Source organism: Solanum tuberosum, unplaced genomic scaffold, assembly GCF_000226075.1.
Source record: "Solanum tuberosum cultivar DM 1-3 516 R44 unplaced genomic scaffold, SolTub_3.0 scf00410, whole genome shotgun sequence".
Taxonomy (NCBI): Eukaryota; Viridiplantae; Streptophyta; class Magnoliopsida; order Solanales; family Solanaceae; genus Solanum; species Solanum tuberosum.
The window spans coordinates 7,647-79,106 of record NW_006239326.1 but is presented as its reverse complement, the minus strand read 5'-3'; the positions used below and the strand labels follow the sequence as shown (position 1 = coordinate 79,106).

The following is a 71,460-nucleotide window of genomic DNA, read 5'->3' as shown; positions in this document are numbered from 1 at the left end:
GGGGGGCTGGGGGGCGGGGGGGGGGGGGGGGGGATGGAGCTGTGGAAAGAAAATGGAAATTTTGGTTTTTTATAATGGTAGAGTTCTAATTACTTTTCTCCCCTCAATTAATTTTATGAAATATATATCATCTTTCGCCATCACAAATACCAAGTAAACAAAAGATATTTATAGGTGTCATTTTAGTTTGTTAGCTTAAAAAAGGTATAATAAACTATATATTATAAAGGAACAAAAAGAAGATGATGTCTTTCTGTCCCACCTTTCATCCTCATGATGGTTAAGGTAGAAAATTAATTGATTCTTAATTAACCTTCTCATTGGTGGAACAAATTAATTAAAGTGAAATGTCATTTTCTGTGTGTTGCTAATTACCCAACAAATTATACTCTCTAGAAGATGCAGATCATTTTTACTTTTTTTTTTCTTTTGGTTTCTCCTATCGAATGTCGTATTAAGATTTCATTAAATTTGAATTTGTATTGAAAAGTCTCATATTTAAAAGTAAAAAGCTTCCTAGCTAACAAAGGTGCCTCTAGTACATGAGGTTTCGGGTTCGAATCCAATCCCATGAGTATGAGGTCACCTATGTTAGGAAGCGATTTATTCCCTAATGTGAGGCTTCCTCGCACAAATTTAAATTTATTCTAGCTCCAACGTGAGTATCAAGACAATGGACGAAAAAAAAAAACTACTAGTACTAACATAAAACTTTCCAATTTCTTATCATGGAAAGCACGTAGAATCACATGAAATTTGTATCAATTATAATAATACATGCATCATGATTAGCAAAACAAAAGTCCACTAAGACTAGTGTCTATATATATATATATATTATTCTTAAGTTAGAGCTTTTTACGAAATGAAAATAAAATATGATTGAGAGTTTGCATTAAGAAATTTTATAATGTACAAATTTAAATTTATTTTAATACGAGTATCAAACACCAAACAAAAAACTAATATATAAGGATTTCTTGGTGACATCACAATTATATTCAAATGATCTTATTATATATTAGAGGAATTAGAAAGGCATACGTGCAATATTGTTTTTTGGTTTGGACATCATGAACTCTGGATTTACTTAAGAAAATTTCACATTTTAACAAATGCAACCTCATATACAAGATTTGAATTTAGAACCTCTCCATTGGATACAAATTGTTATACCAATAGTATTTATTTGCAATGCAATTTTTTTCCCCTTTATACGCTATAAAGTTCGTGAATTTTATTGATTAAGTTAAAAAATGTTTGATTAGATTAATATAAAAACTTAATCAAGAAGAAATTATAATAAGTAGTTCCTTTTTGCGAGCCATGGTCAACCATAATAAGATGATAGTTGTTAATTATTTAGTAATCACATTATAAGATTTAATTTAAGTAACATAGTTTAAATAATTTTTATACTATTAGATTATTTATTTACCTGTATGCAAGTAAAATATCATATTTTAGGAAGGTTTTATACAAGTAAAATATCATATATATTCTAAGAAAGTTGATTTGACAAAATAATAGATTATTTACCTTGATTTGACAATATAAAAGATTATTTATCTTAACGGTGCATAAAAATTAACTCAATACATTCTGGAATAATTTTTTTCATAAGAGTAGGTGATTTTTAATTTAATGTATTTGGAATATTGTTCACTTAATAATGAGCAAACCTATCATATAAATTAATAGTGACCTAATCCAAACTTAAATAATTGATACACACGTCTTCAATGATTTTAAAAATGAAAAAAGTGCTTGAATTAGTCAAAGCATAAATTTGCAATTAAAAATAATACATTAATAAAGCATGAGTTAGTAAAGACTTGGTAAAAATTCATTAGTTGTTAAACTTTACTAGTAAAAGTCTTCAAAGAAACAAACCATGAATTAATTTCTTAAACAAAAGTGATTTTTCTTTTCGTCTTAAATTTTTTTTAATTGACTTACTTAATCATAAAATAAGAAAAGTATATATAAATCCTCATAAGTTTAATGATTGAATCATTAAAATAATTCCAACGCAAAATTAAAAGTTGAAATTTTTTTCCTACCTTGCAACTACTACAATTATAGTGTTGAAATCACTACACCATAAAATAAAATATCGTTTTAAGATATATACACTAATGATATAAAAGTTCAATTATACTATCAATATATCTTAACCTATTATAAAATATTGCTTTCCATTAATTATTAAGGTTATTAATTAACGTTTGTACCAAAGACTTATTTGCAATTATCTTTTAAGTGATCTATAAATATTTGTACATAAAATTTATATCGATCTAAATAAAAAACCCTCCCCCACCCCACCCCCACCCCTATTTATATACTCCTTACTCTTCAAGACTTTAATTTAACCATTTCTTTAATTAGTTTCTTCTTCATCTAATCATTTCCTAGCTTCTTCTCCCAACTTGAAATTTATCAAAATACCATAATTTTGTTTAAAATGGTTCGTTCAATATTATTACCAAGAATTAATGGTGATAATTTATGTACTACTATGCCATTAGCAATTGGTTTGTTTTTTTCAATAATAGCCATTGTAGCACTATGTGCTAAACATGCAAAAAAATCATCAAAAAAATCCAAAACTAATATTATTAGTGAATCCAAAATTGTTCCAAGGTTTTCATCACCACAACAATTAAGCCCTAACATGACCAAAAAAGGTGGTGAATTTTCCGATGAAGTTTCCGGTGAAGTGGCCGGAGAAGTGGCCGGAGATAAAAAAGGTTTGTGGCAAAAGACAATTATTATGGGGGAAAAATGTAAACCACCACAATTTTCAGGTGTGATTTATTATGATTGTTCTGGAAATAGGGTTTCTCAACTTCCAAGATCACCAAGAGCTAGTCCATTACTAAAATATGCTTGTTAATTATTTTAGATTTAATTATCTATATAAAATTTTGTTTTATATAATATGATCATGTTCTCTCTATTTGAAAATTATTGCAAAATGTATGGTGCACTCGTGCTTTTATGAGATAGTGATAGAATTTGCGAACATTATATCATTTCCAGTATTCATTTGTAGGATTATATTGAGTATGATGGTATATGATGCAGATATATGATTTTTCCTTCTTCAGATTTCATGTGTGGCCGTTGAACTTTTGCAACATTAGAATAATTGAATTTTACACTATGATAATAGTATTCCAGAACATTAGACTTATTGCAACGTAAATGGTTAAACGTCATATTATCGATAAAAAAAACTTTTGCTTTCATGAGGTAGAGACTTAGTGTGCGTATATTATATCCTTGTCAGTATTCATTTGTAGAACTACACCAAGTATCTTGGTATGTGATGCACCTATATGAGTTTTCCTTCTTCTCCATATGTTTTGTTGAATTTTCTAAGTTAGTTTCACATATGGCCGTTGAACTTTAAACTTTTACGCTACCACAATAGTATTTAAAAACTATATTGTCGTGTTAAGGTAACTATTTTTTTTATCAATTATTAGAGTTATTTAATGTGGTTATGAATAATTTTTTTGATTTTATTGTTATAATAATGATTAATGGGTAAAACTCAATAACCATATATGCAAGTAACTTGGGATTCTCTCTCTCAAAAAGTTTGTTTGCTTCTTATTTTATTTAGGTTCTAAAAATTAATTCATATTTAATTTATCATTCACTTTTGAGAAAAGCAAAGAGGAGTTTAATTTAATTTTTCATACAATGAAAAAGACATTAGACATAAATTAAAAAAATGACAACTTTTGGGAATTGATTAGGAGCATTATAACTTTTTGATCACAAATTCCAACAATTATAAGAATATAAAAAGCTAAATGCCTTTTCATTCAATCGCGTTTGAAAAAATAAAATAAGACGTAATACATAAATATAAGTATCGGAATTAATTTTGACATTAAGAAAAGAGTGTTATATTATATCTTGACGATTTTGATGAATTTATCTTCAATATTTTTAAGAATCAGTTTGATAATTATATTATTGATGTATGTAATACTGATAACGGATTCTCCAATTTAGATGAATTGGATGAGCTTTTTTAAAAAATCTAGTTGAACAAGATTTTTTTTTTTTTTAATTGTTCTCTTGGTATTTTGATTTGTGAAAGACTTGTTGGCAATAAGGTATATTAAAAAAAAACTTGAGAAGTCGATGATAAATTTTTCGATGATTATATAGTGTTTGATGCAGGAAAAAAATAATTCATATTAATTCTAATGAGTTTGTGAGACCAAATAATCCATGTGACTTGTGAGTAATATTATTGAGATTCTAAAGCTCATTGTATTATAATTTATATGATGAATATGTAATTATATAAGGATAAATAAAATAAAAAATAACGATTCTTAATAATGATCACAAACAAATATAACAAATGTGAGGTAAAACAAGAAAAAAAACGTTTGAGATGATTTGATCATTTCCTCCTCTCTTTTTTTCATGCACCAATCATATGTAAGAAATTAATAGTAATTAGTTATAAAAATATTTATATATATATTTAGAGAACTTTTAATTCTAAATAATCTCTAATTTACCTTAAAATACATATTATTTGTTAATAAGTAATAAAGTGAAATAAGTCTAACAAAAACATCCATAAAATTCACATTGTTTACTCCATCTAGTGATCAATTGAGGCAAGTTATTTGATTAATTACAGGTAACTAATAATTCTTTTAACTAATCAAATTCAAATGGTACTATATATCTTTTTTGTTGACATTTATTTGAAAGGAAATTTTTTTAAATTTTACTTCAAGGAGCAAAGTAAACAATTTGACTTTTTGACTCAATCAATGTTTAGAATCAGTCAAATCCACCTAAATTTTTGTTTACAGAGATTTCGGATTTGATACCTAAAAATAAGTAAAATATATTTTTCCTTTAATGAATTTTATGTAATATATATACAAATAAATCAATGTTTCAAAATATAGTTTACGTAAATAAAAAACAAGAATATATAAATAACTATAATACAGAGTTACTAGAAATTTATTGTGTTAGTATAAGGATAAATCTATGAAATTTGGAGAGAAAAAATTGATTAAACACCTTATATTTTAAAATAAATAGTTTTAAAAAATAATAAACACATTTGGCTTCCTAAGTTTTTCGCCAAAAGTTGTTTATGCACATACTTAAAAGGGATATATTATTTATTTATTTTGCACCTAATCTCAAATGGTAAACTATTTTTGTTATTATTTCTGTCTCAATTTATACGATACTATTTCTATCTTAATTTATTTTAAAAGAATATTTTTTTTTATATTTAAAAAAATTACTTTTATGAAATTATTTATAATCACAGAAATATTGATTTATTTTAAATTTCTTTTTAAATTTTATGTCTAGTCAAACGTGGCACGCATCAATTTACACGAAGTGACTAGTAACATAAAGATAACCATATGGTGCAATAGATGGGGCATGGGGATAATAATCTCTTAACCCGAAATCTCGAATCATGAATATGGAAAAATCCGAAAGCCCTACTTAGGTTTATCCTAGCGAATTTGAATTAGTCGGAATTCGGTAAAAAAAAAAAAAAAAAAAAGCCTATTCACTCATCTCCTTCATCTTTCAAAACTCTCAATTCAATTGCCATCTGCAACTCTCTGATTAAACATCTTTCACCCATAGAAAAAAATGTGGAGTTCCAGTATGCAAATCTTAACAGCATCTTCATTATTCTCCACCAAAAAGAACCAATATTCTGAATTTTTCAACCAGTCAGTGAAAAAGATAGAATCTCCAGCTAAAACTAGAAGAAGAAGGGGAGCAAGAATGGAGATTTTGGCCATGGCTAGTGATGATTCAGCTAAAAATGAAAAACCCACTAAGCTAATTACCTTTTTGGGTAAAGGGGGTTCTGGGAAAACTACTTCTGCCATTTTTGCTGCTCAGGTTTGTCGATTAAGTGGTCAATTTTGCTGTAAAGATTCTAACTTTATGTTCTGTTCAATCTTTTATAAGCAGTTGATGGATGTTTTTGTTGTTTTGGTTGGAAACTTGGGGTTGTGTTATTTGGGGGTGTGTAGATGATTCTTTAGTCATTTTTGGATTTCCCACTGATGTCCGGAACCTGCATTGGAGTCAATTGATTTCAGATTTGCGCTGGAAAGTCCACATTGGGTAAAGCGTTCCCTCACAAAGGTGATACTGTAACCAGGGAGACTCGAACACGAGACTTTAGTTAAGGATGAAGGAGTACTTATAGTCCACGACAACCTTTGTTGGTGCTTCTTTAATCATGTGGGACTGAATTGAAGTTGAAATTTTTTCTATCCCTGGTTTCTGTGAGAGGATAAGAACTGTTTGTTTGTTGGATATGTAAAAAAATGGATTGCTTTCATTTGCTCTATGTAGAACTTGTATATTAGTATTGAATTTTGCTTGTAGAAGGCATATGGTTAGTATTGAGGAAGGTTAGATGAGAACAGAAGATTCCCAATCTGTATGGTGTACTCGACGTAGAAAAGTAGTTGAGTGAACTGTAAACTTGAATTTTAAGGTCAACATTCATACACTTAAATTCTGAGTATAGAAATCAAGAAAAGATAATAACTTTCTGTAAGTAAGAAATAAAGTTGTTAAATGCTATACAGTCTCACTGTTGAAAGAATATATAGTTTTGGAGTTGAATAATTTTGTCCATTTCTTGTTTTATAGAGTGAGCAATTGAATGTTAGCCAAAACTAAGCAAAGATTGAGTTTTTCCGTTGACTGGAGTATGTGCTTTTAAATGAGTCAAACTATGCTTTATGAGGTTTATGTCAAGACAAAATATATTCAACAAACCTCAGAATAGAAGAATGTCATGATATTTCATCGCAGTTACTTTCATGATTTTTAGTTCATTTGTCTTCAACTGTCTTTTCTTTACAAACTGTTGACTTCAAGGCTTAGTTGCGTAGACTCTTCACTTTTGATACTGCATCCGTGTCGGATTCTCCAAAAATATACTACTTTTGGCGAATCCGACACGCATCAGTTGACATTTTTGAAGAGTCTGAGCAACATAGCTTCAAGGAGGTATACCAATTTTTAGTTACATATTCAAAATCAAAACAACATAGTTTCCAACTTTAATACTTTTATTCATGAAACTGCAAGGAAAGCACGAGCAAAACCACATTCTCTCTTGTCACGAGTTGATTCTCTTGCTTGTCGGAAGGAGAACTCATTACACTTTGTCTTCCCTTTTCTTTTCCTTTAGACTCTGTGGGCAGTGGAACAAAGAATTGAAAAACGTCCAGGAGTGCAAGGGAGGGGGTAGGAAATGAACAAACCTCATGAATTGTTTAGAAGTTTGTTTCCGAGGGATCACCATAAGGTTGTTCTTTTAGGTGACTTTTTTTTCTGTAAGATATCTTGACAAAAGCTGTGTTCTGTATGTGATGATGACACATACATTTAGTGCTCACTCATAATATTAACACTATTCATTGATCACTGCATCTCTGGCTTCATTTTCCCTTATAAATTTTAACAGCATGTTCTTCATTTAGTGGTTTATTATCTTGGCACTATCGCCTTGTTTTCGTTGTTTTTTCCCTTTCATTTTCAGTGTATGTCTCTGATATTATTGCATGTTCATCTAGTACTTGCACATAAAAATAAACCGACATTCTGCATCAACCTTGAATCTGCTTGTCTTTTCCCCTTTAAACCTTAACTAATGCTGTATCATATCAGGAATTACAGTCTCTCCTGCATATGATTAAGTTAGGTAGACTAACTAGCAAGTTTCTTTTCTTACCAGCATTATGCAATGGCAGGGCTCAAAACCTGTTTGGTGATACATTCTCAAGATCCGACAGCTGAATATCTTCTGAATTGTAAGATCGGGACATCCCTAATAACATGCAACGACAATCTTTCAGCCGTTAGATTGGAAACTACAAAAGTCTGTTCCTGTTTGACCCCTACTTCACCTGTCTTCCTGCAATATTGAGATATACATTTGGTTGCAATTCATTTAGGCTGAACAATTATCATTGCAGATGCTCCTTGAACCTCTCAATAAACTGAAGCAAGCAGATGCTCGTCTTAATATGACTCAAGGAGTTCTTGAAGGGGTGGGTATGTAACTTAGTGGTGCGTTTATCTGGCATTCTTTCGCCAGAAAATGGATGAGTCGCTCTTTGAGTAACTTTCTTCATGTAGTAGGTGTTCGGAGAAGAGCTTGGAGTGCTTCCTGGAATGGACTCCATATTTTCATCCCTAGCACTTGAGCGGCTTGTAGGATTTTTTGAAAATGTGGTTCAACAGAACAGCAAAAAAGAGAAATTTGACATTATTATATATGATGGCATGAGTACTGAAGAAACAATTAGGATGATTGGTGCGACCAGCAAAGCAAGGTTAGATCTTCTCCAAGACTTGTCAAATGTCTTATGTCTCTATGCCAAAACTGATGTGGAGTATCATATCACTATTTCCACGTGCAGATTATACTTAAAATATCTCCGCAATTTTGCTGAAAAAACTGATTTAGGAAGGCTGGCAAGTCCCTCACTTTTGAGACTTGCGGAAGAAGCCATGACTCTAAGCGGTAGAAATCCTAATCTGAATGGGAAAATGAGTTCAGAAATTTGGGACCTTCTAGACAAAGTATTGGAGGTACGCCAGCTACTAATTTGTTTTCAAGATGCCACTCTATTTTGAACTATAGGTTCTAATGATTTTGCATGCTGCAGAGAGGGTCTACAATATTTGCAGAACCAAAAAGGTTTGGTTGCTATATTGTGGTGGATAGAAACAGCCCTGTGTCTATGGCTTCTGCTTTACGTTACTGGGGTTGCATAATTCAGGCTGGTGCACAGGTTTCTGGTGCATTTGCTCTTGCAACGCTGAATTCGAGTGGAGAAGTAGGGGCAACGATTGAGGACTTTTCACCTTTACCTTCTGCTTATGTTCCACATATCTCAGTCGGAGCCCATTTAGATTGGGACAAAATTATGCAGGATAGTCATAGCGAGAGTGCACGGAATCTTCTGACTGTAACAGCTCATAAGGCCAGCATTCCTCCGGTTATCTTTGATCCAACCAACAAAATCATCACACTTCTCATGCCCGGTTTTGACAAATCAGAAATCAAGCTATATCAAGTATGTAGTATGGTTTGTTTCACCTTTCTGCATTATGTGTATACTATGATGCCAAAAATTGATCCTTTTGTGAACTTCAATGCAACAAAAATTTTCACTAGATAATAGATATTAGTTTGGTAATAGACAGAACAAGCATTTACTAATTGATAATTTCTGTAAGCATTTGCCATAGAAATTATCAAAAAGTGGTCAGCTTCTTCAGGGTGAAAGACTCACTTAACTGCAATGAACACTGACTATGAAACATTAAACAAATGCTTACATTTACATGAAGCACTATAATATGTAGTTGAGTGATTAAAAACATTCTTAGCTTGCTGTTCTAGGATGTGATAAGATTTTTGCTGTTAATATAGCACATGAAAAGTTCTACTGACATCTAACTTGCTTTGGTTATCCAAGTTGAGAGCGTTTGACATCTAACGATGACCAAAGGCTCATTGTTGTTGTTTTTCTCACCATGTTCTTACAATTCATGCTACTGAAAACCAAATCATATGGTGAAATTAATTAGAATTTCTGGCTATTTGCAGTTTAGAGGAGGGTCTGAGTTGTTGGTGGAGGCTGGTGATCAGAGACGTGTGATTCGTCTACCATCTCAACTTCAAGGGAAGGTTGGAGGTGCTAAATTTACAGATAGAAGTCTTGTCATCACAATGAGATAGCAGATGAAATCAAGAAACCTCACCTACATATTTAGCTACAAGCATGCAGAAAGAGTCACTTCACATCAAATGTTGTAACATCATTGATTGTATGAGTTTTTACGTGAACAATTATTGGAGGTTGTCCATGTCCATGCCCATGTGATGATTGAGTCAACCACAGATTAAATTCTCAAGTTTCTTGTAGACCATTTGTATGGTCATATTCACAAGTCGTTGGGGATGACATTCTTCAAATTTGAAGTTAATTTCGAATAAATTCTCGAATTGCTTTATATTTAATAGTTATATCAACTAGAAAACTTGCAGGACTAGAATGAATAAGGTATCCAAGCGTTTGACACTCATTGTTACCAGGGTAATACACTCAAATTTCACAGAAATGAGGATTTTTGCCTTGTGCCTCTGAAGGAGATCGCGTTTTCGCTTTTGTTTCTGTAGCAGAACAAAGAACATAACATCTTATTGGAAACTTACTGCACTTTATTTCCTTCTCATGAATTGATGAATATGGAGGTCCAAATTTCACTTATTGTTTAGTGAAGTTTTCAAAGTGTTTTACCCTACAATGTTTATTCCTGCAACTTCTTTTAAACTAATCTGTGTTATCTGATATTCTCCTTGAGTTGAACCTTTTGAATTGTACAAATGTCCAAGATAGAATATGTTTGCTATACTTGGAGAAAATGATGAAATATACAATGACCAAAACCAAAATACAAATATTCTCATGGTTCTTGTGTATTCTCTCCTCCTGTTTGTGACTGAACACGACTCCTTAGTTCTTCAAACGCCTTCATGCTTTCAGCATCAAATCCTCCAGCAAACTGAAAAGGGGAAAAAAAAAAAACGAAAAAAGAAGGATTTTCAAAGTCAAGCTTGTGAATTCTTCAATCTGTATCTTTACTAAAACAAGTGAACTAAATGCAGGTGTGGTGTATATACCTGATGAACTCTGAAAGCAAAACGAACTCCTTGTAGAATCAAAAATTCTCTGTTTGGTTCCTTCTCGGGTCCATCCATGGCATCAAGCTCTGATGCTACACGTTTCATGTACTTCCTCGCCAATTGTACTGATGAAAGTTTGATCTGCAGAAGAGGAAAAACATAATGGATCATTTCTCTGCACACTTTTGTTTATTTCTTTTGGATGTACCATGAAGTGAAATCGTATTGTATGTTAGCTACAGAGGTTCTTGATATTTGTGAAAATATGTTAAAGTGGAAACTTCACATTCTAAGGTTTTATTGCAGCATGGTTCTTGGTGGAAAAGTTTGCGCTTTTATGTTAAAAAACCTTGAGAAAGGACGCTAGAGTGACGTTTCTAGATGAGAACGTACCTTGCCAACAACACCTGAATCTTGCAACCAATCAGTAGGAATACCAAATTCTCTGTATCGTGATGCAGCCATTTCGCGAGTACGCAATAGTGCATAAACACTCTGTTCCACCCTGGCATCCAGAATAAAAAACTGAGTTAGCTATAGATAAATCTAAAATGAAAAAACAAAAAAGAACAACTGCACATGAAAGGATACTACTTCCAATTAAGTTGAAGTTTCAATATGGTCTGGAATAACTTGTTTAAAATCTCAACCATTTTCACATCCTACCGGTGGCGGAGCTAGGATTTTCAATAAGGGGATTCAAAATACGAAGAAGCCATAGGGAGTTCAACATCTACTATATATACATAAAAATAATTTTAAGCATTTATAAACAGTGTAATTTCCGCCGAAGGCTGATCAGATGAACTCCTCATCCCTACCTGGATTCCCCGCCCCTGCATCCTACCAAACCTAAATTCTCTAGTTTAAAGACAAGAGACATAGATATCATTGGAGACTTACTTTTCAAGCAACCTGTACATCTTTTTCAAAGCCGCATCACATTGAAGATTTGGGTCATCCACAAAGGTGGTTACTTGCTTTTCTAGTTTCATTAGATCTTGATATTCAAAAGCAGCCTCTCTCAACGCATCCGCTTTTCCCTCAGGCCAGTCAAAGTGCTTGAGGACAGCTCGTTCGTCAACCTTGAAAAGAATCAGTGAGACACACTGTTAACAGATGCTGCAGGTACATAATGCAGAAAGTGCATGGTCCTTGTCGATTGATAGAGATAAATTAACCAATATTTTTCATATCCACCATACAAAAGGATGATTAATAAGTCTTATTTAAGGAATAGGGAATTTGAAGGTATAATGTCAAGAGGAAATACCAAGAAGGAGAGTTCTTCATCTAGCCAGTTCACAAATGCCACTAGATCCTCAATATTGGTAAAAGAAGCAGCACGAACTTCAGTTGCCAATGACTCGACAAATTCACCTTGACTTTCCACATCAGCTTTCACCTGGTTTTGCACAATTATCGTTTGAGTCAGAATGGGATAATAGGAACATGCATTTCATTCAAAGAAGTAAAAGAGAAGTTCTACATACAGCTAAGAGGAATGTGGATCTGTTCTCTATCTCCCCGATCATGTTGTTTCTTGCATCTGATGTGTTTGAAGTAGCAGTTATCAAAGCTGATGATGTGTCTTTCTTTGACTCGCGTTTCATCAATGATTGGTAGAATTCAACTAATTCAGGAGCACGATGAACCTTGTCACCTCCAGCTCCTCCTTTCATTAAAGATCCAGGAGGAGGTGGTGGTCTAGGAGGTCCTCCGCCAGGTGGAGGTGGCGGTGGTGGAGCACCAGGCGGAGGAGGCGGTGGGGGTGGACCTCCAGGTGCTCCACCTGTAACAGTATTACCAGCTGGAGCTGGACCACCTCCTGATCGTTTAGGAGGTGGACGAGGAGTCCTGGTAGGTCTTTTCTCAATATTAACAAGTTTCATTTTGCTCACGGCTTGAGAGTCGGTTTTGCTATCACCGGACTGCTCTGCTGAGTCACCAGAGGCGGAGACCACCGGCAAAACTGGTACTGACCCTGGCAGTGATACCGGTTTCTCTTTCAATTGAGCAAGTTTTGGAGGCAAGGACTTCTCAAACCTTGCTGCTCTTGCCTGCTCAGCTTTAACCTTAATTGTCTTCTCTCGTTCTACTGCCAGCTTATGCCTGTCTTTGAATGCCGGATACTTCTCATCTAGAACTCCTTCCACTGATTTTGACATTAGAGTAAACGATGATGCAACTGAATTCAGTGTCTCAGCAGAAGATTCTTGTGTCCTAATCGGTGGAAGCTTTGGTGTTTCTGGGGAACCATATTCCTCAGCTGTTCCAAAACTAGTGATGGCTACACCATCACCCGCGTTCCTAAGCATTAGAGATTCCAGAGGACCCCTTGGTCTTACACTCATACTCATCCTACCAGGAGATGCTCCTCCAAGAGATCTTGCTGGTGAAGACATAACACTAGAATCGTCTCTACCACCTCTGCTGCCCCATTTCTTCAACTTCTGGATTAAGTTGGGCTTTTTACTGAAACTACTAAATCTGCTAGTGGAACTGTCTATAGAAGCATTATCAAAGTCTTCACTACCGGGAGAAGATGGCTGAGAAAAATTGCTTTCGAGATCTGTATCTCCTTGGCCTCGTTCGGATCCTGCATATTCTAACATCAACTGTTTAGCCTTCTGCTGAGATTTTGGGCTCAGATTTTTACTGAGATCACGAGCGGAGACTTTTCCTTGAGGTGTTTGGTAGTTCCGAAGTTCAAATCTTAAGCATGCGTTGACCCAACGAAGATACACTAGCTCTTCAACTTCACTGAATCTGTTCATTTGAAGTCCTTCTACTTGTTTTAGAAGATCATCATTTGTATGCTTCAAATTAGTTACTTCTTCCCTCACCTGGGCAACCATTTCATTCTGCAGAAGCATGCCAAAAACAATTCAGGAATTGTCAAAACCATCACACAGTCTTTCTCATTAGAAGCTGAGAATCTCCAATAATTCAGTGGTGGGAGCGAACCACAATTGTCAAAATTAGGGGTGGAGCTACAAGCCCGTCTAAAGGTTTAGCAGAACCTAACTTTGGTTCAAGACATTGTATTTGTGCTTCACAATTTACTTAATATATATAAATAATTTATCCAGAACCAGTAAGCTAATCTTTTCTAGAAATCAGAACCCATAAAGTCAAAATCTTAGCTCCGTCTCTGGTCAAAATAGAAGAAACTAAAGAGCATGAGAAACAGCAAAAGAATTCTGATAATTACAAGAAATCAGAATATGACTATAGTTCCAAAATATTTTTACAAACTTGAGAATAGAAAGTAAATGCATAAAGAAAGAAGAGCTATAAGCTATAAACACACAGAGATTGTCCTAAACTTGATCAGTGACATGAAAATACTGGTATCAGGAATTAAAATTTACCTCCGTCATATTAGACAACTTTGCTATTTTAGATTCAGCAGTATCCAATTTAATAACCAACTCTCTCTTTTCGTGCTGAAGTTCTTTGTTCTTCCTCTTAAGCTCCATAACCTCCACTTCCAACTCCTTCACAAGTTTAAGCTTCTTGTCAACATCGGAATCTCTCTTGAAAGCTTCCTCTTCCTTTTCTTGAAGTCCAGTAACATGTTGTTTTAGCAACAACAACTGAGCTTTCGTTTGATTAGCTTCGAGTTGCATCTGCCTTTGCAGCTCCTTAATCTTGCTTCTAGCAGCTTCTAGATCTTTCCTAGCAGTAGTTCCATGAAAAACCTCCTCTTGAAGCTTTTGTTTCTCAGCCTGTAACGTATTTATCGTGATGTTGAGCATGTCAATCTCAACAGACTTAATCTTGAGCTGCTTTTGTAACTCGAGAATATCCGATTCTTGTTCCTTCAAACCATAATACTCGAGCAACTCCCCTTCAAGCTTCACCTCCCTTTCCTCAAGTTCCTTAACAAGGTTTCGCAATCTTTCAAGTTCGTTCGCGTTGTAGGCCATCTCAGTTTGGTAAACCCTCTCTCTCTCTTCTCTTCCTGTATCATACTTGTCACTTGGTAACGGAAATTCAATCTCCCCGGATAAAAGATCTTCAAATTCAGGGAAAAGATCATCATCAAGATCAATCTGGTTACCCTGTGCTGGATTTATAATTCCATTGATTAATTTAACTTCTTCTTTCTCTTCTTCCTCATCCTACAATTCGCCAAACGAAAAAACAAAAGACAAATTTCCAAACACAATCAGACCTCTTCATAACAACATTTCACAATAACAATCACATTTTCTGCTGAACCGATCTTTCATGTTATGTTATATTATATGTTCTCTATAACACCATTTCACTATAACATCCAAAAAATGTTCGAAACAAACATTGTTAACTCAGTATCAAATTGTTCCTAAAGAAGATATCAACACTATCAAGCAACAAAAGAGTACACAAATTTCTCTATACTTACAACCACTTCTTTGAGGCCATCCGTCGAATACAAGAGCTGCTCCTTTTCATCCCCTTCGTCACCTCGTTGTTCAAGCAATGGTTCACCATTTTCTATTCACCAAGTTCATAAAACAACAACATAAACACAAATTAGCCTCAAAAAACAAACTCTAATCACCCATTTGGATGAATTTTTTCATTAAAAATTGAATCTTTACAACAACTGTTCTATCAATATCTAAAACCAAATAGTACTTATTAGCAACCTAATTGAAAATTACCTAATGATGGCTTTGAGGGTTTTACATTTATCTGCTTAACTGCATAAGCAGCTATAGAAGCAGCAACCAAGAAACCTACCCTAACTATCATGTAAGTATTTTCAATGGAAAAAATTGAAGCTTCAACTCATTTAATAATAAAAAATAATCCCAACCCATTTTTTATGAAACCCCATAGCTCAAGAATCAATCCATGGCCTCATCAAAAATGAAAACAAATGAGAACCCCACAATTGGAAAATAGTCTAATGGTGCAGTTCTTGAAGGGGAAGTGTTATAATCTTATCAAGAAAGAAAAAAGATTGGATTTTTTTGTGCAGAACTGTCAAAAAACAAACACAGAGCTACAGGGAACCACCAATTTCTTGAGTGGCCAATGTTTGGCCAAAGAAGATTGACATTTTTTTGGATATAGGGCAGAGGTCAAAAACTTGTTGATATGAAGAAGAATATTTAAGAAGAAAGGGACTTGAGTACAGTAAAAATATGAACTTGGGAACAGATGACACCCTAGATTTCTGCATTCTCACTCGAAGTGGTAAAGTAATCTTTTTATCCTTAATTAGACGTTTCAAATTTGAATGTGAATATGAATTCGTTTGTATTAGAGGTTAGAATATAACTATGGAATTGCGTTTGTAAGAGAGTTTATCCCTTAATTAGATGTCTTAGATTTGAATCTGGATATAAGACCGTCTTTGTTAGAGGTTAGAACCTGAACATGAAGTTGCGTTTGTTAGAGAATATTTTACCATCTCGAATATGAATAGAAACCAAATAATGTGTGACTTTCAAATTAATTTGATGTTTAAGTATAGAAGAACATAAAGACTCATTATTTATCGAGTCTCAGATTTGAACATGTATATGAACTCATCTTTGTTAGAGGTTAAAATCGAATGGAGTCGCATTTTCTAGAGAGTTTATTCTTAATTTGAACATGGATATGGAGTCGCATTTGCTAGAGAGTTTTTCTTAATCCGAACATGGATATAAAGTCGTATTTATTAGAGGTTAGAACCTGAATATGAAATTGTATTTGTTAGAGAGCATTTTACCGTTGCAAATACAAATAGAAACCAAATGATGTGTGATTTTCAAATTAATTTAATATTTAATTAAGTATAGAAGAATATGAAGACTCATTATTTATCGAGTATTAAATTGTGTACCATTAGACAAACCCTTTAAGATTTCTCAATTATAAAAAGTAAAAATAAATGAAATTTATTAGTTAAAATCTTCTAAGATAAAGAATTGGAGTAAAAATTTGTCTTTAATTGCATGAATGGTGTCCAATTATTCTTTGTCATTGTGCAGCTAATAAGTTGTGACTTTTTGTCCATTTATGGGTTCTCCAATTATGCAGGTGGAACTTAGATTACAATTTACAACCACAAGAGTCAATTTTTAACTATCTTCTTCTTTCCCTCGGATTCACGTAAAAAAGTTTCACATTAGAGGTAAAATATCTTTTTATCAAAAGTAATTTTATATTCGAGACTCGCACTGAAACACGTTATTTAAAAATGAATGAATATTTATCACTCTATCGCAACATTTGATAGCCAAATTTTAACTATCAGAATGAAGGAACTTAATATATTAGTACCTAATTCATCTAATCCCTAATTAAAATAATTTTTAGAGCTAACTTAATTATATGTAACTAAAGTTTTTTTACTTATTTATCAATGTTCTATATGGCGCGACTGAAATAAAAAAAAAAATCGGTCAAGGGTGCAAACATACCTCAATTAAGATCGATTATATGAATTTTCATTATTCATATCGCTTTCATTTAAAATATGTTTATATCTAATAATATTACTCAAATGTACCAACTAGAACTTTGATTAGGTCAATTCAATTATATGTACCTGATTAGTGTATCTTGCTTGATATGTCCAATAATTAGTTTATTGTTGCCAACTAATCAAGATACTAAGATTTTCTCTCTTTTTTTAATACTAGAGATTATTCTCAGAATTAAAGATATTAATTTGAATAAATAAAGATCAAGAAAATATTGTGATATCAAAGGTGGGGTCCAAATGTAGCTGTTGGCATAACAATAAAGAAGAAAAGAGAGCAAAATTGACATTTAATTTGTGCCTTAGCTTGTATGGATGGATTTTTATGTATGGACTATATTAGTCTACACATAAAGCATATTAGTGATAACTTTACACAATTTTGACAAATATTTTTTTTGGATGAGAAGGGAAATTCGCGGTTGCTATTCTTTGGGTGTGCACAGGGTAAAATCCCCCGCTCCTAATGCAATAGCTCGCAAACTACATAGGGAGAGGTAACCTGCACTAGGCAAGCCCGATGCGACGAGCTCGGCAAACCTCTTGCTTTCGCTGGCAAGAAGTTTCGAACTTGAGACCTCCAACATGAAAGTCCCAAGCCCAAACCACTGGCCACCAGAAGGGTCAATTTTGACAAATATCAACCAAAGCACAAGTTCCTTTTTGGCATAATTTGTGGAGTCTTTTGTCTCTTCTGTTATATTGGATAGGTATGGATTTATGGATAATGTGATAGGATAGATAAGATTTCTTCGTTGATAACAATAATATAATTAGTGTAATCTTATAAACTATAATCTGAGAGGAGTAAGATGTATAGAGATTTACCCTTATCTCAAAGACAGAGATTGTTTCCGATAGATCATCGGCTCAAGAAAAAAGGACCAAGAAGTCCAGAAAAAATAGTAATGGAAGTGTGAAAAAAGATCATGCCGGGATGCGCTACATATCAGAATTAGTCAGACTCAAATACAGATAACAACAGACACCGAATAGAAAACCGAAAAAATAAGTTTGGATGTAAAGCTATTAGGTCCCTGCAATTAGATTGGAACTCAAGAGATTCACTTTCTTAATAAAGCAATTCATTCTTCAAAATACAACAAAAAAGTTACTCTTCAATTGCTTTCTGCTTATGACAGAGATCAACAACTCTTATATAGTTTACAAGATGCTACCAAGAAAATATTTAAGAAGAAAATTGATCATGACAATGACAAAATGTACATCAAAACAGATGGATTATTTAACTTATAGGAAAACTTTTTTCTATTGCTCCTCCCATTTCCACCTTCGCTCAACCTCCTCGAGAACTTTAGCGCGAGCTTGACTTCTTCTCGCTTCATCCTCGACCCATGATCTGTTTCAACAAAACATGCATTGTCAACTACCTAAACATTATCTGGAGTCGAAATTTCTACAGTTTCAGGATGCTTAAGTTCCTTCTACTGATACAAAGTGTAAATTGAAACAGAAACTACAACCATCACCGAACATATCCTGGAGTTAACAATTTCAAGATTCACAAAAGAGTTGAAACCGAGAAATGAATGGAAGTTCTATGTGAAGACATGGAAACTAGTGTAAACTACATATGCAGTATGCATCAGTCCTCACCAGAATGTATAACGGTTTGCATCTTAGTTACATTCTTGCCATTATCCTCATCTCAAGATTAGTCTGCTACAAAAGTAATAAAAGTATACATACCCAAGATTCGCATATTCGTAGTTCAGACTATAGAATTTGGTGAAGTGCCCTTCTGTTCTGTAATTAATCTGCATACAAGGGATAAGTTTGTCTAGCAAGGGGAACATTATGATCCCCTATCATTCTTTCCCATTTTTTGCAGTGCCATCCCAACCTTAATGCTCCACCATTTCCCTCCCAGGCAACCTCACCAAAAGAAAAAAGTATATTTTCGGTTTTTATTGCATAATTTCATGCCAATTACAGACTACGAGTGTTAATGAATTATCAACCTCTCTGGTAATACCATCCTTAATTCAGATATCATGTTTGTTTGATTGTTATCGAGATTAGTCAAACTTCCTAAAGCTATTTAACATTCACTGAACTTCTACGTGTTGAAACTCCATAAAGCTATTAGAGGACACAATAAGACAAATTAAACAACAGTCGCCATTTCAGAAAAAGACAGAGAAGTAAACAAAAGCTACAATTAAGTGATTAACACATTTGTACCTCAGTTTTCGCAAAGCTTCAATCTCAGCTTCCAACATAGATTTTTTGTCAAGCAAAACTTCATGCTTAACCTGCAAATCATGAATCGTACCACTTAAATCACACTGCTCATCCACATGCTTAAACTTCTCACGTGCAAGCTTTTCGGACATCTCATCGACCTCTTCCTTGAGACTAGAAAGTAGCTGTTTCTGACAGTCTAGAGCTGCCTTCTGCCTCAGAAGCTCAGCTCGAGCATTCTCTTGTACAATTCTTTCCTGTTTTAAATCTCTAATAGAATCCAAATAAGCACTATCTACCTCTAAACCACGACTTTTTTCTACTTCCATTTTACTCTCCCAAATCCTTTGTATTTCTCCTCTATCAAGTAGGTCAGACTTTATTTCTTCCATTGCCATTAGTCTCGATAAATTTTCTGCTTCAAGTTTTGCGAGTTCACTTTGTATATACTCTTCCATTCTCCCACTTGTCAGCGAAACAGCTGCCTGAGCCTTCGTGGATGGTTTATCAGGCTGGAATCGTTTCGCCTGTCCTGTAAATGATCATACATAGGCGATCAACAAACTTCCCAATCCAAAGCTTCAGTGTACTTATGCATGCACTAAATTCCTCCTATATCTTTTTATTTTTCTCACCTGTCGCCCAAATGATTTGAGTGAATTAAGTAATTTAGTAGATGTTTGTACATGTTAAAGAATGCATGCGTGACATGCAAGTATTTTTTGCATAGAAGTGGTGACATTTTTGCCACGAGGATCTTATAAATCTAATTCTTTGTGCATTAGTGCAAAACAGAGAAAGAAAGAGACCAAAAACTCTCCGAAGAATGCTCTGTTCACCAGCCCGTAAATCCACAAAAAGTTCCACCAAAGCTTCAGAATTGATGTCCCTTACATCCAGAAAGCCTATGTTCTTCCTTGATATCTGAACTGTACACAGAGTCAGATATTCAGGCAGATAAAGGGCATCAAAATCTCATTAAAGTTGCAACAAGCGCTGGAGCGTGGTTTTTCCCCTACCTCTTTGTCTATCCCTGGCATGATTTCATACTCTATTTTGGCTTTCCAACTAATTAGATCTTGGCGAGACAAAAATCTGAAACAGCAAAACAGACATTAACTTAAGTAGAAGTATAGACGAAGGTAACAAAGGGAGAAATGAAATGAGTGGCAAAGAGAACAAAAGGGAAAGGAAAGGAGGGAAAGATAAACAGCATAGTACCTATCAGGGAAAAAACAGGCGCCCTGATCTTCTGAAACATTCGGAGTGGAAGCAAACTCCTTATCTGACAGCTTGCTAGGAATAATACCAGCCTCAGCTAGGGCTGGATAACATTTTTTAAGCAAGAACTGAAAATATTAGCTCCTTCGACGATGACATATATTATGTTTGGGTAACAACATGTCAAGCTTACATTGAATGGTCGCAAAATCAGGGTCTTCAACACTCACATCATCAAAGGCAGCAATTGTAGAACCAGAAAGCACAACTGATGGAGCTATCCGATGCTTTCTACTCCTAGAAGTCAAAAAAGAAATTGGTTAGAGAAACTAGTCAGTGGTACTAACATTTTCGTCTTCTTCCAACAAAAGAACTGACCAAGCAAATGTTGTTGACCAGAAGTACCTTTCCAGTTGTGTATTTTCTTTAACTAACCATCTTGCATATTCCCTCCTTGAACATAGTTCATCTGCTTTAACATCATCTTCAATGATCTGTATTCTTTAGATTATAATGGTGAAACTATGCTTGGAACCAAATCTAACAACCGAGTGAAGTCAGAGAGAGAGAGTGGCACAGATAATGCTATAAGTGTAACGTCACAATAGTTGACGATAAAACTATAATATGGCAGTCTAATTTCCAATTATACCTCACAGCATAATGTCAAAGCCATGCTTAGAACCAAATCTAACAACCGAGTGAAGTCAGAGAGAGAGAGTGGCACAGATAATGCTACAAGTGTAACGTCACAATAGTTGACGATAAAACTATAATATGGCAGTCTAATTTCCAATTATACCTCACAGCATAATGTCAAAGCCATGCTTAGAACCAAACCTAAATAATTGAGTGAAGGGTGAAAGAGGAGCAAATAACATTATCAAGTAAAATCACAATAAACAATAAAGACTACAAAACGTAACAGGCTAGGTTTCACAGGAAAAAAACACATTATCCGTAGTCATATACTAAAAGGGAGAGACAAGATAGAAACCACAGTCCAGTTTGAATGTGCAACCTACTAGCGTAATTACATTTCGTTTTTCTAACAGAAGTATCTAGCTAACGTCACTTCTCTGGGCTGCCTTCCCAAGGATGTTACTGTACTTCCCAAAACCTCTCATCTCACACTCATCACAAGGAAACATGAAATACTCATGATTCCACACGCACAGCAAAAGGTTCCCTCTGAAGCTGGCCATTAAATTTTTAACCAAAAATAACTTTAAAACATCAGAGCCATCCAATAACTAAGCTACACGGCCACACCACACATCTTGGAAAACATGCTGCTTTTGGTTTGACTTACACGTGCAATACAAAGTTCTATAGCTATCGGGCTGTTCAAACTATGTCAAGCACTATAACTAAGTCCATAATATAACATAGCTCTGAATAGAAAAATGTGCAAGTACAGCAGGAAAGCTTATTTCTCTCAAATGGAATAAAGGTCAGGCAACTATACCTTGAGTTTCTTCAACATAAAAAGAGCTTCTTCTTGAGTAGAATCTACAGCGAAGGGAATTGTAATACGTCCAAGTACTCCTCTAGTTACTCCTTTAGTTGAAACATGACTTGTCTCTTCAAAATGACAATGAACCAGAAGTTTTGGCCAGTGAGGAATAAAATTAAAATCGGAGCTAATGAACAGAACTGCTATCATTCTAAGTAATTCAACGAAATAGAAAATGGTACAAACTATTACTGCAAGTAAATTTTAAAAAAAATTACTACTATTAGCACCAAATCAAGCTCAAAATAAAATGAGATAACATGGGTGCATGCTGACAAGCGCTAAATGAGGATTTTCTATTCAATTGTCTTCACATATCATGTCTATTTCAACTTTCAGATGAGAATAAAATGAAAAATAAAATTTGTAAACTTAAAACTTGCATGTTAGAACTAGCCATACAAGTTTCTTTTACTGACAAGAAGAAAAGAAGAAAAGAAATCTGAATAATGTTGGTGTACACTTTCCAGGAGAATTAGGAGTTATTACTGACTTGTCTATCTGATCTCAAATTGTTTCAGGGGTTCTTTTATTTTATCAGTTTCCTGGAAAATGCACCAAGCCAAACAAAGCCGGAGCATACGGAAAAAATAAAAAGAGAAGAATGGAATCAGAGAACAAGCTTCTGAACTGGAAATTACAAGTTTGATCCAATAAAGGAAAAGGCTAAACAGTTTCTTCTTCTATTTTTTGGATGATGGTGATGTTGCACCTCGATTATTTCATCAAGTGCCAGCACAGAAACCGGGTAATATTGCCAACCAATGCTAGAGCAAATGGGACTCTAGTGATTTTGCCTTCCCCTGAGATTTGAACCTGAGATCTCGTGATTCTCCACCCATTTAATTGACAACTAGGCCACATCCTTGGGTGTTGAACAACTTAAAATAGCACATTGGTAAACAATCGTACATCAAATGATGAAAAGGGAGCAGGCAAACCATATTTTCCAAAGAAGAAAGAGACTATAAAGAGGTATCATTACATAATAAACAAAGTACTCCCAACCCAAAAGAATTCTAGAGAGGTACATTACATGATTCAGATATTTTACGCAAATATTAGCATTTCTCATGAGACTAGACCAAAGGAAGAAAGAAACAAGACAACTCCCTTTACAAGCATTTTATATTGACTATTGTATGCACAACTTATTTAAACAAGCAAACAACATAACAAAGTTCAGTTAAGCTCTAAAACCTTACCCAAGACAACATTTTTGTCATCGAAATCAGAAACTCCCTCCACCGTTTCAGAAATCTGAGCACTTTCCATTGGCAAATCAACCGTTTCGCCATCTTTTCCCTTATTAGCAGCCTCATTAGATACTAAACTGTCATGTGACTCATGGAATGGCCCAGTAAATTGAATTTTGAATCCTATAAGAAGCACAAAGTACACCAAAAATTAAATTACACTTCTACAAAGCACACTATAAACTACCCAACTAACAAAAGCAATCCCAAAAATCTCACCTTTCTGGTATAGTGAAAAGTAGGAAGCAACACCAAGTCCAGCAGCAAGAGACACTGACATACCAATAACCAAAAATTTCGACAAACCTGCAAAAAAATCCATCTTTTAATTCCCTCAATTCTCAAAAAATCTCAAGATTAATTTTTTATTCACCCGACCACCAACAACAACAACAACATATCCAGTGAAATTCTACAAAGCGGGGTCTGGGGACAATAGAGTTACACAAACCATACCCCTACCTCATGGAGATAGAGAGACCATTTCCAAAAGACTCTCAACTCAAGGGAAGCAAGACATGGCAACTAATAGGAAAGCAGTGCAAAGCAAGGAACAGTAACAATCAACAACAAACAGTTGCTAACAGATAACAAAAGCAATAAACTACATCCTCAAAAAGTCAATCAATCAGCTTAAAACTTAATCTCAAATTAGTTGAGGTGGACAATAAAAATACCCTTTTTCTTCTTCTTTTCAACTGGAGGTTCAACAAAGTCCCAACCATTATACTCATCAAAAACATTTGGATCAGAAATACCCCAAGAAACTTCTGCAACTTTTTCTGAAACTGAAGCAGAAAGGGGAAACTTAGGAATTCTAGTCCTTAGGAGAAATGGGTATGAGGTAAAAACCAAATCTTGACTGTAAATGAAACGGGATTTAGGTGAAAAGGTAAGAGAAGATGGGATTACAGAAGAACACATTTCTTGAATTTTTTTTTGTTAGGGTTTTAGGGTTGTAATTGTAATGTATTGTAGGGTTTAAGATTCAAAGGGGTAATGGAAAAAGGGAAATTTTGGAGTTGAAGTTCATCTTCATCCTTTGAGCATCAATGGAAAACCTAACTTTTGATGCTCTTATTATCAATGGACTCTCAAAAGAGTGCATCCATTAAATTGGGTATTTCTTTTTGTTGGTACAACTTTAAAAATGGTTTTTATGCAAATTTAAATTAGTGATTTTTTTTTATAGTTTTGGTGTTCGGGTTAGTTTGCACGATTTAGTTAATTTTATGAAGATGAAAAAATTGTGTGTATTTACATCAAATCATATAAACTTATTGTTGTTAATTAACTGTAGTTTAGAACCTAGATGATAAATTGTTATCTTATGTGTAAGAGGTTACGAGTTTAAGTTGTGAAAATATGTTTTTACATTATAGGGAATAATATTGCGAACAATAAATCTTTGTGGTTTGATTCTTCCTCGAATCATGGACATAGAGGAAGTTTGATGCACTTAACTACCATTTTTGGTTCAATAATAAAATTACATTTCAATACATGTGTAACATAAATATAAAATGTGAGGATAAGTTTTTATTTTTTTTGAGAGTATCGTCTTTCATCAACAAATGTAATGTTCAGACGGATAATTCTATCCATCAAAAACTTACATAGATGAAAGAAATCAACCACAAAGTACTTTAGATAAAATTTGAACTCAAAATTTCATGATTGGATTAGTGTATTTTGATATTAGATGATTAAATGGAAAAAAAATTGTTGACATGGTTTAATTGTCTATTCAATGCAAATTAATTGTCCAATAATTTAAATGGTGTATACTAGTGTATATTGTAGGTCACAACACAAAACTTCTCCATTGTGAATCTATCACATGATGAAAGGTACCACGTATTCCGTGGAATTAGTTAAGGTGCGTAAAAACAGACCCCAACACACACATATATGTAACGCAAATTGACTCACACATCACGTCACAGTTATCAAGAAGTGTGCCAAGAACACTAGCAAGATGATACTGGCATACCAAATTGCAAGAAAGATTGAAAAAAAAGGAGCTTGTTGGACCTTCTTCATTTTATAAACACCACCGATAAATAGCATATTTACATGAGAATTATCGCGGTATAGTCATGTATGAAGAACTTAAGAATGTAGCTTATTACTAGAGTAAACACTCTTCGAATGTGGCATTTGATGCTTTGGTAACACAGCAGCAAATATCACCATGCCACTGAGGAGAGCTAAACTGAGTCCCATACCATTTACGATCATGGACTCTGTGCAACGTTTCTGTACAGCTCCGTTTGTTTGCAAGAAGGTTAACTTCTCGAGAAGTCCTGTTTCTGCTGTTGCAACTGCCAAGCCATATGTGTAAAGACCGAGGAATACATGCCATGGGAGAATACGTATTCTTGTCATTCGGACTTCTCCTCTGTGCCAAAAGCTTAAGAAGCCCATCAACCACTGCAGTTACATGAAACACCATTACAAGCAAGTAAACTTCTTGTCCGGTTACAAAAGGTGCCTTATAAATCAATCTAAATAAACAAGTTGAGATGCTAACAGAAACATTGTTCTCGGCTATTTCACTAGTTCTCGAACATATCCAAAGTTTCTATGAAATTGATAGACAGTGGGAAAGAGTTGGAGTGTTAAGTTGTCAGTTAAGACCAAATTGAGGAATCTTTATGTGCATACTTAAAGTTGGAGCGTTTACTTGCCTGCTTAGGCAAGTTTAGTGTCTGTTTTCAACTATTTTGTGTTGTACTTTAGTGCAAAGCCACTCAACTTCTACTTTACCTCATGGTGGACATTTTTACTTGATAATCTCCTTGAGCAAAAAATGTAGCTTGTCGGAGTTGGATTTTGGCTAGGTGAAGGAGCAACACGAACAAGTATAATAGCAATTATAACCAATTGTTGTGTCAAGAATTTAAGTGTGCAAAAGGTGGAGGATTTGTGGCTTAGGTCGCAGGTTCAAGCCCCACACCATGCAAAGCGAAGCCCGGTATTTAAGTGGAGAAGGGTAGAGGGGTGGGCCCATTATCCACCGAGTTTAGAAGGCTGTGATTGGTCCAAAGGACGGGTCACAGACGGATTTCTCGGTTATCAAAAAAAAAAAAAAAAATTAAGTGTGCAATGCCTAATGAAAGATGACACTAATAACCCCCTCCCACTCTCACAATGCAGGTATATATAGTCTACAATATCTTTTCCCCGGCACATAGTGTAATGGTGTGATTCTGCGATACATGTATGGGAACCATTTCTTTTAGAAGCGGATTAATGTACCTCATGATTCATGAGTTCACTCCGTGATCCATTATTGCACTCTTTTTCAACTCTAGAGCAGAAGAAGGTTGTAAATCCAGTAAGGTATGTGCTAGATTTGTTGTTGTCTTGACTAGTCAAAAAGGTTCTCAGTACTCTTAACCTGAAGCATGTCCTCATGACCTATGTTGCTCGACCTCCAAAAATACTACCACCCTCATGTCGGATCCTTCAAAATTGCAATACTTTCGGAGGATCTGACCCACCCGGTAACATTTTTGAATGATCCAAGCATCATAGCTCATGAATGCTCTAACCTGAAGCATGTGTAGTCCATTGAAATCTCAAGCCTCGACCAAATATATTTACTGGCACTAGCAAGTTAAAGAAGAGACACATATAAGCATCCCAAAAGCTATGGTGCTCGGACTCACCAAAAATGTTGCCTCACTTGTGTCTTATCCTCCAAAGATGCACTGTTTTTGGAGGATCCGACACACACCTAACAGCTCCTTTTCCGCTAGATCTATAGGGAGGCTTATAGATCACTTTCGTTTTATGTATAGCCTCTAGTTACCCTTCCTTTCACTGTCCATTCCAACACACGAATATCAATTTTTCAAGACTCCATTTCATTTTTATGGTAACAAGCTTGTATTATTAAATTCACGGAAAGTCTGTGAAGCTACATTTACAGGTAGAAATGAAGCAAAAAATTGCTAGGCTAGAAAAATATCTACTGGAAAAAACAATACCCTTGTACTCCAATTTTTCAAGACCCCATTTGTAGGACCATTTCTACATCCCCTTAAATACCACCTTGCTCAAATTAACATGTAGTACATCTATCAAATCTCTAGGCCACGTTGAAGCTTCTCTATGCAGAAATCACAATTATTGCACTAGTAAGTGAATTTATCCTAATTTCATAGATGTGACATGCCACCAAACTACTATCTCCCTCCGTTCAATATGTTAGTCTTACTTTCCGTTTTAGTCCGTTTAAAAAAGAACGTGTCTTTCCTTTTATTCCAACTTTCCACATTTTAGCACATTCTACATATCTTCAGTTTAAGACCAGAAGATTCAAAAGTATTATTTACTTTCGTAAATTTCATGTCAAGTTAAAACCAGACGAACAATTGAAACGAAGGGATTACTATAATAGGAAGTGAAACCAGACTACATGATAAGATACTCTATACTTCAAAAGGAATAAACAGTACTAATGGATGATAAATTTACACTTTATGCAGAATCATATTCAATGTCATGCTTGAAACTTTTTAATGTCATTTTTTTTTTTAATTTAAAGAAAATTCTGACCAAAAAGAGATGAGGGAACAAATTGTGCAGAAGAAATACCTGAGCTCCAAATAGGGAAACACAAATGATACCCATCCAAGAATGCAAACTATAGAAATTAGCCACAATCCCATCTCTGCTATGAAATTTTGTCCATATCCCAAAAATCCCACAAGCCAAAGCCAGTCCTTGCAGACACAAATGCACTGATTTCTTCAAATTTCTTGAACCTGGCAACCATCTATGCACTAAAATGGCTACAATACCCAAAAAAAAAAAAAGTAGATCTTTAACAAGATATAGAAAGAAAGAAAAAAACCCCACTTACCAAAATCCAAAATCACTTCCAACATAAGAAAAAAGAACAGATTTTTAACAAGATATACCAAGAAACAAAACTCCCACTTACCATAATCACTTCCAAGATAAGCAAAAAGACAGGATTTTTAACAAGATACAGCAAGAAACAAAAACCCCACTTACCAAAATCACTTCCAAGATGAGCAAAAAGACTGGATTTTTAACAAGATATAGCAAGAAAGAAAATCCCACTTCCCAAAATCAGTGATCACTTCCAAGAAAACAAAAAAGAATGGAATTTTAACAAAATTAAGAAGAAAAAAGAAAGAACCCCACTTACCAAAATTACTTCCAAGAAAAGAAAAAAGAATGGATTTTTAACAAAATCAAGAAGAAAAAAAAACACTTTCCAAAATCACTTCAAGAAAAATAGAAGTTGAGCTCACCTTCTCCACTTATAAGAATGAACCCAATCACCATCAATAATGGATGAAGCACCTACAAAACCAAAACACAAAAGAAGTTAACTCAAAAACCCCAATTTTTTTAGCTGAAATGAAGTACATTGAAGGTTAAAGAATGTAACTTTACAGCATAAATAAGGTCTTCTTCTTGTGGAGAAGAAGAATGAGGGTAAAAGCTAGTTTTAAAGTAAAGAGCCCAAGTAAGAACAAGAAAAGCAACGATGGAAGCTGAAAGTCTTGCTAAGACAAGTAGTGAAAATGGTGAAAATGAGTGTGCAGCAGCCATGGCTAGTGAGTATAGTAGCTTAGTGGTAGTGTTCTAAGTATTATTTGAACTGTGGCACCGACACCTACAATTGATATTAAGTTGATCAATATTTATTTTCTAGTTCGGATGACTCAGATGGTTTGGAGGGTGTTTATTCACGTGGATAATTCAGGATTGATTCCTCCTCAATGCCTTCTGAGTCGACTCTGCCGCATAGGGCTTGTCTAGTGCGGTTTATATTCATTGTGGTTTGCATGCTATTACATAGTGGGGGTTTACCCAGTGCTCACTACATAGTGCTCACCCGAACGGCAGATGCTCTGTTGTAGCGGCTGCGGGTTATCTGAGGTTCGAAAAAAAATATTATTTTCTATCGATAATATATATATATATATATATGGGTTAACTCAACATCGAGTTATGTCTTAATATAAAAAAAAAGTGATAATTGATGTAAGAAACTCGCTAAATAATATTACTTGTTTAAATAAGTGTTGAGTGTCCCACATCAACTAGGAATGAAAAATTTGAATAATAATTCCCTCGTAAGTTAACTTTTGAATATGAATTAAGTGATCTATTTCGTTACATGATATCAAAGTCAGGCTCGTTACATATTCTCTGTACAAACTTGAACAATTCTCCACTAAAAAAAGGGTTAAAGAAATGACTGAATTAAGGCCACACCGTTTCCTTTTTATTTTTTTCACGAGTATTATTATAAAGTATGTGGTCACCTTCTTCTTTTTTAAATGAGATATATACTTTTGATGATCGTTTCTTTGTATGTTGTTAAAAGACATTTTTTTTTATGAAAAGTCATTCTATACTAAATACATAGAATAAAGTAAAGGGGGTCCAAATTTAATCATATTATATGAATTATCAGTTAGTTTTATCATGAGTTAGAAATGGTTAATAAGATAGGCTATTTCATCGTAACTTTTAATTTATTTGTTTTAATAGCAGTCAAAGTTTACTATAACTCTCTTCTTCTTTATAGTGAGAGGTTTCAAATATCTTCTTTGTCGAAAATTGTAATGCAACATGATGTTGTTTGAGTAATTATTAATTGGTTGACCAAGTCGGTTCATGCCCTCTATGATCAGTATGACCTACCTTATGGACAAACTACCCCGAATATATATTGATGAGAAAATCCTCTTTAAAGCCTATATTGCATTGTTTATGACATAGTAACGGTCTTTCATGTTAGATTTATAAAGTTGGATTAGTCCATTCATTTATTGAAGGTCAAAGTTTGGTCGATCTTAAGCTATTACCAAACTAAAAAGAAGGTGATACTACTTTGATTTCGATTCGAGTCCAAAGAAATACTATATCTCTTAAATATATAATCTATGTCGAAAAGATACGAAGTTAAACTAATTTTGATACATTTTTTTTAAAGGGAAGAAATACTAATAGGCGAAAAAACTACAATTAAACATTGAACAGTATTTTGCGGAGTAATTTAATTTGCATTAATGAAGATATTAACTTCTTGCAAATTAATGTCACTTCTTATTTACGTTTTTGTGCCAAGAAACCAAATTGAGTTTTTATAATAATTTGTTGAATTCAAAAAATACCTTAGGGGTCCACTTTCTTCTTAACGATAGTTGTTTTCCTAATTACTTTCTCCGTCCATTTTTATTTTGTAATTTTGTACATCTTTTGTCTTATGTGGCACACTCCGTGACTCCACATAATTGAGGCGAGTGGGAAATATTTGAATGCCACATAAGCCAAAAAGGTACACAAAATTACAAAAAAAAAAAAAAAAAAGGTTCAGGGAGTAATAGGACCTTAGTTTAGTTAAGGTGTGTCTCTAAAATTTCGGTCATAGTCTAGGGGGTACTTGTACCTCCATTATTTATTGGTTTTAAGGGATATGTCAAGTCAATAGTGCACAACTATTGTTGAATAGAGAAAGTATTGATATAAGTATTTTACTACACTATCCTTATTAATTGATGTTTAGTATTAGGTCTTGAAAGATAAATTGGAGAATAAGTATTTAATGATAAGGACAAAACATGAAGAAAAATAAAAAATAATACAATTTCTTACATGTTTCACAATTGATCTCTAAAAAATAAATTTTTAAGTCATTATCTATTTAATTAAGACAACTTAAATGAAAAAATGAATTTTATTTTTATTATCAAACTTAACTAGAAAAAGAAAATATAAAAAAATATGTGGGGCGGGTCTATGCAAAGCGGGGTAGAGCGGAATGAAAATGAAAAAAATTGTTATGCGAAGCGGATTAAAAATTTTACTAGTTAAAATCACCCCACCCCACACCACCCCATTGACATCCCTAATTTTGTAGCATATGCAGCCCCTGCCCCCCCCCCCCCGACCCTCCACCCTCACCCCACTTAGTAATTTATAATCATATCGTTTTTATTTTGTATATCATTAAAGAGAAAGATAAAATGAAAACATTAAAATTAAAGAATTTTATCGATAAAAATAGAAAAGTGTATCAATTCTTTTCGAAATAGATTAAAATGTTAATAGTACTATATAAATCCTAAGGTATAATTCTCTTAATACATCATACTTATAGTATTATTCATAATCACAATTTTCTAGTAGGTCCATTATTAATTATTATTATTTCTTAGGCTTTCCTGAAAAATTCCTTAGTTATTCTTTCTTCAATCTACATATAATATTAGGATTAAGTAGGAGCACTTAATTCCATAAGTTAATTAATAAATTAATCACATATATGTTTCCTTGTTACAGTTTGATGCCAACAATGTTACTGATTTTTTTCAGGTAAAAATTAAAGCTAAGTACAAATTGGACCTCAGTTTCTTATGTCTTAGAGACAGCTATATATATATATTCATAAGCTAATAATTTAATTTACTTAAAGGACATCAATAAAGTTGACATGATATTTTATCTCAGATCATTTTTACTTGTTCAATTTATTTTTTATATTTCTTAGAGAACATCAATTACGTATTATCTTTATTTAAGGACTTTCTTTAACATAATACATCTTTTCTTGCTACGAAGCATGTAAAGGAGTTGTGGATACTATTCTACCGATGCTAGATATTTCACTCACGAACTTGTGAAAGTACGTAGTTCAACACATTTTTGCACATCGAATGAATAGTAGCACCATCCGATGGTCCGAGGTATATATTTCTATGAGTCCTCGGAATGAGATAATGCCGGAAAAGACTTTTAGTCAAACATTAATTGACCGTGTATTAGATGATGTATGTGTTGGCACTAGTAAAATTCTAAGTTTGATTATTAATGTTCTCCAATTAATATTAGGTTGGAAAATTGTATAATTAGGGAATGGATGGAGTATTAAGAATATATAATTAGCAAGATTATACCTCTTTTTATTTTTCCCCTTTTTGTCATTAAATAATCTTGTAGTTGTTTACCAAGCAAAACAAGAAAACTTAGTTATATTAATAAAAACAAAATGACACAAACAAATACACCAAACCATAGTTTAAAAATATCTAATCACACAAAGACAAATGAAGAACCCAAAGACCAACATTGTCCATCACCACCAATTCATTATTTTGATTCCCTTTTTTCTTCTATAAATGCCATAAAACCCTTCAATTCCAATTCAACAATCCATAGCCAAAAAATCAAGTTTTTATTTTATTTTATCAATTTACAAAAAGAAAAAAAAATGGAATACAACTGCAAGGATTTTAAAGTGGGAAAATGTGAAGGAGAAAAAATTGTTGATGGTGAAATTATGCCATTAGTTCTAAATCCTATTGAACCAAATAACAAGAATGATATCAATTCATTACTTGAATATTTGGAAAATAATAAGGATTGGTTTGATAATATGATTACAAAAAATAGTGCTGTTCTTTTAAGAGGATTTGATGTGAAAAATGCACAAAATTTTAATGATATTGTTGAAGTATTTGGTTGGGAAGATATTAGATATGTTGGACCAGCACCAAGAACACATATTTACAAGAGAGTTTGGACTGCTAATGAAGGACCCCTTTCTGAATTTATATATTATCATCATGAAATGGTCCTTGTAAGTATATCGTATTATCTGTCTTTTAAGATTTTTGCATATTCATTACTGAAAAGTTATTTTTTCCATTGAAATTTTTCAATGAAAAATGTTCACTGACTATTTCTAGTGAGAGAAAAAACCAATAGTATTTTCACACTGAAAAATTAGAAAGTTTTTTCACTATTTCAATGAGAATCATATTGTCACTTAGCTTGGGCATGGTCTTCAATTTTATTTTAATTTTATATGAAGATGGCTAGACGGCCTAAAAGGGAATTATATTATATTAAACTTGATTAATGATTGGAGGAATACTAAATGAATAATACTTTGTGTTGTCACCTTCCGCATGACACATAATTATTTCGGTCCAAACAGGACAAACCATAAACACTCCAGCTCGTTCTCACTATGTCTCGTGGACATTTGATGCTGTTGTGACGCATAAATTTTAAAAAGTGTTTAGATGATCATTTTGTAAGTTGATTTTTCTATGACATACTTATTTGTTATATACGTAGATAAAGGAATTTCCAAAGAAAGTGATATTGTATTGTGAAATACCACCACCAGAAGGAGGGGAAACACCATTTGTTCCAAGTTTTAGAGTAACAGAAAGAATGATAGAGGAATTTCCAGAAGCTGTTGAAGAAATTGAGAAAAAAGGACTTAAATACACATTTAGTGCTCCAAGTAAGGATGATCAAGGTTCAATGAGAGGTAGAGGATGGGAAGATGCTTTTGGTACTTCTGATCCTATTGAAGCTGAAAAAAGGTAATTTAATCATTTATTATTATTTTTATACGGTGTTCGATATCTGATTTGGAGCTCGATAATTTGAATTTGTGTCTAAAAGTTCCACTTTTGAAGCAGATAGGGGTAAAGCACTAGCTCCTTACAAAAGAAACTAATTTGTGATACTGAAGGCTTGAACTTGAAATTATTGCTTATGACAAGTTATTTTACCCAATATTGGTAAACTTATTATATTGAATATATACAATCATAAAAGTTTGTGAAATTGCCTAAGGTTTGGGGGAAAGAGTTGCTTGATATTTGTGTTAGTGGAAGGCAATCGACGTGTTTGGGATAGAAACACTACTATTATCCAAAAAAAAGAAAAAGACTTTTAACCTTTTGGTTATTCTGTATTTTCTGACTGATTCACATATAAGTCAGTTGGTCTCTAATGTTACGGTAAGTGGCTCTATGACTTTACTTTATAGTGAGGAAAACTCAATAATCAAACGTGAAATTAATTATCCTTCGAAATAACTACCCTATTAAAAAAAAATCTTGATTATAGGGCAAAAGCACTTGGAATGGAAATGGAATGGCTACCAAATGGTGGTGTAAAGACAATCTTAGGACCAAGATGTTTAACAAAAGTATTTGATGGAAGAAAAGGAAGAAGAATGTGGTTCAACACATTGGTTGGAATGTATGGCAAAGACATAAGCTCAGCCATGATGTTTGATGGAACAGAAATACCACAAAACATAGTAAAAAGATGTGAAGAAATAATTGAAGAAGAAAGCATACAATTCAAATGGCAAAAGGGCGATGTTCTTTTCCTTGATAATTTGGCTACACTTCATGGTAGAAGGCCTTCTCTTCCACCTAGGAAGGTCCTTGTTGCTACTTGCAAGTAAATTAAAGTTTTCGAGCTGAGCTGAGAATTTTCACGTGTTTAATTCATGAAAAGTAATAAGATCGTTTGACGAGGTGTGTCGAAAAATAAATTGATCATTTTAAGTTGATATTATTAGAATATCATAATAAGGAATTTAAAGACTTTGGAGATGTATCATTATTCTTCAAGAGTTTATGTATTACAAAGCTTTTGTTTGTGAGTTTGAAATAAAATGTATTACTAAATTTTATAATAAATGAAATATACTTTGAAGATGTGTCATTTTGTTATCTCAACCAATATGCACACCTACTTTTAATTAACTAGTATAAAATCCATTTAAATTTAAAGACTTGTACTAGGATGATGCATTTTTTGGCAATCTATTATCAAAGCAGTCAACCAATTAATTTGTACAAGTGATCTTATGTAAGGCAATCCTTCCATCTGAAGTTTCGAATTTGAGTTCTGAAAGTCAAAAAAATTCTAAAGGAAAGCGTTTACCACTTATTATTTCTTAAACAATACAAATTTGAATTATTCATATTAGTATAGTTAGAACACCATATTATATAACAAAAATATAGAAAATGGAATATAATTTACAACTCAATTGAAGATTTAGAGATAAACAAAACAAATAAACAAAAAAAGAATAAGCAACAAAGAGTTGTATTCTATAGATATCCAAATTTGAATTAATCAGACTAGTGAATTTGAATACGAGATGATTAAAAAAAATATAAGAAATTAACATAACCACAATTAACTTGAAGATTTAGAGATCACCAAAAACAAAAAGAAATAAAAAACTTTTTGTTAAAAAAAAAAAAAAAAAGAGTTGTACTCTATAAATATCCAAACGCAGCCTTAATATTTTCGCGCTATAAATCTTTCAATTCAGTTAATACAGTTTTTTCAACAGAGAAATGCAAAACGAACTTTCAATTTCTGTTGATTCTCACTTAGCCATGCTCCGCCTCAGCTCCGCCGCTGACGCCACTACCGGAAAATTCTCCGGCGACCAATCTCCTCTTCAGCAATGCCATTCTTATCGTTCCGTCAAGAAAATCCCACATTTCTCACCTGAAATTTCCACCACCACCATCGCCGCCGTTGAGACACCTGCCACGTCATCTAAGAAAACTACCCTTTACGGCGGCGCCACCACCACTACCAAGGGAAAGAGACACTCAAACTGTCGTTTCTCTTCTTCTCTGGAAGAGCCCTTTCCAAAAAGAACTGCCACCGTTCTACCACCCATTTCCACCGCCGCAGACGGCGGTTCCGGCGGCACCTACAACATCAATAACAGTAACCATTTCCAAGGTTTCATCAAAATCCCACTTCAAAATAACCAAGAATCTCCGGTGACTCCATCGCCTTCACCATCTCCGGCGAAACCACCATTAGCGCCGCCATTTCCTCGACCCCTTTATCGGACTACCTCAGATCCCACTGGAAAATCCCCTAAACCCCCATCTCACCGTACCCTCACAAGAACAGTTAGCTGGTCACCAAATGAGCTCAATTTCAACAATGGAGAATCTCCTACTACAATGGTTTGTTTGTTTCTAAATCTCGATTTTCTTTCGATTTCGTTAAGTTTTCTTTCAATTTGTTCCTAAATTTTAACTATTTCTGTTTCTTCATTTTGATTTTCCAGAAATCCCCAACTCACTCTGCTGTTGCAAGAACAGCTAGCTGGTCACCAAATGTTCAAGAATTAGGTGGTTCAGTTAACAATGGAGAATCTCCTACTACAATGGTTATACTCCTAAATCTTGGCTTTTCAGTTTCAGTTTCTTTTTCTCAATGTTGGGTGTTTTTTATTGAAAAAAAAATAATCGAGGGTATTTTGAAAACAGTCAAGGTAGTGGTAAGGCGTGTACACTCTACCCTCTCCATACCCAACTTTGTGGGATTTCACGGAGTTTGTTGTTGTTGATTTCAATGGAGATCTTACGTTTTGTTTGCTGTAATATGCAGAGGTTGAAGAGAATGAAAGATGGAATGAGAGAAATGAGACAATGGTGTGACCTTATGATTCAAGAAGAAGAAGAAACTTTCCATGAAGAAAACAAGATTGTAAAGGTATATTGAATTTTTCATTTTCTGTGTTTGCTGGTGTTCTTGATCATCTGTTTAATTTTAAATACTTAGAATTAGTTGAGTTTACTGTGATTAGGGGTTCTTGCTGTTTTGGTTAATGTTCATTATAGAGCAGAAAAGATCTACCTTTTAAGCATTTAGAACTAGTCTTGTTTACTATGATAGGGTTTTGCACTTGAGTGGAGGGTCTTTCGGAAACATGTCTCTCTACCTCCACAGATCCCACTTTTTCATTTACTAATGGATGTTTTTTTCTTGGTTTCGACTAGGATGATGAGATAGATAGTGGAGGAGAAGCATTGTGTGAGGAGGCTGTATGGGTGGAAAGAATGGGGAACTGTCTGATTCTTCATTTCAAGTGTCCTTGTGGTAAAGGATATCAGATTCTGCTATGTGGAAATAACTGCTACTATAAACTCACCAATTTCTGAAACTTTGTTTCACTAAAGAAGGGGACTAATTGGGATCAGATTCACTTAATGATCATACAAGTCTACTTTAGCTGCATATCATTTTAGTCTAATGTGTAAACTTTGCTTCATTCCTTTTGGATTTGTGTATACGTATGCATATAATGAAGGAAATGAAGTATACTTTGGAACCACAAGAATATAAAAAAACTTGTTCAAAGCTGGAGTTGTACAAGAAAATTACTCAAGGAAAATGGGAAATGTCAAATTTTCACATTGCAATCGACAAGCAAATTACATCCAATGACTACAGCCAGCCATTGTGATTGTGAAATTTGCAGCTAGAAAAATGAGCTCTATAGCCCAAGGAAAGAAAACTGAACATACGTTTACAGCCTGAATTTATTCTTCGGAAACGCAGACAAAAGATGCACAAAAGTTACAGGATTAGATAGTACTAACAATATCCTTGCCTAAAAGAGGCAGATATTTGCTTCTAGCTCAACCTTGATAATACACCTATGCTTTTACAAAGTACGGGATGGCACACCACGGCCTCTGCCCCTACCACCACCATAACCATAACCATATCCATTTCCATTCCCGTTTCCGTTTCCATATCCATATCCATATCCACCTCCACCTCTTCCATAATATGAACCTCGAGAACGTCCACCACGTCCAGGACCACGACCACCCCGGCCGCCCCTGTATCTTGAGAAATCTCCGAATGTCTGCACCCATCAAACAAGATTAGTTTCTTGAAGAAGAACCATACTTGGGAAAGTAGAGCATAAGAATCAGATATACCTCAACATCTATCTTCCTTTGCTCGGAGAACCTGGTCCTTCCATGATTTGAGTCATGGTCAAGTGCATTACTTGACAAAGAGTCGAAAAAGTCATCCTTATTGTAAACAGGCTGCAGGAAAGAAAAGGTAGATTAAACACAACACACAAAACTAGTACCAAAATTCATGGTCAAGGGTATGCATTAGAATTGAGGTCGAAGAGAATTTAAGTAAATACCTGGACATCAATCTTAGGAAGATCATCCTCATATTCGTTGTAAGAGATATCCTCATCACTGTCATTTCCATCTCCTTCTCTGTTACTTTTGCCAAGATGGCCCCATACTTCATCTTTCTTGAACTTCTCATTCATGGCCATAAAATCAAAATCTTCTTCGAACTTTGTTACTGGTCTAGAAACCTGGCAAGGAAGATAATCAACCTATCTCATTAACTACACCAAGCAAAGGCCAAATCCACTATAAATCACAAGCCCGACCAAAGCAATTCAAAAGTCAATTAACTGAAGGACTGCTCTAATGCATTAAGATTAACCTTAGTAAATCCATTTAAGCAGCGAGTCAAATGATGGAATGCACAAATTATGGACTTAAGACTCATTCTTCAATGTAAGACTACATGAAAATATTGTACGGTAGAGTCAAAATACTGATAGCAAATCCTAGAAAAAAGAAGAACATATAAATATATATATATCGCTAGCTGTCATGTTCACACAGCAGAAACCCGAACAAACATACTAGTTTAGCCAGTATAACAACCATCACAACTGCAAAACAGGGTAAACGACAATGAAACTCGAGCGATCAGACAAAAGTGGGGATCATGTACCAGTCTGCTACTTGTAATCAAACCTACCCACATAACTTGTATCGCCATGCACACTCAAATGCTTGGTGATGCCACCAGAACTAACAACAAATACTAGCAAATCAGTGTTCTAAGAAATACTCCGCCTACAGAGTTCCCTACAATGCATGGATATATTGTGTTAGTGTTTGAATTAACTCAACTAGTTTAAATTGAATGCAAGAATCTTGGACTAATCCCCCTTTGGCCATTCATCAAAGAAAAAGTTCTCATTGAAAGGGGCAGATTTGGAATTTGTGACCTCCATTAAAGGACTTGTAACTCCAGACTGAAACTATTTACAAAGAACAAAATAGATTAAAATATAACACATCAGATGCAGTTACGACTACAATGCCATAAAAATGTATGGGCTGATAATGGCGGCTTAAATATGCACATAATTCATTACCCCCATTCCTCTTCCACCACGCCCTCTGTAGTTGACATAACGCGGCTGATATGGAGCTCCATTTGTCTAGAAGAAAAGAAAATGAAAGAAGATTATTAGCTTCCCAAACAATATCATATGATTTTGCCACCACATCATTGTGAAGAACATCACCAGTCTTTCCCTTTTTATTCTGGACGGGTCTAATTTTCTTGCTAATGATCCATGATGAAGAAATGGAAGCAATAAAGGGAAAAGAATAGAGGCATTCAGAGCAGTGCAATGTTAAGAATGATTAAAAAATTGGTCACTAAAAGTATTTTTCATAACCAAGCAGCTCCTAAATATTCAACACGCTCCGGCATAAGTGTAAGCATCAAATACAGTCAAGGTAGACAAGAATTATTACTATGTCACTCAAGTGAATCCTCACCAGAATTCTTTCTCTTAATGAACTTCCTTCATGAGTCTAATTTTATTCTTTAAAATAGATTCTTTTTTTTGCTTTTTGTTTTTGAGAAATGTAACAGTTAGTCTATATTTATCCACAGGTATACTACCTCAAAAGTGTAGTTCCCCTCCAAAAACAGATTCTTGATAAAGAGATAGCAGCAATAAAACAGAAGTAGAAGTAAATGTACCAAGAGGACTACAAGTAAAGATTGACAGGAAACTGGACACCATATTAAATACAATAACCATGGTTATTGTCTAGAGCAGACTGCATAACAACCTTATAGAGGCATCTAGCCAAATTCACCCGATGTTTTATAGAATTATCTCCTTCTCTCACTATGATAAATAAACAAACTATCAAATCAAAAGACTTCATTAATATTTGCCAGAAAAGGCAGTTAAAAAGTATGCTAACTAAGTACTTAATCAAGTATTCCAACTTAATTACAGATAGCCCCCTTAAGTCGCAAGCATCCGCTATTGATTTTTTTCAAATTAAAAGTTCAAAAAAGATGACAATACCTTGGGTAATAGGATTTGATTAGCCTAATATTGTCCACACAGGGAAGATCAAGAATGCAAAATAAATGAATTAAGTAGATAAAATAACACTTGGTAATAGAATGAATAATCGTAAAAGAGCACCTTCTGCACACGCGTCTGGGATGGTAATGGTAATATTGGTGGCTGAGCTTCTGTTTTAGCAGGGGCTGGAGGTTCTGAAGATGGTGCAGGCAATACTTGAACCACTTCTACATCTCTTTGAGATGTCTGCATAGATTGAGTTGATGGAACATCAATTGGTCCAGATTGCAGCAGCTGCCCTGGAGTTATCAGCGACGGTGTGGGTGTCTCCACAATAGTAGATACCGATTGAGACAAAGCTGGGCTAGGTACTGGATTAGGTTTATTAGATACTGGCAGAACAACGGGATTTACATCAGGACTTGTTGACAAAGGAGGCAAAGTCGGTAAACTAGCACTTAATGTCGAAGTGGGCATAGCAGAAACAGAAGCCTTCTTTGAAATTGCACTGGATATTGTTTCAGTCACAGGTACCACAGGTTGCAGCGATGGCACAGTTGAAGGCAAAGTAGCAGCAGGTAAAGAACTAGAGGTTAAACTAGTAGTTGTTGGCATCAATGAAGAAGGGTATTCTGGGAAGTTTGGCGCCTGTAGGCTTGATCCTCCAGTTGGCAAAGACGAATTGAAACCAGAAAACTGCATCTGCGGCATGGAAGGAGGCATGGCAAGTCCAGGAGGAGGACGAAGCAAAGATTGTTGCTGCATTTGTGGTAATCCATTGGGTGCACCATAAAAACCTTGCCAATACATTGGCATAGCAAGTCCACCAGCACCGGCATTTGGAGGGGGAGGAGATGGACCCCAAGATCCCATATTACCTCCAGGTTGATACAAAGGCAGGCCACTTTGGAATGTTGAGCCAGGATGTCCCGGCTGTGCAGAATGGGAACTTAGATCAGTCAAAGATCCACCAACAGCAGCAGGTAAACTTGCCGATGTGGTAGGTGGTCGAGGATAGTGAGACTGGAAGGTTGGTTCAGAGGAATTAGAATTCAATCAAAACATAATAATAAGCATTTGTGCAATTTCTTTTTACTTACCTGTATAATAGCTGGGTCGTTATTTATAGGTGGTGTAGGTTGAAGAGGTGGCGAAGACTTAACTTGTAAATCCTGCAACAAGCAAAACACTTTATTGAAAAGCTGGGCCAATGCAACTCATCTATGAAACATTAATTGTGCAAATATAAAGTCTGCATTTAAAGATACCGACCTGACATGCAAATATATCCAATATGATGCACGGTATGATTAATAATTTTCCTCTCAGCCTCACCCTTTTTGAAAAAACTAAAACTTTTTCCCACCCTTTCCTTGAGTATTCTTACTTTCATCCACGAAAATCCTCTGCCTACCTCTCATGTTTCTCAATTATTAGGTACCACTTTAAGTAGGGAGACCGAGCTTTATACTTTAAATTCTCAGGTTGCTGAACAAGTATATCTAGCTCTACATTTTGACCAACAAGATTCCTCAACTAATGCCAACTCAAAATGCTACAAAGGAAATGACTTATAATGAATATCAGTGCACGTGGCCTCTTCTTCACTTCTCCATAGAATTGCTAATCCGATAATCACATCAAAAGGATATCGGCACTATCATATTACCTAAGGACCACGCTAAAAAACAAAAACTCGGACTTAAGGGTCATTTAACCAAATGTAGCGGCTACATAGTGTAATGAACTTGTGTCTTGACCACAAAGATCAAAAGAAAGGTAAGAGCTAAGAAGAAAAACAAGTCTAGGCTTTTATTTAATGCCTTTTGTCTTTCCAACATCAACCCCGAAGTTAGGTTCTTCATATAATGGAGAAAATTGCATATCTCAGAGTACCATAAAACTGAAGAGAAGCTTGCTCCAACTTTTGAAATAAGCTTTTGAACAATTAAAACACTAGAAACTCTTTGAAGATATAAATGGACTTAAAACATCTACCGAACTATTAACTAATAAATAAAAGGAGAGAGATCTCATAGAACCAACAAAACAATGCCAGGAACTACATGAAGGCATTTCAGTATAACAAGCAACCAAAAAACATAAAATCCCATAGCAGACTAAGGTCAGAGCATATTACCTTGATATCACTTCCACGAAAAAGTATGTATTCATAAGTCTTGTCACTTGGAGGTACTTGAGGCCCATCCTTTTTTCTTCCCTCTGTTCCAAATGATCTTACTGCAATGACAAATCATAACCAATTGCCAATCCTGTAAGTCACTTTATACTTTCATTGAACACATTGTTAATAACAAAAGTTCAACCTAGAAAACACTATCATGGTATAAGTGCAATAAAACTCAAATTTGCTAAATTTTCCAATCTTTCTCCTCCTTTAGTTGGAGTGTTGGACAAAGCTTAACCTTTTTGCTTGACTTTCAAAATAGCTTTACCCCATCGCCATATCAATATCATGATAGTTCAGAAAGTAGGGCCATAGACATGATTCAATGTAGGGATTGATTTCACAATGTCGCTTTGAATTTGTGAAACAACAAATACACATAAAAATTAACTTAGTTCCAATTTTTCTCTGCAATAAATTATATTAACTGACCATCACAAGTTCAATTTTGTTACAAAGAAAGCAACCACCTCCCTGATACAACTTTACAGCAATCATGTTAATTCTTACTAAGGTCCCAACTTTATATGCTCTCAATTCTACATGCATGAGCACATCCTTACACGAACACACTCAAAAAAATACAAGAAAACAATTCTCAAAAACTCATCAAAACACCTAATTTAGATCATTTTTGCTCTGAGAACAATAAAAATCTCAGCTTCCTATGATCTTTAAGTGATTCATATAATCAGTAATGGATTTTTTTAAAATATCGAAATCACCAAAACATATAAAATTAAGAGATAAACCAACTAATGTACTAATATAGTACAATAACCCAACAAAACACATCAAAGCTCATAATTCAATTCAAGCTTCCTATTAAACAGAAAAAAAACTAAAAAGGAAAAATCTCAACTTTCAATAGCTTTGAAAACAAAGCACATAATTTAACTCAATTTTTCTCCTAAAACAGAAATGGAGAAAAAGCTTTAAAACTTCATTTTTCAACCAGCTTTGAGGTAAGCAAGTAACATCACCTAAAAACACAAAATCAGCTAGATAAATCAATCATCAATCAAATCAACAAGGATCTAACTTCAAAAAATGATAAAATCACCAAAATTAATAGGAAAAAACTCATTTTTTTAAATCAGCTTTGAACAAAGCACATAATTCAACTCATTTCCTCTCTTCAAAGCTAAAAATTCTCAATTTTCAACTAGCTTTGCCTAACTCCTAAGCAAGCAACATCACCAAAAACATCAAAATAGCTGGATAAATCAATCATCAATCAAATCAACAAGCATCTAACTCCATAAAAATCACCAAAATTACACTAAAATCAACAGATAATTCAAAAAAAATCCGGATAACAAATAAACAAATGAAATACCATTGCGTAGACCGATACTGGACTCATCAGTGTTGATGTTATAGAGAATGCCTTCATACCGGATCTCACTCTTCGAAGTCAAGCTAATCAAACTACCGATGTACGAATCCGCCGACGATCCACTAGATCTGGCCGATGAACTCTCCGCCGCCATAACTGTTACTAAATCTCCACTGAAAAACTCATATACCTGGAAAAAATCTAGAGAGAGAAAGAGAACGGAGGATGAGAGAGAAAGAGTTGACTAGTTGAAGATGATTATTGTGTGTAGGGTTTTTTCGTATTTCTAATTTTCTACGGCGTTTTATATTTCTTTTTTTTCATGTAATTATCGAATTTTTTTAAAGAGCTATCAAGTCTTGTACATTGTGTAAGGTGGATTGTACCTTCTGCTGCTTTTAAAATTGGATTTTTTTCTATTTTTGGAGTAAAAATCCGATATGATACATGGGTGAATTAAGACCTGATACGTAGAAAGAATAGATCGAAAATTACTCAATCATGATATATGGATGAATCATGAATCGATACGTGACAGAAAAAATAAATCGTAAAGACTCAATCAGGATACAGGAATCACGAATCGATACGTGGCAAAAAGGATTAAATTGCAGAAACTCAACCATGATATATGAATATGAATGATACGTGGAAGAAAGGAAAAATCGAAAAAACTCAACCACGATACATGAATGAATCATGAACTGATACGTGGCAGAAAGAACAAAATCGAAAAGGCTCAACAAAGATGATTTCAAATGTTATTATCAAAGTGTGATCGAAAAAGGGTAGATAGTGTCATCTCAAGAAAATTTGTCTAACTTCGGAAGTATAGGGATCGAACATTAGATCGTGATTGATTAAAATAGGGTCAAAGTCCTAATTAGATATCATATCCGGGTGAATCACGAACCGATATGTAGCAAAAAGAAGAGATTAAAAGTGAAATAATAAAGATAATATCAAATAGTATTCTAAAAACATGATTTAGAAGAATAATTATATTCATGAAAAGATTTGAAGTTTAGATAATATTAATCATGATTAATGTTATTTCAATATAACTCGTATGACTCTAAAAGAACAGGGTCAAACATCAAATTGTGATCGATCAAGATAAGGTAAAAAAATATAGTCATTAGTATGAGATCTTCACCATCTGTGTAATCACTTAATAACTCAACATTATCACATAATATTTAGTTAGTTATTTATCTACTATTCAATTTCAATGTAATCATTTAGCTTATGCATGTGTTACAATGTTAAAAGAGACAAATAATGTCTAATAAGTGATTTCTTTTCATTCGTTCAAGTTTTAGTGAACAGAATTATTTAGTACATGTTACTAACAAAAGATGACAAATGTCTTATGAAGCTAGTTGAGATATGTGCAAGGAGGTCCTAAATATCATAATTATCAAAATAAAAAACTTGTGAATTTTTCATGTTTCAATTGATAAAAGAGATCTTTTACTAATATAAGTGTTATTTAGTGTCCGAATTTAATTTTGCAATATATATTGAGATTTTCCCCTTAAAATACATAATATTTGCACGCAAGCAATATCTAATCCTAATTGAAATCGCGCGAATACCATATCTGATTTTAACAATATGTGTGCATGTATTTTCAAAGCAAAAGTTAGATGTATACATATGTATAAACATCAAATGTATGTGAAGGAGCACTGTTCTGGGCCACATAATGATTTTTTAATGGGCCACAATATCAGGCCCTTGCATATATACATGAACCCAATGAATGATAATTTGAAAACAAAAGCCCAAGAATGGTAACAAAAGCCTCTTTCTGTTCAAAAGAAGGTTTTATGGGATAAAATTCATAAAATAGTCATGATATCTCGCTCTCGGTAACAAGATTGAAACCTATTGCAATAAAAACTTCACTAGTCTAGTAATAATATTCTTGAGTTATCCTCTCCAGCATACAAAGCTATTGTCGAACCCACAATTACCATTGTGGCTCTGCCCCTGATTGGAGTGCTTAGGTTTCTATATGGTAAATATAAATACCTATACACACATGCCACTCGATGTTGATACCAATAACCATGTTAACTCACCATGGTTAACAAGATGATAGTATATATTAACTAACCATAATTAAAGTAATTGAATTTTATGTATAGACACATATCATACGTCAATTGATTTAATATAAACATAGACACCGTGCAGAGAAGTTTAACCCTAGGGAGGTAGTTGAGGGTGTTTTTTAATTGATTTTTGTACAAGTGAAGGGTTTTAAACCCTAGCAACCTTTTTTTAAAAGAAAAAAATCTTACCTGATGTTCAGTATTCTTATTAGAGTCCGATTAAATTTGAATTCGCATCGAGAAGTCCCACATTGGGGGTAAAACACTCCCTAACAAAGACGACTCCATACCCAAGGGGACTCGAATGTGACACTTCTGATTAAGAATGAAAGAATACTTACCACTTCGCCATAACCTTTGTCGATAACACTAACAACATTCATGTCCAAAGCATGATGTCTACTATGTGAGGCCAAAAATGAGAGGGGGGAAAGAGAGAAAATGACTTATCAACTAAATAGGCCTGACTTGCAAAAATTAATGTGGGCTACTCCCCTTTGTATAGCCATTAGCCTGTCCCTCTTCACAATATTTGTGGTCCTAACCATACAAGTTCCCTTCCTACATTAATATATCATGAACCCTTCATCTATAAAGACATAATAACCCCTAAAAACCATAAAAATCAAGTTTGTAATATCTAATTAATAGTAGTAGATATATATTCTTTTTCTTATTTATTGTTTTATTCTTCTAAATTAGAATTTGATGGATCAGTTGTGTTTTTGGTGAAGTATTTTTTCAATTTTAACGAAAAATGTATACATTTTAATTTATATATTTTTCAAATTACAAGTAAAAGAAAGATCTATGTTAAAGAAAATATTTGGGTTTCTAGGTCTTTAATCACTATAATTAGTGACGTTTCTAGAGTCCATGCTCAAAGTAAAAAGTGTTAATCACTTTTCAAAAGATTAAGAGGAAAAAATTGAAAACAAGAAAATTATTGGGGACTATACTGTAAATAGTACTGGGCCCATGTAGGCAAAATTATAAGGACTCTATGTTCATACTACTTCCCTACTCTTACATAATGCTAGTAATATAATGAAATGAATTTACACTCCTTAATTCATATATTTATCTTCATTTTTTTTTTCATATGATGGTAAGTGTATGTATTGAGTTTTCGACTAAATTCATATTCATTCATTGTATAATTCATTTTTGAGATTGATACTTCCAATAAGATTTTTTCTATTTTTGAAAATTTGAATTTAAAATCCTTTTAATTAAGGATAGAGGGATCTCAGCTACCGCACCGATCACCACAAGCCAGATTGGTACATCTATTTTCTTGAATAATTGAAGATCATTATTTATCCTCTTGCCCTACTTTCATTTAAGGAGGGAAAATGAATACTCATAGGTCATAAAAAGGACTCTATTGCAATCATTGCATCAACTTTAAATATATACCAAGTTTTATACACGAAAAAAATAAGTGGAAATGTAAAAAATCATTAGTATTTGTAAATATAATTCTACTATATGGTAATAAATATTGGTTTGATTATAGTTATCCCCTTAAGAGTAAATAAAAACTTTAAAATTATTTAGAGTGTATCATTTAAAAAAAAAAAACATTAAGAAAAATCACTCTTAAACTTGATGCGAATTATTAGTTGCATTTTCGAAGTATTGATTGCTTTAAAACACCCATTACTTGACTAACTGAATTAAATACACCCTCGATTTTGCAACATGAGTGAAATACACCTTAAATTCTCACCTAGTTTAAGAGTGTTTTCAACACTTTTCACGGCTTTTTATTAAGGGTCACATGCTTCTACGTACAAGAGTTTGAGAACATTTGCTATTTATGTAGCAGATTGGTGGTGTATCGAAGTTTAGTTTGTCAAGTAGAGGATATTTTTAAAGCTGTCAATAGTTCGAAGACGAAACTAGTAATTTACGTCAAATTCTTGAGTGTTTTCCATACTTCCTTTTTAAAGAAAATGTCACACAAACTAAGACTAAGAGAGTAACAAAAAAGATGTCAAATTTAATAAGTCAAATTTTAACTGTATTTTTGAGTTAAAATAAAATTAAAGTTTTTAGACTTGGGAAAGTAATGTAAAATATTAAATTAGTCTGAATATTTTGGAATATATTTTTACTAAATCTAAAGCTATGTCAACACAAGATCAAGTTCCAAAAAAAGTAATGGAGCACTTTCTAAAGATTATTGAATTATGTATTGTCTTTTCAATCTGTTAAAAATGTAAATCCAACAACACAAAGGCATTCACCCAAAGACAAAAACTACCTTTGTCTTTCATGCATTTACATGCACCTTCCCTAACATCATGGTCCCCCTAACCTCCAACAAAATCAAGAAAGGTGAAAAAAAGAGTGAAATCCTACCTACTTACTACGTTAGGTAAATTTAGAGACGGATTTATAATTTAAACTTTATGTGTTCGAATATCAAGCTTGACGAGAGAAGAAGGTTGTCGAGATCAATCAATAAGGATAAGATTGTGTATGCTTACCTTCCTAAGACATCACTTATAGAATTACACTGAATTACATGTTGAATTCTTCGTTGAAGTATATGATCATCTTATCAAAATGTTTAAGTTGTTAGAGAGAATACACTTTTATTAGTTAATTATATTCTCAATACGCCCCTCACATTCAAGCCTGATTCTCTTTCACGGGCCAAACACATAAAAATTCTTTTTGATATGCATGGTTGTGTGATTCAATCTCAAAAACTCTATTTGTTTTGATATCATATTGAAGTGTGTGACCATCTCATTTAAAAATTTAAGTCAGAATTAAAGAACACATTTTTATCAGTTAATTATATTCTCTACATTCTTTTGATCTTTTCATACATTTACTCCTTTATATTTTAACCATTACTTTCAACAGTCTTCACTAGTAGAGTAGTACTACTAGTTACTAATGCCACACTTCAAAAGTTCAAATATGACACACTTGAAATCGATACAAATTTTTCACTAAGACACCTTAATTAAGCCCTATTTGATGTGAAAATCACGCAAATTGCTAAGTCAGTAAAAAGGAACAATCCAACGAAATCTTTCAATTTCTTATTCTGCTATGTTCAACTCTATGTATTCCTATTCGTAGAGTACATTGAATATATAGAAATAGCTATAACATAGTTTTTCTTATTCATATTAACAACTACTCTATGAGGAATGTTTTTATGCAATGCTAACGGCGTACAACTTGATGAAAATGTCTAAGTATAAATTCGTGTCAACTTTAGATCTCACCACATATATTCAATCATAAATTTTTGTTTTATGAAAACTTTAAAAAATCACAACTGTTTTAGTTGAGATTACCTTAATTGCTTTTAATGTGGAGCATTGAGAAGTGTGCAATAATAGGCTTTTTTTAGGTGCAAAGATCCTAGACTTATGTGTTATATATGTCCTCTGTGTTTCCCTTCTGGCTTTCTGCCACTCTACTCTTCTCTTATTCTACCTTAGCTTTCTATAAACATTTTTAACAAGCACCTTCCTTCTTTACTTCTTTGTTCCCTCCATTTCCCTGTTTGATTGGATACTTTTACCATTTTCCACCACTGCCCCAATAAAACAAAAAAGTACACATTTTTTTTTATATTTATGAAATGAAAGCATTTTAAGATACCCCCTCTTGGAGTTTCTTCAATGTTATAAGTTCTAGTTTGGCTTTAAACACTTTTCTTGCATAGTTGACAAAGTTTATTACTTTCAAGATTTTGTCAACCCAACTCACTTTCAAGCATTTTTTTGGGTTTTAAAGAGTGATGGGGGTCTTCAAGAACTTGTTTATGTGATAAAGTTGTTATCTTTGATCACTTTGTGTACTCATTTTCAAGAAATTTTAGCTTCAAAAGAGTGATGGGGGTCTTCAAGAACTTGTTTGTGTGACAAAGTTGTTTTCTTTTAACACTTTGTGAACTCATTGTGTGATAAAGTTGTTATCTTTGAACACTTTGTGTACTCATTTTCAAGAAAATTTAGCTAAGATAGGGGTCTTCAAGAATTCTAACTAGTTTGTCTATGTGACAAAGTTCTAAACTTTCAAGAATTTGTCAACTCATTTTCAAGAAACTTTTTTGTCTACAAAAAGTGATGAAGGGTTTCAAGAATTCAAGATTGTGTGTGTTAGTTATCTTCTTTCTCCTCCATTTTGGTGTTTGGTGCAATGGTGATACTGAAAACATGGGAGCTCAAATGGAGAAAAATGAGATAAATTCTCTTTACTCAACCATTCAAGGCTTTGTTGGTAAATGGTGGAATGGTTCAGATCTTTATCCAGATCCTTGTGGTTGGACTCCAATACAGGTAACACAAAAAAAATTACATAATTTTTTTCACTTTTTAGTTACTTTTCTGCCTTAAGGATTCTGTTAAGTAAAAAGGTAAAAAAAAAAAAAAAAAAAAAACTATCTTTTTTGTGCATATGGTTCTAATTGTCCTTTTATTATTTTGTGGTATACATGACAAGATATGACTTCTCATTGTATATAGATTGTTTTAAAGCTTTAAGTGGCAATTTTTTACTATGACATATAATCAAAGAAATTGATAGTATATTTGGAATGATAGCTAATTAGCCATAGAAGTTTGATGAACCAAACTTCAATAATGAATATCAGTACATTCTTGGCTTGTTTTGTTTAGCAGTTTTGACAGACCAACATAGACAGAATATGTTTTAAAACACAATGATAATACAGGACAGGACAGAGCTTATACTAAATATACTCCGTTCGTTTCAATTTGTTTGTCTGGTTTTGATTTGACACGTAGTTAAAGAATGTACCATAGTTTTCTTTAATCTTGTGGTTTTAAACATGTTATGTAGAAAGTACAAAAGATGCATTCTTTTTGGAACATACTAAAAACGGAAGTAAGACTAACAAATTGAAACGGAGAGAGTGAGAGTGATATAGTTGATGCATTATACTCATATTTCTGATTTGTTTTGTTTCTATTTCCTCTGTCCAGGGTGTATCTTGTGACCTGTTTGATGGTTTTTGGTATGTTACTGACTTAAACATTGGACCTATACATGATAATTCTCTAAGTTGTGCACCAAATGTGGAATTCAGCTCCAATCTGTTCACATTAAAGCACCTAAAATCTCTCACATTTTTCAATTGTTTCGTGTCGCCTCGCCATCATCCAACTTCAATCCCAACAGAGAGGTGGGAGTTTCTTGCTAGTAGTTTGGAGTCACTCGAGTTTCGATCAAATCCCGGTCTCATTGGCCAAATCCCAAGTACATTTGGTAGACTCATAAAGCTCCAATCTTTAGTACTAGTAGAAAATGGACTCTCTGGTGAAATGCCACAAAGTCTTGGGAATTTAGTGAACTTGAAAAGACTAGTTCTTGCTGGAAACAAACTCAACGGCGAAATCCCGGATACTTTTGGAAGGTTCACTCAACTTTTGATATGTGATTTAAGCAGAAACAAACTATCTGGTGTCTTGCCTAAACCATTATTTGGAGGTTTGATCTCACTTTTGAAACTTGATTTGAGTTACAACAACTTACAAGGCAAAATCCCACAAGAGATCTCACAATTGAAGAATTTAACACTTTTAGACCTTAGTAACAACAAGTTATCAAGTGGATTACCTAAGTCAATTCAAGAAATGACATGTTTGGAGGAGTTAGTCTTGTCAAACAACCCAATGGGTGGATTCTTGGATGTTCTTGATTGGTATAGCATGATAAAGTTAACAACTTTGGATTTGTCAAACATGAATTTGACAGGTGAGATACCTAAGTCTATAGTAGAGTTAAAAAAGTTAAGATTTTTGGGACTTAATGACAATAAACTCATTGGTAAAATCCCAAAGAATCTTGAAAATTTGCCTAATGTAAGTGCTATTTACCTATATGGTAACAATCTGACAGGTGAACTTCAATTCTCTCAATGGTTTTATAGGAAAATGGGAAGGAGATTTGGGGCATGGGGGAATCAAAATTTATGTTACACTTTTGGTTTGGTGTCAAGTGATGTTCCATTTGGGGTAAAACAGTGTCAACAAGAACTCAAGTTTGTTATTGATGTTGAGATGAACTCAAGTTTTGTGGATTTTCAATCTTCAATGGGATATTTGAATGATTGTGGGATTTGGAGATGTTTTGTAGTTGAACTATTCATGGTTATTCTACTATTGTTGAAATGAAAGGAATTTGACAATAGTGATTTACCCTTTTTTTTTTTTGATATTTTGTTGTTGTTTTACTTGAAATGTACCACACATTTTGGTTTGTCTTTTAACATATGAATGAATGAATGTACATATTTTACCCTTGTTGGACTTGGAAGAAATTTCATTGAATTGTGATGGATTTTTCAATAAGTGAAGAACAATAGAGGTATATTCCCTCCGTCTCAAATTATATGTCGCGGTCAAGGGTGTTCAGGGTTTGGTTATTGGTCAAAACTGAATCAAATCAATTTAATCGATTGTAAAATTATTGAAAACAAATCAAATCATATATAATATATATACATTTATCAACTTGGTTGTTGTTGATTTTGGTTTTGAGTTGGTTTGGTTATTCGATTATTAACGATACACGAAAATTTAAAAAATGCATGTTATGTAATGAAGTTGTTATAGTGAAATGTCGTTGTAATGAATGTTATATGATTTTGCTCAAGGTGGAGGTCAATTAGCTCAGTATTGTCACGAAACTGATAAATGCATAATATGTATTTACATATTAACTGTAGTAAATTGAATTAATTTGATATAACTACCTGATACATGTAAGTATTTTCCTCCCTTACACCTCTATTATTATATAGTGTTGAAATGAATTCAACTAATATTATAAAAGATGTGAAAAATTATATATTTTCAATTGCTTCGAAATATTTAGTCTTCCTTTATTTCTTACTTATCTCTAAATTTATACTCTCTCCATCTCAAATTATTATGGAGGTTTCGAAAAATAGTTTTTATTGGTACGGTAAATAAAACATAACGGACCAAGGTAACTAGTAACTGTTCATTTTTCTTACTCTAGGAACTATTTAGTTTTTTTACTTTTTACATTAGTTACCAAAGCAGACCAATGTCATAAAGCTCCAAAAATAAATAAATTATGTACACTTTTCTGCCGCATAAATGAATTGAGTCAAAAAATTTAACTTCAGTTTTTGTCATCTTTTTTTCTTACCTACCCTATCGAAACACGATCAATAATGTTTCCACTTATTCTCTAATCGTATTTAAAGTATGATAACAAACTTTTGATATTTTTACCTGAAGTTTGATTTGTCAAGTTAAAATTAATTCAACATTTTTACTTGAAGTTTGGCTCGCCATTTGCCAATGTCAAACATCCGACAATCGTGATTGAAGTTTAGTTTGTCAAGTTCAAACTTCAAACACGCATGTTTGATGATTTTGTTAGCTAGTCTAGTTTTGCGAGGGGTGGAATGTCTATTTTTTCTAGCTTCACCTCCCCTCTTTTTGAAGGATAAAGTCATGTTTATCTTTGCGTTATAATCGGAAGCTAAGGTCAAATCCTCTTATAACTTTCTTCCTGATTTATAACACCCCAGATGATCTGGGAAAACTTATACCAACAAAAAGAAGTTTGAACTATCAATCTTCATTCCTATCGATATTTTCAAGTTTTTCCAACATTTACTTATTTCAAACTCAATTTTCACATTCGAAATTCAAAACTCACTACTTCAACTTATAACAACAACAATTTTATCTAGCTAAACAATATGAATCTGAATTAATCAGGTCAATAGATTTTCGAACCTTAATACTAGTAGCTAGAAGATGCTATATAAGTTAGATGTGGCAGTACTATTTTGTTGGTGTTTAGCAAATACAAATCATTCTTGTTTATATTATGTAGATTTTCAACAGTCTGCACACACACACACACACATATAATATAGTGCATGCTGCATATATGGTACAATTTTTTTGAATTGTGGTCCTAACTAGATGATGATGATGAAAGGGAGGGACTATATGTATATAATGTACACTTTTTTCAAGATTAGATGAATTTAAAGATGTGTCAGCTTAGCTACCACACTGCTTCTTTGATCCAGGCTTATCTTGTTCTATAGTTTGTTTAGTGTTTGGTTGTAGTTATTTTGGATTTCGATTGATTTGAAGTTGTATCATATAAATTTCATTAAAGAAATAAGCGTTCAGGTCTTTTTCATTTTCATTATTTGAGTTTGATATTTTTTATGACGTACCCGTGATGATTATTATTTTTTCTATATTAATTTTTATGTGTTAGACTTCCGAATTTGGTGTTTCTAGCTAAAGATAACGAGATTTAATTATCTATTCAATCACGACTCGTGATGATTATTACTCTCTCTAATTCAATTTATGTGAGTACTTTCCTTTTTATTAGTCCGCTTTCAAAAAATATATACTATATATCATATTTTCTTATTTAGAAATTATTTAATTTTAAATGGTATATTTTACATATAATGAGATGAATGTAGTCATATTAATATGTATGTCTTGGTTTAGATTGCAAGTATAATTTTTTTTCTTTCTTCATTTAACTTTATGTCTAGTTAAGTATTGATATTCGGCTAGAAATATTATATATATTTTAAGTAGGGAGGTCAAATGAGCGAAGTGAACTAAATTTGATCATATGAAAATCGATTGAATCTATATATATATATATATATAAAGCTGAATCTTCAACCCGCTGATGTGGCATCCCCCAATGATCAAGAAATCTATTTATCTATTTTCTCATATTTTTGGAGGATTTTTTCTCTTATTTTCAAACCTAAATTGGTTCTAATTAGTTACTGTTTAATTTCCTCAATTTAAGACTATAATAATTAATGGGTTTAAATTAATTAAAGTTTAAGAAAGATAAAAGATACCGTTTAAAATTCCAATTCTTAATTGTAATTAGTAGCCCTTAACTGTTTCCTCAAATTAAGGCTATAATAATTGGAGAAATCGTTTACAATTCTAAATTCAGAATTAATGCTTTTCAACAACCAAAATATTAAGGTCCTATAAAATCATACTTCATTATTTAATTCCCATTTATCTTTTCTTTCTCTTTATAAATTTCTTTGGGTTTGATGATTTGCTAATACTATTCTAATAGTTAATAGAAAAGATGTCTAACTTTATATTGTCTAATTTGGCAGGAAGTTCAAAATGATTTGAAAAGATCTTCCCATGGAAATTATATCAATTTTTATGGAATATTGTGAAGGTGAGAACAACGTCTGAACTTTGGTTATCATGCAAAGTTACATTAATGTTCTTATAATTTATATTATTTTTTGGTTTTTTATATTGTATTTGGTATCCACATTGTAGCCTGATTATATATGGATTCACAATGCACAAGGCTCCATTTGGAGTGAGCACTTCCTACTAAAGAGTTTTTTCATACTCAAGATTCGACTAGACATCTGATTAAGAGAGTAACAGTCTCTTTCAATACACCTCATCTTTTCGTATTTGTTTATAAATTTCTGCCTCCGAATAAATGTAACTTTTTAGTTTTATTGTGAAACATATCTTAATTCATGCGTAGAGTATATACATAATATTTTCGTATTGTGAAGGTAGTTGATTACTAAATTGTTGATACTGTAATGTCAATCATTTTTAAAAATGGTATCTACACACCTCCATTACTTTTGCAGACTTGAATAGTCATCAACAAAAAAAATTACCAGTGACCTCTTTAATGTGTTCTATCTCTTCCCTTTTAATTTTGTATTTTTTTTCTATTTTATTTATTTGTTTAATATGTTAACTATTGACCTTTCTTTTCTAAAATTATTAACTAACGAGTAAATATGTTTGAATAGGATTCAGTTCCCCTCTTCATTATCTTTTCTCTCTATTTCATCAAGTATACATTTAGATAAGAGATATATGTCCTATTTAAATTTTAAAGGTAAAGATTATATTAAATAAATAAAATCATAATTATAATTAATTATTTAAAGATTATATTAAATAAATAAAATCATAATCATAATTAATTAAGTAAATAAGTTTTGAAAAGTACTTTTCAAATTCGGTAAGAAAATATTTCCTACAAATTTAGATACACATTGATATCATCTTATATTTTTATATTTTAAATATTTGAATATAGGCAGCTACTCTGTTTGGAGATAAAATAAATAAATCTTATATTATTGATATTTAAATATGTGGAAGCTGTTGTGTCAATGAAAAAAAAATTCAATTTTTCTTTTAAAAAAATAGAAATTCTTTTACCTTTTGTTTTACGTATGTATGTGAATCATAAGACATATTTTTCAAAAGATTACTATTTATCAGGCTAATTAAATTTACGTTCAACAATTTTGATATTTTGAATAATATAAAATTAAGATTAAATCAATGGTATTAATGAATCTTTAAAAATTGTGGAATTTTACCAATTTTGAAGAGTATTTTTCTAATTTTATTTACTTTATTATGGTTAGGAATGTAATATAATCTTGACCTATAAATATTAAATAGAACATGTCTTTCATCTAAAAGTATACTCTTGATGAAATGGAGAAAAAATATAATGAAGAGGAGCCGATCGGGTTCAATATAATTCATGTATTCTCTCTCATCATGATTTACCACAAATATATCTCTATTTTATTTATTTATTTATTTTTATTATAGTCATTTATACAAAAAAGAAAATCATGTACTCCCTCCGTCACATATTAGTTGATTACTTTTCTTTTTACGCGCAAATATTAAGAAATCATAAACAAAAAATCATATATCTTTATTTATTTATTTTTATTATATAGTCATTTATAAAAAAGAAAATTATGTACTCCCTCCGTCCCATATTAGTTGATGACTTTTCTTTTTACGTGCATATATTTAGAAATCATAATTAAGTGGGTAGTTTTACCAATTCACCCCGTAAGAACTTTTTTGAAACTTTACAAAACTCTTTAAAAAGGAATTAATTGCAAGGTAATTTGGAAAAAAAATCAATTAATGCTTTTTTGATTTATTAAGATGATCAACTAATGTGTGACAACTATTTTTAGTATAGTGATCAACTAATATGGGACATGAGGAATAATTTATGATCGAGTAGATTGTGATTGAACTAATAAGATTGCTATACTTTTTTAACTTTAATTAGTATGAAACTATGATGATTGAATTATCAATTAGCTGAAGTTTTTCATATCAACTTTTATATTTCATCTTTTTTTTATCAGCAATTTGTAGCATAATTTTTTTTTAGCAATTTCTTTGAATAGGTCATATTAGAATCGTAACTTAATTTTCCTCTCTTTTATTGCATTATTTATTTTTAAAATATTTGTCAAGTAATGACACTAATTATTTCAGAATGTATTTAATCTTTTATTTTAATCACGCGAAGCGCGGACAAGTACACTAGTTTTAATAAATAAGAGGAGATATTAATCCGTCTAAAAGTTATATGAGCTAAAAAGGATTTAAATTTGGCTATAACTCAATTTGTCCAATTTTTACTAAGTTTTAAATTCCTTGTTTGTTTTCTTATAATTTGTTTGAGTACCCAATAATACTTGTTTTCTTATATTAAACAATATATAACTTGTCAAATTAAAATAAAAAAATTAAAAATGTGTAGATTAAATTTATTGTATGTCAACCCTATTTTTTATATAAAATAAATAAATTAAATTAAGTGGATCAAATGGAGCGGAGCTAGTAAAATAAGTAGGTCATTAGCTAATTCAAACTTAAACAAATTAGACGAACCATGATTTCCTATGCTGATTTTTCCACCCCTAATTTTAAGCTACATTTCACACCCTACTTTGAATGTTTTAATTGTGTTTGAGTTTGACTATGAGCATTTAATGCTTAATATGTGTGTTTTATTGTGTAAGATATAATATAATTTCATTCAAAGGAAATAGTCTAAAGCTAAAACGGATGAAATGAAGCTCCAACATCTGAATAGAAGTATTGAAAACATTTTTAAATTTGACGTAAATTATAGTTTCATCCATGAATACTATTGACAGTTTTAAAAATATCTATCTACTTGACTAACTAAACTTAATATAGCAAGTGGTCTCAAACTCTTGTAGGAGCATGAGACTCTTAATAAAAAATCGATAGAAGTGTTGAAAACACCCCTAAATTTTTTCAGAATTTAGGAGTGTATTTCACTGATATTGCAAGATCGGAGATGTATTTAAGTCCAGTTAGCCAAGTAAAATGGTGTTTTTAAGACTATCAATAATTTGAAAATGAAATTAATAATTCACACTAAATTTATAAGTGTTTTCGAAAAATACACTAGCACGACGTGCCAAGATATTTTTGAGGCTGTCTAGTTTGAATTGACCATAAATATATACTATGGTCTGACTAATATTATGATTACCATTGAATTGTTCCGTTGATACATTCAAATTTTGGTTTGGGGGTAGAATTCCTACTACCAATTTTTTTTTTTTATCGCATTTATATTAAGACTAGGTAAAAAAAAGATATAATTCCAACGATTTCTTTATTTTTAACGCCTTCTAATCTACTTTGCGGTCAAAATATTTTTGGGGTTGAAATTAGTGGTGGAGCTACCTAGATCGAAGGGTACCAGGTCACTTAAATAAACTTGAAATCAATGGTAGAGTCACATAGACCGATTAAAGGGTATAGGATCAGTTGAACATCGTCTTTCCTTTAAAAATATTATATATATATATAATTATATATATATATATATATATATATATATATATGCTACGTGACACACATAATTGACTAGAATTGATGTGCATGGTATGTTAAGGCAAGGAGAATAATATCCAACGTGATACACATAAATTGACTAAGTAGCCTTAATTTTTTGTTTAATAATATTTTTTATTGAAAACTTTGACAAACAAAGGTGTTAATTAAGTAGTAGTTTAGAAGTCTAACTCATTTTTATTCTTAATTAATTAAAATATTTAGTGGAGTAGTTAATTACGTAATTGACTTATGATCATTATATTGAAGAGTTGTCCAAAATTAGGAAGCAAATATATGGTTGGTCTTAAGGGACCACCATCAACCTCTTTGAATTCTTCTAATTAATCCTTTTCAAATTTACCTTCTTTTTTTGTTTTCTAAAGTCTAAGTCTAAGTCCATGTGAATGGATTTTCCTCTTCTATTGGTCAGGGATAATGATGTTCGACTAAATTTAGACGAGTTAAAATGAGTTGAGTTAAAATAAATATTGGACCTAACTGAATTCGAAAAGTTAATTTATGATAAGAGGTGGAGGCATCTTAAAATAAACAACTTCATCTGATATCACTTCATTGATTTTTTAAAAACTAAATTGACATTATAAGAATTTGAAAACATAAAAGTAAGTATAAAATGAAGAAAAAATAAGTATAAATGATATACACGCATTTCATCATGAATGGATGGAATAATTGACTAAGTTTTTTCTTTTCTTTTTTTTCTTGGGTTGGTAGAGCTTGATGAACTTTTGTATATGACCAAGAGAAATAATTAAGCTTCTAAATTTAATTGCCAAGCAATATCTTCATTCAATTAATGAATTAAAAAGATTTATTAGATATAATTTTTTTCTTTTGAGTTTAACGATCTGATATCTATAGACTCCACAAATTCCAAGTTCTATCTCATTTAAGGTCACTAACAAGGTGAATCAAGAAGGGTCGAAGAGCTCATTCGAATCAATAAATCTCGATAATCTAAATATCCTTTTATGTATTTAATCCAATCTCTTTGAAACATTATCGTTTGTTCAGTTACTTTTGGCTGCTATAGCAAAATGTTGTCATAGAGAACATATTATCTAAAATAACATGAAAGTTTATTCTAAAAAGAACTTATCTGGTATAATGAAATGTTGTTGTAGAAAGGATGATTGTTACAAGAATGTTTACGGTATATAGTAAATGTTAAAATTTCATGGATGAGAATCTTATCTTCGCCATTATCCACTAAAGAGTACTTCTTTCCTTCATTTACTAAAAAATGAATTTGAGATCTCTAATTAAACGTGTGTAAGAATCCCGATCATCCGACCACATTGTTCAGTACTATTGGATATGAAATTTCTCATAAATCATAATCAAGAAAGACCAAAAATAGGTTTTATTATAGTCCAAAGTTTACTATTTTAGCAAACATCATTATCCAATGTCGGTCTAATTCCGTTCAACTCTTAATTAACGGTCCAGATTTTATACAAAATCGTTGACTTTTGACTTTTTAACACCTATCATGGACCCACAAACCTACTTGTCAAATTCATGACGTGCACATTATTTAAATTATTATTTTCCTTTTTTTTTCTTTCCAAATTTCAACTTTTCTACTAAATAGAAGTTTTTTTTTCTATACAGATCACAATATTTTTTACTTAATAAAGACCGTTTTGATTAATTTATCAAATTATTTTGTTATTATAGAGTTTTGTATTGATACTCTATTGAAGACTTGGCCTATTTTTATTTTTCAATATCGTATGGCATCAACTGAGTTGAGAGAGTTGAACATGTTTTATTAATTAAAAAATGTTGGTGAATAATATAAAGATTACGTTCTAAATACAAATGTCAATCATTAACGTAATGTTTGAAAAAGTAATTAAAAAGATTAATGGAACACTAATTGGTTTTCTTAGTGTAGTTTCCCCCGCAAAAGATACACAATATAAGTGGAAAAATTATTGGTGATGTGTATGAGGAAACACGTAATTATCTTGATTAGGCCATTAATAATTGATCACATTAGGTATTAAAAATAAAGTGTTGATAATAACAAGCATAAATTTCAGTCGGTAAGTACTTTTAATTCTTAACGAGAGGTCTTAGGTTTGATCTCAATATCTGGAGTTACTTTTAAAAGGAAGTGCTTTACCTCACGTCCAAGGTGAGACTTTTCGGTAAAAAGTTAAATTAATCAGACTACAAAATAAGTACTAACGCCAAAGGAGAGACTCATGTTTTTTAAAATTATTATTTATAATTGTTGTCCGATATTAGTAGCAGGGTTCGACTAAAATGATTGTTATTTTGATTTTCCATTCGATGTTTGATATTTGCATTAGAGCCCGACTAAATTCATATTTTCATATTGCAAAGTCCATTTCTGAGAGCAGTACTACCAACAAAAGTTTTTCCATTTCGAAAAACTCAAATATGAAACCTCTAATTAAAGATTGAGGGAGCGTCGGAGCGATACAAACCATCCCACTGTAATGAATGTTGGTGATTTTACTCTGTTAATTTTTTATTTTCTGTAACTAACTTAGAATTTTTGTTAACAAACTAATATCCAAATTGGAATATTAAATTTTGCAGACCCCAATGTATATATTTCAACATCAAGTGCACCTAACACAATTAAACATAGTATTCTCCATGTTAGTTCAAAACCTTTTTTTTTTTTTTACTTATTGGACAAGAATTCAATGTGTTATTTTCTAATATTTGACAAATTCTAAGTACACCATGTGGCATCATATATATAAATAATATAAATAACTACTAATTAATGCTTGCAAATTCTGAATTCCTCTATTTTTTCAAACCAAACCACACACACAGACAAATTTCTAACGTAAGGGAAACTCATGAGAAAACCCCTTTCATTGACTTGAAAAAGAAGTGAAAAAAACAATATTCAAACAAGAGATATAACTAATGTACGTACACTCACTCGATGTTTACATCAAATTATATCAGTTTATCACAATCAATAAATTCAAAATTTAAAGTTTATTGATTCCTACAATGCGATCTCAAGTTAATGAATTCAAAACCAATACTCTAGGCGAGTTGAACCAGTAATCAATAGTCTAGGCTAGCCAAATCCGTAATCAATACCTAAAGGCATTTAGATCCCCCCTTTAGGTGACAATATATATTAGTTAATACGATTAAGCGATAAATAAAGTTTATACCAAAACATATATACATCATGTCTTATCGATATAAATATTGAATGTGAATAATTTCTGTCCCATATTATTATTATTAAAAACATAAAAGAAAGAAAATTTTCTCTGCCGGCACTTTCAATTTTTTTTTTTAAAATTTACCAGTTGACATTTTATTTAAAAAATAATTTAATTTTAGTCAATTGCCGTGTATATCACTTAATACCCCACCCCACCCCACCCTACTCCCTCTTTCTCAACATTTTACAAAATCCCCATTTGTCAAACTCTCTCATGCATATATAAATAAACCTACTAACATAGACTAAAAATTATAAAAATCAATTTCAAGAATCCCTTTTGAAAATTCAAGAAAATATAATCCTTTCATCAATGGCTTTCTCTTTTTCTTCTTCAAAAACCCTTTATTTATCAAGCAAATTAATTTGTTTGATACTTGTTATTTCTCTACTTGGTGGTTATGATCATATTGTTGAAGCATCAAGATTTGGGAGAATGATGATTATGGAGGAAAATCAAGAAAAATCAAGAATATTTTCATCACAACATATGAAGGAATACAAAAAAGAAAATGCATACAAAGTTGATAATTTATTATTTACTATGTTACCAAAAGGGGTTCCAATTCCTCCTTCTGCTCCATCAAAGAGACATAATGCTATTGAGGACTCTACACCTCAAAATTGAAAGAAATTTATATATTGGTATACTTTTTTTTTCTTTTCATATATTGATCAAAAAGGGTTTTGCAAAAGATAGTTTTTTCTTTTCTTTTTACATTAGTATAGATTGTTTGGTTTGTGATTTTTTGGTTTGAAATGTATATAAACATTGATTTATTGATATATATAATATGTTACTATAAAGAATGGTGATTCATGGAGCATGATGTGGAAGCTTTTTTTTTCTTTTGTATTTGGTTGTGGGGTTTGATTATGTTCAATCATAGCTAGCCCTTTGATTGAACCATCTTTCCCAATAGGCAAATGAAGATCGATCTACATAGTACTGGTTTATGTGAATTCAATAACTTTTGTTTGAATTCTATATATCTTTTAAGAAATTTACAATATATATATTTGATTGCGAACTCAGTTATTAGTGTATATAAACTTAAGATGGCAAGCCGTAGGAATCCATGTTATACTTCAAATTCTGAATTCGTCTCATCGATGATGGAAGATTCACTTAATCTTCTTGATTTAGAGTACTATTGTGTGCGTGTTGACTTTTTCATCTCATTGTTGAGTGTAAAAGGTCTTATATAATATGGTTCATCATTTTTCTTTTTGATGAAAGAGACATGAAAAAAGCAACCAAAAAACCTACTCCTTCAATCTCAATTTATGTGACATATAGTTTGATTTGTCATACGTTTTAAACATTATTTTTTATAAATTTTGTATCAAGTCAAATTACATTACATAAATTGAAACATAGTAAGTATTAATTTATATAACAAGTCATAAAAACTGCCTTATTTTGTGGTCATGCTTGGCTTGAGATAAAGGCAATTAGGCATTGACTCTGACTACTAAAAATCAATCTTTTGGCTGTCTCTTCTTTACTTGCAAGATTTTTCTACTTTCCAATTCCTAACTTTTTTAGAACTATTTTTATATATACACATTATTAGTGGGAACTTTTAATTTTGTTGGCCAAGTTCAAAGGCGTTAGCGTCTTAAAACAAAATGATCGAAAAATCAGAAAAATGATTCATTCACCCTTTTAAGAGAAGGAAAATCTTTGGTTGATTTGTCGTTTTTTATTTGTGATTAAAAGTTAAAGGTGACTGAATAGGCATGTTAATCTACTAGAAAAAACGAATTTTTCCGCCATAAATTAATGAGAAAATTGTGTTATATAAAACATGATTTTTCTATCGAACCAGTTCACTAGGAAAGCGGATGATGGAAAATAGTTTGTCATTAAAATACTCGGAAACCTCCTAGTCTCTCCGTGTGAAAACAATACTATTTTTTCTTTACTCGCTGATTCAATCAAAATATATGTGGAATTAGCGACTAAACATATTATAATAATTTTTTTAGTAGTGCCATATGCGAAAAATGATAAAATTATCGGTCCCTTATGTTTGGGAATTTGTTCAAAATGATACTTTAGATATATTTCTGAGAAGTTTGTAAATATCAACATCTTATTTAAATATTCTATAAAACTCTAAATATATTTTTGAGAAGTCTGTAAATATCAACATCTTATTCAAATATTATATAAAACTTTAAATATATTTCTGAGTAGTCTGTAAATTATATCAACATCTTATTCAAATATTCTATAAAACTTTAAATATATTTCTGAGTAGTTTGTAAATATCAACATCTTATGATACTATTGTTCGAATTATGACAAATTACATTAACAATATTATCCTATTAATAAAGAATTACCCACAATTACATAGTGCTATTTCTCTCATAAAGAAAATTAAAAGAATTAATAACACCAAACTATTGGAAAGTAGAAAAGACTTGTTGCTAAATAAGTGGTTCAAGAAAATGGAAAAAGAAAAGGTACCTATATACCATGTTACTAAAATAATATGGAATATCAATATTTAGTAAGATTAATTAGCTTACTTAGTTTAGTCCTAACTTTCTTAAGGTCACTCAATACATGAATGTCGTTGTACCATGAATTTAGATGCATGCACGCGTCGTACGATAAATTTGTCTATTTATTCAACTTTATGATTGTTTAAGTGTATACTTATACATATTCAAAATTTGACGAAAAAATGTGAATCACATGGTCCATGTTTTGCATCTTTTGTCCTCGACACAACAGACACGAATAATCACACCCCAAAAGCTAACAATTGAAATGAAAGAACGTAAAACTATACAAACCAGAGTACATTAGCTCCTTATTAAATCGATGTGTGACTCAAATACCATATCGCAATAGGATCATAACAACATATAATACATGAGAAACCAAAATACAAATATTTGCTTGAAATATAGTTTATGAATTTTTTAATTAACCCCCAATGTGAAAACCTACCACATGCTTTTGCAGGATTTGGTTTTTTCATGTTTTCCACATAATTGGTCAAATATTCCTTGAATTTACAGATATTTTCTTGAAATATAGTTTATGATATATATATATTTTTTTTGTTTCTTGTTAAGAATATAAATAAAATTATTGAATCACGCGTGTCGGCAAATATTTAAAGAGCATGTTGATGGAAAATGTCAACCTTAAATCTAGGAATTTGTCCGTAATATGTGCTCACTTCAACCTGAAAAAAGATAAACATGCAATTTAATTTTCTTTAAAAAAACAAATTGTTTGAAAATTACTTGTAATTTTGAGAAAGTCAATGTGTAAGAAAAAAAAACGTTATGGAATTAAGAATTTCTATTTCCAAACACACCGATAAAATCATTAATTATTGCACGGTATATGAGATACCTGTTACATAGGAGAGTGGAAAACAAGATGGGAGGGAGATGAGCGAAATTTGTATATGTATCCTAGATACATATGAATCTATTTGGATATATACGGTGTAACTAAAATAAATTATACATAACTTTTGCCTTATGTATTCATAATCTGGTGAAATTCATAATATTACAAATTAAAATGTATCTAAGCAATTAACTCGGGATTTTTCCAAAAGACAAACATAACATTAATAATTTAATAACATACATAAACAAATGGCATCTAAGGTTTTTTCTTCTATAAAGAAACCAATAAGCCAATTGGGCATGATCACTTGAGGTATGAAGTTCATTTGTTATTCACATCTGTCATTTTACATATTCAATGATCACAAGCTCTTGGATTAGCCTTGTTGACCTCTTAATGGGAATCATTTTTTAGATTATTCCCAGACTAGTTTGCATATTTGAAATTCAAAATGTTCGAATGTATACTTCTGTAGGTGTTACTAAAAAAAGCTAGATTACAGTGCTTATATTTGTTTGATGTGTGTATTTGAGGATTGAATGAAACGGAATGAACATTACACTTGATTAAGAAGCAATGTAAGTTGTAGAAAGATTGCTCAAAGCATATGATTAGGACGAGGTTATTTCAGGTTGCATCTGTGAGCAAAAGCACACTTGTAAAACCAGTGAATGGTCTAAAATCAGATATTCCTCTTTACAATTGCAGATTGTGAAAAAAAAATTATATCTGAGTTTCGTCAATCACTAAAACTCATCTAAAATTTACCTAACTGTACAACTCTCATGATCAATCAAATTGAACCAACTGTTAACCTTGTATATATCTTCCTTCATTCATCTTTAATTTTCAGGTTCATCATCCCTATCCCATGACTTCCATTGCGATGGTACCTCATTGTCATTTGCATCACATGGTATTTTACGTCTTCCCGCAGAAATTTGATTCTAAGATCAGCCTGGGTAAGCTGAGGGTCTGATATGGGAAGTTCCCCAGAAATTGATTAGCATCTGCTTTCTCTCTTCTATACTTCTTTCCACTTTCTCTATATCAAAGAAAAGCCAGTGAAGTCAGACTTCACACCGGTTGGTTGTGAGATCTGTATGTCGTGCAGTGGAGGGTTTTCTTGCACCTTGGGTATGGGTGGGAGCATGTTGCTCAGTTGTCTGCAAAAGCCAGTATTAAACTCAGAAATCGAATAATGTAAAAGGCGAGGCGGTGAAGAAGCAACAACCTAAAGCAGTGTGGCATACTAAAAGCACAACAGCACACATCAACCCTCATACTACTACCCGTGGTACTAAGGAAAGGGAACTTCACAAGCTAAAGGGTTTGGAGGGAACTTCACAAGCTAAAGGGAACACTGACATTCAAATTCACCAAGAAGCTAAAGGGAACTTCATTTTTAGAGACTCAAATTTTAGCAGACTCATCTAGTAGCTTAATAACACAAAAAATCACTCCAATGATACATTCAAAAATCACTCCAACAAAGAGAGATTGTAAAAAAAAAAAAGTTTGACATACACATTCACCAAGAAGCTAACATTACTAAGAAGTAAACTAGAGAATCCAAGTCAATTAACTAAAGGCCAAGACATCATAAAAGAAATGATGAGCAGATTTTAGAAAAAGGGGCATGATGTAGCAGATTCCTCAAATTTTAGAAACTCATCTAGTAGCTTAATAACACAAAATCATTCCAATGATACATTCAAAAATCACTCCAGCAAAGAGAGATTGTAAAAAAAAATGATTTAATTTTATTTCAAATGTCGTTAAACCGAAAGTAACTTAGATACCAACATTAGACTCAACTTCAGCATGCTTCAAGATTATATTAAGACGAAAATGATATACTTGCTTTATAAGATGCAGGCTAAATTTAACAGAAAAAAAATCAATGCCGAACGAATACTTCAATAATCTTGTATAGTTAGCTCAGTGTTGGACAACAACTAAAAAAGGACACACACAGACGTCCATAATCTTGAATAGTTAGCTCAATGTTGGACAACAACGAGAAAAGGACACACAGACTTCCAAAGTACACAAAATCTTGAAAGTTAGAACTTTGTCACAAAAATAAATTCTTGAAGACCCCATCATTCTTTTGAAGCCAAAATTTACGTTAAAAGATAACAACTTTATCACACAAACAAAATAGGAGGGAAATTTTACCTTTTGAAGATTCCCTATTTCTTCGTGTTGTTGCTGAATTATACATTCCAATTCTTGAAATTGCGATGCCTACCCTTCCCACCAAATAACTCTCCATTAACAAAGCATCTTCATATATCATGTCAAAATGGTGTCTTCTTCAACATCCGTTGTATCGAATTTGTGTTTAAAATCACAACCTAAGTTAGAGATATTTTAGTAATTTATCTTAAGTTAGGGATATTTTAGTAATTTATAATTCAAGTTACGAGTTCATGCTTTTAAGGTAATATATATATATATATATAACGGATTTTTTTTTCAATTGAAAAGGAACATTTTACTAGTATACCCTCAATTATTTTTTAATTTAATTTAATTATGATTTTTCTTGAATGCAAATGTACAACACCATCCCCTATTTATACTTGTCTATGAATGGTTCTAGAAACACTTTAAATACATCTATAAGAAAATGGTTCTAGAAACTCTTTAAGATACATCTATAAGAAAGTTCTGGCAACTACTCTAGAATATCTAGATATTTCTTCAAGACTCTAGAATATTTAGATATTTCTTCAAGATAATTTCTAAGTTTCTACACTATAACATTCTAGAGAAATCTATGTTATTCAAAAATCATCTTTAACTTTTTTCACACTCCCCTTAAAGTGATTTTTTAAAACGAACACAATCTTGCCGCAGAAAAACTCAAATGAAACTTTTGGAAGTGATGACTTAGTGAAGATATCAACAATATTCTCTTGACTTGGTACCTCCGACGTATATAAAGTTCATTCAAGAACTTTTTTCTCTAATGAAATGATGTACCACCTCAATGTGCTTAGTTCTTGCATGAAACACCGATTTGTTGGCTTTGATATGGCACTTTGCGGCTTTCTTGGTGATTGCATAAATCTCCGTTATAATTAGGGTTACTGTTGTTTGAACTTTTTGACCTTTCATTAAAAATATCTCCATCTTTTCACACTTTCTTAATAATTACTACTACTTTAGTTATAAAATTACAGTAATTTTCTTTCATATTTTAAGGATTAGAATTTGTTTATGAGAAGAAGTTGTGTAATACCCAATATTAAATATTTTGAATTGAATTATTTTTGGCAAAGTAAACAATAATAAGAGTCTTAACACTATTGCACCGTCATTTTTGACAAAGTAAACAAACCTTTTCATAAATCATAGTTAAACTAAGAGTTTTGTATTTCTTTCATTCCTTATCGTGGGGGATAAGAGATCGTAAAGTACTGAATTAGATTTTAAAACTAAAATTTATATATTCAAAAGATATATAAAAAATAAAAGAACAACTTTCACATATAGCAAACAAAAAAAATCATATTTGTATGTTATAACTATAGTTTGCATGATTGCGCTGGAGCTTTTGATTTCTATAATTCGCTACAAACATCCAATTTTATACATTGTAATTTGTATAATAAGATTTGTATTTGTATAATTATAAGTGTATAGGACGAAAATATATGTATTTGTATTTGTATATACACTTTTCTCTCGCTTTATATAAACACAAACACATTTTATATATTCTATACCGAAATGTATAAAATGGCTAATTGTATACCGAATCAGATGGCAAAAAAAGAGAATGTTTACTACGAATTACAAATAAAATAAACTATGACTATAGCATTTAATTTGAATTAACAATTTGTTATTTCATTCAATTTTCCCTAAAATTAATAGTCCTTTTTGAATCATTTAGACAAGGTGAATTCGCTATAATTTAAAAAACAATCCAATCACTTATAGTTGTATCAATGCTATATTTATGAAAATAGTGAAAAATATATAATAGGACGAGAGGGCAGAAAATAAAAGAATTCTTGACAAAATAATTAAAGTTCTAGTTGCCGAAACTAAATAAGTAATGGTAGGCGAAATATTAAATTAATCTATTCGACTTTTTCTTTGTAAATCCGATGTGCATCAATCTCTTTAACTTCTTCGCAAATCTGATGTGCATCAATCTCTTTAATTTCTTTCGGATTGATCAAACTTTCCGTATAAACAAAACCATCCATAAAAAAGGAACGTGGATTAATATCATCAGAATCAAAAGACCATATTTGATCCTCACATGTTGTATAAATAACGTTTGTTACAAGAACTTTTCTATCAATATCATCTCGGTATTCATCTTGGTATTGATATCGAAGTAGCACTTTATCATCAGAATAACTATACATGGGTATAATTGAAATAGCCCCATTACTTGTTAATGTGAGTAACTTTGTCCAAGAATCTTGAACGCCATACTCTTTCATTATTCATAAATTGAAAGTAACCTCGTTATTATTGAAAACACAAAGCATATTTGCCAATATAGATACGCCCATTTCAATAGTCACGTCCCATTTATGTTGCTTAGGGAATATATTCACATTTTTTGGTAAGGGTATTCTCCTATATGTATCATCTAAAATATTTAAAGAACTCATGGAGTCCTTATAATAATCAAGCCAATGAAACGCTCCATTTAGAAAGGACAAATATTCCTTACCATGCAATATGGTAGCATCATTCCCAAACCTTATTGAGGGCAAATAAATTTTTCTCCAAGAACCACTTTTTAGTGTGAGAATTTCATCTTGTCTATCGCCCTCGTTGTCAACCCTAAGGACTATATAATCATCGCTAGTTGAGTCATATCCCAATCCATAAGTACAATGTCGTCGTTCTAGCGATTCTAAAGGGGGAAGTTGTATTGATTCTGACGTGGTAGGGTTCCATAGCAATAACATTGAAGGGTCACCCCACCGAGAAGGTCCAGTCCAAATCCCGATGAGAAACAAGGCATCGCAACAACAATAGACTTTAGAATTAGTGGTTCGTTCAGAAATAGTTGGCCAAAAAACTTTATGTATATCATTAACAACTAGTCGATGATTTGGGGATAAACAAGTGGAATAGAAATTAAAATCCCTTTTACCCGGAGAGGACGCCCCAACAAGCAATTTTTGGGAATCATGTCGATTTTTGGCATGATTGGATGCTTCTTCTTAAAGTAAGGCTCACACAATAAAGTATTCCAAGATTTCGAAACACATTTGAAACGAAAAAGAGACTTAACACCAAGTTTGGTGAGAATCTCCATAAGTATTCCCTCTGGAATATTGTGAGTTGCCGTTGCCATTGCCATAAGTATGATTTAATGCTATTATGTTGTTTAGGGTTAATCTATTTATAACTTGGTAGATCGATACATATAAACCTAAAAGGATTCAAGTACTAATTAGGGTTTTTGACCTTCATTATAATTAGGGTTACTCTTGTTTCAACTTTTTGACCTTTATTAATAATAACTTGGAAACCTAAAAGGATTCAAGTAGTACCAATTAGGGTTTGTGAACTTTTTGACATTCATTATAATTAGGGTTTTTGACCTTTATTAAAGTATCTCCTTTAAACGAATAGGATTTGACTATTTCAAACACTTAGCTTAGAAAACTAATATGGTTAACACAAGCATTAAAGATCAAAAATTAGTCTAAAATAGAAAATAGTCTGGAAATTAGTCTAAAATAGAAATAGTCTAAAATAGTTGGTCTAAAATAGTCTGGAACAAATTAAACGAAGTGAAATAACAAAGTACAGGAAATGACAACGAAAATGGCAATAATAACAGCAAAATTAAGCAGATATTCAAATAATTTTGTAAATCCTACTCAGTACTCCCTCTTACTCGTGTCTGGTCATGTTCATCTTATATGTATCCTGTTTTTTCCCTTTTTTTTTTTTTTTTTTACTACCCCGTTCATCTCTTCCTTTTAACCTATATTCTTAATAACTTCTTCATTAACCTCACCCCGGAGATGGCCAAGACGTCCTTTGATTGTTTCGGACTTTTTACGGCCTTAAAAGCCTCCTAGGAATTTACAGGTTAATCCATCGTAGTTATTAAGAAGTTAAAAGTCTAACCATATACTGAGGGTAGTTTTATATAACATATTAATTAATCAACATTTGAACAGACATAATTTAACATAAAACAAACATAATTTACATATATTTT

General features: G+C 32.4%; 7 protein-coding genes across 7 annotated transcripts; 3 read left to right on the top strand and 4 right to left on the bottom strand.

The window, feature by feature from the left end:
• The first annotated feature begins 5,588 nt into the window (after positions 1-5,588).
• LOC102581371 (uncharacterized protein At1g26090, chloroplastic) lies at positions 5,589-10,113 on the top strand. Its single transcript, XM_006362463.2, has 7 exons — positions 5,589-5,928; positions 7,787-7,930; positions 8,028-8,102; positions 8,194-8,387; positions 8,475-8,646; positions 8,724-9,134; positions 9,671-10,113. The coding sequence occupies exons 1-7, from the start codon at positions 5,671-5,673 to the stop codon at positions 9,800-9,802; spliced, it is 1,386 nt and encodes a 461-aa protein (XP_006362525.1). The 5' UTR covers positions 5,589-5,670; the 3' UTR covers positions 9,803-10,113.
• Positions 10,114-10,387: 274 nt separating this feature from the next.
• LOC102581030 (protein CHUP1, chloroplastic) lies at positions 10,388-15,838 on the bottom strand. Its single transcript, XM_006362462.2, has 9 exons — positions 15,406-15,838; positions 15,144-15,235; positions 14,125-14,877; positions 12,244-13,614; positions 12,024-12,155; positions 11,654-11,835; positions 11,144-11,255; positions 10,748-10,891; positions 10,388-10,629 (listed from the first exon to the last, which is right to left on the bottom strand). Exons 1-9 carry the CDS (start codon positions 15,494-15,496, stop codon positions 10,531-10,533), a joined length of 2,976 nt encoding a protein of 991 aa, XP_006362524.1. The 5' UTR covers positions 15,497-15,838; the 3' UTR covers positions 10,388-10,530.
• A 2,424-nt stretch (positions 15,839-18,262) lies between these two features.
• LOC102580691 (uncharacterized) lies at positions 18,263-24,564 on the bottom strand. Its single transcript, XM_006362461.2, has 11 exons — positions 24,095-24,564; positions 23,637-23,723; positions 23,367-23,540; positions 22,114-22,229; positions 21,051-21,139; positions 20,839-20,942; positions 20,646-20,748; positions 20,444-20,519; positions 20,234-20,348; positions 19,425-19,956; positions 18,263-18,579 (listed from the first exon to the last, which is right to left on the bottom strand). The coding sequence occupies exons 1-11, from the start codon at positions 24,339-24,341 to the stop codon at positions 18,489-18,491; spliced, it is 1,734 nt and encodes a 577-aa protein (XP_006362523.1). The 5' UTR covers positions 24,342-24,564; the 3' UTR covers positions 18,263-18,488.
• An 862-nt stretch (positions 24,565-25,426) lies between these two features.
• On the bottom strand, positions 25,427-29,090 carry LOC102580353 (probable transmembrane ascorbate ferrireductase 4). The gene is made up of 4 exons (XM_006362460.2): positions 28,854-29,090; positions 28,709-28,760; positions 28,023-28,219; positions 25,427-25,850 (listed from the first exon to the last, which is right to left on the bottom strand). The coding sequence occupies exons 1-4, from the start codon at positions 29,010-29,012 to the stop codon at positions 25,530-25,532; spliced, it is 729 nt and encodes a 242-aa protein (XP_006362522.1). The 5' UTR covers positions 29,013-29,090; the 3' UTR covers positions 25,427-25,529.
• Positions 29,091-32,682: 3,592 nt separating this feature from the next.
• LOC102580030 (clavaminate synthase-like protein At3g21360) lies at positions 32,683-34,790 on the top strand. The gene is made up of 3 exons (XM_006362459.2): positions 32,683-33,051; positions 33,555-33,808; positions 34,341-34,790. Exons 1-3 carry the CDS (start codon positions 32,683-32,685, stop codon positions 34,684-34,686), a joined length of 969 nt encoding a protein of 322 aa, XP_006362521.1. The 3' UTR covers positions 34,687-34,790.
• A 2,603-nt stretch (positions 34,791-37,393) lies between these two features.
• LOC102579708 (protein decapping 5) lies at positions 37,394-44,033 on the bottom strand. The gene is made up of 8 exons (XM_006362458.2): positions 43,749-44,033; positions 42,362-42,462; positions 41,322-41,393; positions 40,342-41,244; positions 39,262-39,327; positions 38,218-38,400; positions 38,000-38,110; positions 37,394-37,923 (listed from the first exon to the last, which is right to left on the bottom strand). The coding sequence occupies exons 1-8, from the start codon at positions 43,900-43,902 to the stop codon at positions 37,717-37,719; spliced, it is 1,797 nt and encodes a 598-aa protein (XP_006362520.1). The 5' UTR covers positions 43,903-44,033; the 3' UTR covers positions 37,394-37,716.
• A 5,119-nt stretch (positions 44,034-49,152) lies between these two features.
• LOC102593753 (piriformospora indica-insensitive protein 2) lies at positions 49,153-52,052 on the top strand. The gene is made up of 2 exons (XM_006362503.2): positions 49,153-50,181; positions 50,848-52,052. The coding sequence occupies exons 1-2, from the start codon at positions 49,969-49,971 to the stop codon at positions 52,036-52,038; spliced, it is 1,404 nt and encodes a 467-aa protein (XP_006362565.1). The 5' UTR covers positions 49,153-49,968; the 3' UTR covers positions 52,039-52,052.
• Positions 52,053-71,460: the final 19,408 nt, after the last annotated feature.

What these genes read in the sequence shown, in the direction of transcription:
- LOC102581371 (XM_006362463.2), top strand. Translation starts at nt 5,671, where the DNA reads ATGTGGAGTTCCAGTATGCAAATCTTAACAGCATCTTCATTATTCTCC. An exon ending in TTAGATTGGAAACTACAAAA is followed by an intron (nt 7,931 to 8,027) that starts GTCTGTTCCTGT and finishes TTATCATTGCAG; the next exon opens with ATGCTCCTTGAACCTCTCAA. An exon ending in CTCAAGGAGTTCTTGAAGGG is followed by an intron (nt 8,103 to 8,193) that starts GTGGGTATGTAA and finishes TTCATGTAGTAG; the next exon opens with GTGTTCGGAGAAGAGCTTGG.
- LOC102581030 (XM_006362462.2), bottom strand. Translation starts at nt 15,496, where the DNA reads ATGATAGTTAGGGTAGGTTTCTTGGTTGCTGCTTCTATAGCTGCTTAT. An exon ending in GATCCACATTCCTCTTAGCT is followed by an intron (nt 12,156 to 12,243) that starts GTATGTAGAACT and finishes GTGCAAAACCAG; the next exon opens with GTGAAAGCTGATGTGGAAAG. An exon ending in ATTCAGGTGTTGTTGGCAAG is followed by an intron (nt 10,892 to 11,143) that starts GTACGTTCTCAT and finishes CCTCTTCTGCAG; the next exon opens with ATCAAACTTTCATCAGTACA.
- LOC102580691 (XM_006362461.2), bottom strand. Translation starts at nt 24,341, where the DNA reads ATGTGTTCTTCTGTAATCCCATCTTCTCTTACCTTTTCACCTAAATCC. An exon ending in CTTTTCACTATACCAGAAAG is followed by an intron (nt 23,541 to 23,636) that starts GTGAGATTTTTG and finishes TGCTTCTTATAG; the next exon opens with GATTCAAAATTCAATTTACT. An exon ending in CATTCTTCGGAGAGTTTTTG is followed by an intron (nt 19,957 to 20,233) that starts GTCTCTTTCTTT and finishes GATCATTTACAG; the next exon opens with GACAGGCGAAACGATTCCAG.
- LOC102580353 (XM_006362460.2), bottom strand. Translation starts at nt 29,012, where the DNA reads ATGGCTGCTGCACACTCATTTTCACCATTTTCACTACTTGTCTTAGCA. An exon ending in AAGAAGACCTTATTTATGCT is followed by an intron (nt 28,761 to 28,853) that starts GTAAAGTTACAT and finishes TTGGTTTTGTAG; the next exon opens with GTGCTTCATCCATTATTGAT. An exon ending in CATTCTTATAAGTGGAGAAG is followed by an intron (nt 28,220 to 28,708) that starts GTGAGCTCAACT and finishes TGGGTATTGTAG; the next exon opens with CCATTTTAGTGCATAGATGG.
- LOC102580030 (XM_006362459.2), top strand. Translation starts at nt 32,683, where the DNA reads ATGGAATACAACTGCAAGGATTTTAAAGTGGGAAAATGTGAAGGAGAA. An exon ending in ATCATCATGAAATGGTCCTT is followed by an intron (nt 33,052 to 33,554) that starts GTAAGTATATCG and finishes TTATATACGTAG; the next exon opens with ATAAAGGAATTTCCAAAGAA. An exon ending in CCTATTGAAGCTGAAAAAAG is followed by an intron (nt 33,809 to 34,340) that starts GTAATTTAATCA and finishes TCTTGATTATAG; the next exon opens with GGCAAAAGCACTTGGAATGG.
- LOC102579708 (XM_006362458.2), bottom strand. Translation starts at nt 43,902, where the DNA reads ATGGCGGCGGAGAGTTCATCGGCCAGATCTAGTGGATCGTCGGCGGAT. An exon ending in CAGTATCGGTCTACGCAATG is followed by an intron (nt 42,463 to 43,748) that starts GTATTTCATTTG and finishes TTGTCATTGCAG; the next exon opens with TAAGATCATTTGGAACAGAG. An exon ending in AAAGGAAGATAGATGTTGAG is followed by an intron (nt 37,924 to 37,999) that starts GTATATCTGATT and finishes TGATGGGTGCAG; the next exon opens with ACATTCGGAGATTTCTCAAG.
- LOC102593753 (XM_006362503.2), top strand. Translation starts at nt 49,969, where the DNA reads ATGAAGGGTTTCAAGAATTCAAGATTGTGTGTGTTAGTTATCTTCTTT. An exon ending in GTGGTTGGACTCCAATACAG is followed by an intron (nt 50,182 to 50,847) that starts GTAACACAAAAA and finishes TCCTCTGTCCAG; the next exon opens with GGTGTATCTTGTGACCTGTT.